At 37.1% G+C, this 60,948-nt stretch overlaps 2 protein-coding genes and 1 long non-coding RNA gene across 11 annotated transcripts; 1 reads left to right on the forward strand and 2 right to left on the reverse strand.

Moving 5' to 3' along the window:
• Positions 1-22,155: 22,155 nt before the first annotated feature.
• Positions 22,156-39,353, reverse strand: LOC110830093 (uncharacterized). Of its 7 annotated transcripts, none has more exons than XM_087351677.1 (3): positions 39,217-39,353; positions 30,042-31,006; positions 22,156-22,404 (listed from the first exon to the last, which is right to left on the reverse strand). In XM_087351677.1, the coding sequence occupies exons 2-3, from the start codon at positions 30,792-30,794 to the stop codon at positions 22,378-22,380; spliced, it is 780 nt and encodes a 259-aa protein (XP_087207803.1). In that variant the 5' UTR covers positions 30,795-31,006; positions 39,217-39,353; the 3' UTR covers positions 22,156-22,377. The 7 variants fall into 7 exon arrangements, with proteins under 7 accessions (XP_087207803.1, XP_087207801.1, XP_087207802.1 ...); XM_087351675.1 differs by having other exon boundaries at positions 30,042-31,048; positions 39,217-39,350; XM_087351676.1 differs by lacking the exon at positions 39,217-39,353 and adding an exon at positions 33,991-34,429.
• A 3,985-nt stretch (positions 39,354-43,338) lies between these two features.
• LOC110830092 (uncharacterized) lies at positions 43,339-51,678 on the forward strand. Its single transcript, XR_002543173.2, has 4 exons — positions 43,339-43,810; positions 47,024-47,132; positions 49,487-49,664; positions 51,103-51,678. It is a non-coding gene; the product is annotated as an uncharacterized LOC110830092 (long non-coding RNA).
• On the reverse strand, positions 43,845-59,535 carry LOC110830091 (endothelin-converting enzyme-like 1). Of its 3 annotated transcripts, XM_022064557.2 has the most exons (16): positions 59,203-59,535; positions 56,460-56,709; positions 55,304-55,405; positions 54,471-54,694; positions 53,490-53,591; positions 53,084-53,215; positions 52,881-52,976; positions 52,675-52,799; positions 51,824-52,010; positions 51,150-51,326; positions 49,929-50,032; positions 49,783-49,838; positions 49,166-49,437; positions 48,538-48,699; positions 47,914-47,990; positions 43,845-46,672 (listed from the first exon to the last, which is right to left on the reverse strand). In XM_022064557.2, exons 1-16 carry the CDS (start codon positions 59,518-59,520, stop codon positions 46,573-46,575), a joined length of 2,484 nt encoding a protein of 827 aa, XP_021920249.2. In that variant the 5' UTR covers positions 59,521-59,535; the 3' UTR covers positions 43,845-46,572. The 3 variants fall into 3 exon arrangements, with proteins under 3 accessions (XP_021920249.2, XP_021920251.2, XP_021920250.2); XM_022064559.2 differs by lacking the exons at positions 43,845-46,672; positions 47,914-47,990 and having other exon boundaries at positions 48,560-48,699; positions 49,156-49,437; XM_022064558.2 differs by lacking the exons at positions 43,845-46,672; positions 47,914-47,990 and having other exon boundaries at positions 48,576-48,699; positions 49,120-49,437.
• Between the last annotated feature and the right edge of the window lie 1,413 nt (positions 59,536-60,948).

Below are 60,948 nucleotides of genomic sequence, written 5' to 3' on the forward strand. Positions count from 1 at the left end.
CTCTAACATATACATTCAAAGAAACATGGCGAAGTTGATGGGCGAAATTTTGCAAATTTTTTCTCGCTAACGAGCCAATATCAAGTTGAGACAGTGATTTTTCGAGTTCTTCGCCGTAGAATTTTCTGGTTCTGCATCAAATTACGAAGTTATATGCAACCTGCCTCTGTCTTCAACCCTTAAAATGCAGGCACCAGGTTCTGTTGAAACGTTGGTACACGACACAACAATCCGGAGAAATGCTATCAAAAGTCACATATCGCCGTAGAAACCTCAGTTCCTACAATATTACGTTTCTAGTGATCTTGCGTTCACAGTTATCCCCACACTGCATTTCCCTATTGAACACCATATGGTTCCAACATTTGCTTTTACGTTTAATATTACCTACGTTAAGCAGTCGATTCTCCTGCAGTGTTACCAATGTTCCAAGGGTTGAAAATATTCGAAATTTACGTGAAGCTCGGCTAGAACGATTGGAATTTTTATTAAACGCCTGATAAGTAATTTTCTTTAAAAAAAATCCTTATTTCAAATTCGTTATTACCATGTTTCTTTTATTACTTACAGTCTTTGGAAGAAACCAGTTTTTAAGAAAGAAATCTGTAGATTCCTGTAGTGAATAGCTCCATATCCTGTGAAGTTCTAATAAAATGAAAAATCTTAAAATAAACCAACGGCGTTAGATTGTTGAGATGAAAACTTGTGAAAAGTTCAATTTTCTCTTTTGCAAATAATGAGTGTAGTTAGTGAATAGAGTTATAGAATGTAGACGCGTTCTTTATTGGTGAAGCTTCTGGCCTAGTTTTTGTTGTCCGAGAAGCGAGGACGCCCTGATACTTACCTACTCTTTTCTCTCCTGAAAGACAAAAAGGGAGAACAATATATTTTTCCAGTCTACTTCTACCTCCCTCTTCAACTGAGAATAGGTTTCCTTTCGAGGAGAATATTGCGTACAATCATTACTTCTATCCGAACTTGGCAATTTAGAATGTCCAATAATTCCACCTGTCAGAAATGTTCTGAAATGAATGGATCTCATTTAATTTGTAAGCTATGAATCGACAGACTGATTTTAAACCTCTAAATGGAATGGCTACATTATTCTGATGATGTCTTTAAACTCTTGAAAGCTCAGTGCTAAGTTACACATATTTTAACAACCGGTTAATCCACATTTTTCATTAATTGGTTTTCAAATTATTCTTAAAATAAATATCGATTATTTCCCTAAACAGCATCAAACAACTTATCATTTTAATGGAGACGTTTTATCTTTTGTTTGAGGTAGGAACTGAGATTTTAAACACTGTATGATCTGAAGTTTTTACGGTGATTGAGTATAATGAATTCTCTTAGGGCTACCACCTGACACGCCTGGCAGCCCGAGAAGAATTAATTATTTTAAATATTATTTAGATGATATTCGTGCTTCAAATGGTTAAAAGTATAAACTACAGATTTATAAACATTTTATTCATGGGAAAACTCGCATATTGCTGTGTAAGGCAGCGAGGAATTAAAAATTATGAAGGATCTGCATACCTCGAAACAGGAGGTTTCTTAACTACATGCAACAACTACTAACATTACTTCAGTGTCATGTAATATACCGAATTAAACTTCTATATTATTTTCAGTCTACATAAAAGTTAAAACTGGTAAACTTTTTATGTTATTTGTTTAATATCAGTATGTTCTGTGTTCTGTTTTTCATATAAAATACTGACATGAAATAAATAAAATATAAAGGTTATTTGTTTTGACTTTTGTGTGTGTATAATATAAACAATATAGTAATTTAGTATCGGAATATTACCCACTGACTGTTTTTGTGGATTTAACATATCTTTCGCCATTAGCAACTATCATTCCACGAAACATCATTACTTGACTGATCAATGTTAACAGAGTAACAACATATATCACGTTTTCATGCAAATGAGATCCTTGAATTAAGGAGATAATGAATATCTGATAACCCAAGGTCACTGGTTAATCTGTGTTAAGAGGGAGATGAGCTGATATCCGAGATTCTGTGGAAAACGTCGTAAAGGTGTTTAAATTAAGTATGTATTTCAACATCGTAATTACGAAAACAAGAATCAGAGACAAAGTTTTGAATTTATTAAGAAACAAAGAAAACATTAAACAAATTCAAAGCGGAAATGTCTGATACTCGATTATATTCTGATATTAAAACTCGTACGCGATTATTAAAATGCATCCATTTCAATAACGAAGACAGAAATCATGTCGTTCTTTGAACAAACCAGTTGGATTACAACATAAACAAAATTCACAGGATCAGCGCATGATGCTAGAAAACAGATGAAAAACATCACAAAAACAGTAGGAAGAACAGAAGACACTCATTAATGCGCTTATCTCACGTCCAGACTCAATTCTTTTTTGTGATCTTTGTTGTTCTTTTTTTGTTACGGTTTGTTACAAATGATCAAACTCCATCATCTTTCTTGGAAACACAACAGATGTGGTATGCTTCAGAGCGTGAGTGCTATGGAGGTGTTCAGACAACTTTCAAACTGCGAACTTCTCTGCTGCGCGGTTAGAGAAGGACTAGGAAATTTGTTTCATAAGTGCGTCATGCTTGGTCACGCATCCTTTCTCTCATTACCTCTCCATTGGAAACACGCTCTGTGTGAAATTAAGCTCTTTTTCGCCGCGATTAGCTTTTTGCTTTTTCAAATATGACAGATCTCAGTCAATGGTCCATAAATAATTTAACTCTCAGACTGTCATTAGTCCTTTGTTTTGTAAGCCCGTGTTTACTTGTAGGTGCGTGCCGAACACGCGAGCGACAATTAGATTGTAAAAACATTTGTCTCCATGGACTTAGTCGCATTATTACTCATACTGTCTATTGCAAACATTTAGGAACAATTCGTGTACATTTTACAAAACTGAAACAATTACAATTAAATAAATTAATATATGACATCATTGAATAATAATAATGAATGGACGCTTATAACATTCAGTGTTTCATACTATCAAATACTTAAAATATCAGGGGCCTTATTTGATATTAGACAGTTCAAAAACTGAATTCCGAGCCAGTGTTCCGCTTAGCACACCAAGAGAGTAATTTCATATAACTGCGTTATTCCTTCAATTGTCCTGTCATATAATCTGAACGTTCAAGAATTTTATTAAACAGTCATACACATTTTTTACTTAAATTATGGAATGTAATTCAGTTTTATAGATGACAATAAACGAAGCGATCAAAGTATAAGAATTACCTGGAATTCAGTAACGCGGTAGAAACAAACACACAAGCTTATTATACAGCGGGCCATTAAACAATTTACACGTTCAAACTCTTGTATTCATAAGCATTCCACTGCCATTCGATCTGTGAATATTGCACTTTCCATAGAGATTATGAGGGGTGTAGCCCCCATAAAGGATTAATTCAAACGGATCCAATTTTCAGTTATGAAATCGCACGCTGTCATTCCTTAAATGATCTTCTGGCGTTGGGAAGAAAATCATTAGGGACTGTACAACTCAGTGAAAAGTCAAAGAATGTTTATCTCGGAGATATAATTCATTATATTTACCCAAGAATTAATATTCAAATTCCAAAGCAATATTGTTTGAGACAAGAAATAAACGTAACGATAATTGTTTATGTCTGACCATTAAATTCATAGAAAAAGATCTTTTCAACCTAACATTGACACTCAACACGACGTTGGAAAAACGACGCCAATCGTCGGAATGCCTCCAAAAGACGCCACAGTTACCACAGATGATCATCCAGATAACATTTAAACATCTCCGGAAAACCGACGGAAGGCGTCGCGACGCTACTGAAAGACATACGACACCACAGATATACATCAGGATGCCTTCGAACAACAAGTTGGGCAAACGACGGAAGCATCGCCAACACAGGACGCAGTATTGAACACTAATTTAATCAGACACGACGTTGGAAAACCGACGTTACAGGTAGCGACGCCAAAGTCGCGATATTGCCAAAAGCCGTCATATTTCTGATAGATGACCCTCAGTATGCCGTTGGATACGACGTTGAATAAACGACGCATTCATCATGACGCCTCCGAAACGCGACATGTGTCGCCGGCAAGCTTCCGGATGTTACTGGAAACGACGTTGGAAGGCCAACGCCGAGCATCGCGACACCACTCGATGCAACGCAGCCGAAACACGCCACACTTAGTATTGGTGGGCCTCGGAAGCCGAATAATTCTAGCATACCGACGCAAGCATCACGACGAGATCTGTCACGACGCCGAGCGCCGAGACGTTGATAAGCTCTTAGATACCTAGCCAAACCAAAACGAAACTAATCCAACTTAATCTAACCTAATTAAGCGTAAGCAGATCTAACCAAACCAAACAACCTTGAACTCTAAGCTCGTAAGAGTAATATTTAAGAATTAAATCCGTACCGCTAAGAAAACACTACTCTTCAAAGTTACAAATATCAAATGGATAAAGCTCTTTAAGGGAAAAATCAATGTTTACAGTGATAATCCAAAAAAAAATCCATAAATACAAAACGAACAGTTACTTACTATTTAGGCAGGTGGTACATATAGTTACCACTTGGTTTTAAAGGGGCGTATGTGAGTGACTTGTGGCCTGTAAACAGGGCTAGATAAATAATAGAGATATCAAAAGAAAGCGATATATTGATCGACCGACATTCTGGCTACAAAGTCAGTGTCAGCGGTAGTGTAGACGAATTAGCTATCAAGTAAGCTAAAATAATCTAACCAATGACTCGGAACTGAGTGACAAAAGAGTTCGTTGCTGTGACGAGGCTCTGAAGTATTGCTTTTTTATTTATTCAAAATCCCTCTGTAAATTACAAAACAAATTCAGAAACAACACTGTTTCGACCGGCAGGTTGATTTCTCTCTTCAGGAAGGGACAAATGTACTTCTATTTTTAAAGCAAACAGATCTATCTTTGGACGGGCTGGGTTCGTGATAGATAAACGTACTACATTTTAACCCGAAAACCTGATATGAAAGAGATCATTTACGTATATGTAAGTATACTATTAAAATAGATCTTAGGGAAAAGTGATTAAAGGTATGTACCGGATATATCTGGTTCAGCATAGCAGGATTTAACACATTATTGAACCTTCTGATTCCAAAAAGACAAGAAGTTTCCCGACTAGTTTAGCTACTATAAGCTTCTCAAGAAGAACTTAACTCTATGACGTCTATAGCTTCAAACAGGCCATGGGTCTTTCCACTAATTAGGAAAACAGGGGCATGCTGCGATTTTAATTAGTGATTGTTACATATTTTACAAGTTTGAGCAATAAGGTGAAGGTATGTAAATTTAGCTAGTTCTCAGTGAGTTCGTATTTTATGTCTTGGAGCAATATAGCAACATCCATCACATGCCAATTAGTGTGTGCGCATATTTTAAGATACATAAAACAGAGGACCGATAGCTTCTTAATTACAATCAGGAAATATTCGGTCAAAAATAATTATCACGTATACGAAATTCAACGGAGATAAATTTACTCTCTGAAGTGTGACATCTGTACTATATGTTAGTTACTATTATCAATGAGAGGGAAATACAATGAAATTCACACAACCAAAATGGATACAAAGTGACGGATTGTGACAGGTTACTGAGAAGAACATTTGAACCGTACAGATAGGTAGCATTAGAAGGTTATAGAAATTTGCAGACTGATTTCCATAACTTATACACTTCGCCTAACATCAGTAGGGTATTTAAATTAGGGCACTTAAGTCTAAATGTAAAGATAACATTAGAACGGATCTTAAAAACTGTGTTTCATGACATTAACTGGATTTATCTGGCTCAGGACAGGGGTCTGGTGGACACACCGGGTTTCATACAATGAAAGCAATTTCTTGACAGGCTGAGAGACTATCAGTCTGTGAACAATTACTACGTTATGGAGCCAGTTATAGACGAGATATGAATTGCCATTAACTGAGGTCAATGGGTTTTTTTATTTGGTCAACAAGTGACGCCCACTCTTCTGGATGGTAAAGTTATTCACTGCTGTGTGAAGAAAGAAGTGGTGCTGTTAGGCGTAGCCCAGCTGCTGTCAGTCACTTGTGATAGATGACGCACCCAAAGTCGCTTGCACGATGCGAGAGTCAGTAATGGCTACACAAGTGACAACCATTATCCGTAGGTTCTCAACAACCGGTCCTGCACCAATTAAATTTCACTCATTCGTGCCCTCAATTCGTACACCATCCCGATATACTGACAGCCATCTTGCACTATACAATTTTCTCTTTGAAGTGTTAAACCATAAGCCATTACGCTAATCAAATCGTTAAGATTATAAAAGTAAACATTGGCGCCAATCCCGTTATATCCAATGGCTCAAAGAAAACAGTAGTTACAGTTACAAATGTAGAAAATGTGAGGGGAATGTATTTTGTAAAATGACGGAGTGCTAGGTACTTACTCCAACTCAGTCATGAGATAACCCGGTATTACAGTACTTCATGGATTAGCCCGGTACTACAGTACTTCCATGATTGGCTCTGTATTACAGTACTTCATGGATTGGCCCTGTATTACAGTACTTCATGGATTGGCCCTGTATTACAGTACTTCATGGATTGGCCCTGTATTACAGTACTTCCATGATTAGCCCTGTATTACAGTACTTCCATGATTTGCCCTGTATTACAGTACTTCATGAATTGGCCCTGTATTACAGTACTTCATGGATTGGCCCTGTATTACAGTACTTCATGGATTGGCCCTGTATTACAGTACTTCATGGATTGGCCCTGTATTACAGTACTTCATGGATTGGCCCTGTATTACAGTACTTCCATGATTAGCCCTGTATTACAGTACTTCCATGATTTGCCCTGTATTACAGTACTTCATGAATTGGCCCTGTATTACAGTACTTCATGGATTGGCCCTGTATTACAGTACTTCATGGATTGGCCCTGTATTACAGTACTTCCATGATTAGCCCTGTATTACAGTACTTCCATGATTTGCCCGGTACTACAGTACTTCCATGATTGGCTCTGTATTACAGTACTTCATGGATTGGCCCTGTATTACAGTACTTCCATGATTAGCCCTGTATTACAGTGCTTCATGGATTGGCCCGATATTACAGTATTTCCAGGATTAGTCCGGTATTACAGTACGTCCAGAATCGGTCTGGAATTCTTTCCTTCTAATCTGTTCCAATAGCGACAGACATTATTACGCCATTTGTATGACAATATGAACCCATCTCCAACAGTCTCAAGTCCGTCTGATCTAATAACAATGTTACATCATAGCTCTGTTCGAAATGACTCGAATCTGCTCCACGATGAAAAAATCCGTTGTGCCTTTCTTGTTACTGTGATGTCATTCCGCTTACTCTGAACCGTTAAACGTCACATAGAGACAAGTTTTGGAGTGGTATGAGATTGTTATGGTTACAGGAGTTTTAATGTGCATGTTTTCAACGGATGCAAACATATTATGAAAGCAGTGAATAATTTATATCGCAAAGGGACGTAATTCAAAGAAATCCACAAACTAGCTACTAAAAGTAATAACGATAAAGCAGTACCCCATTCTGGATAATGTAGCAGAAGTCTCCTGCTTAGAATTATATATACAGCCCCATACATCTAAGAGAAGATAAACATACAAAATAATATTGGAGTTATTATGAACATAGTACCAACTTTCGAGATCCATAAAAGACAGATAATTTCTTGACCAGCTAAGCGACTGCCAATCTGTTAAGAATGACTCTAAGCCGTGAAGTTGGTAAAATATTATTATTCCGTTCAAGGAAACTCATAAAATATTTCCAATGTCGACACACGTATAACATGGCTTTGTCTCTAACATAAATCGTATGTTTGGAACAATAATTTTGTATACCTGGGATATTTTAATTCAATAAGTAGAATTTCGCAGTCGAGTGCTTGCATATCCGCCTTATTTTAAGTATCTTCGATTAGATTATGAATGTACAGATCATTCTGATTGCAGATTTTCTTAGTTCGTTCATATATAAGCTGGTATAATGTTTCTAAGTAGGCCACGACGGCGTCATTCTTTCCAGTTCGTCATTTATAAATTTGGATCTTCTTGAACTTGTTGAAACTCGCTAAACAACCAGAGTGCAAAGTATCAGTTATTAATACAGGAAAGTAATTATAAGTTAGTTTCAACTGGTAATGACGTTCCAGTTTCTTCTCCGTACCTCCCTCCCGCCTGTCTGTACGATATGACTGCGTTGCCATATAAAGTTTGCTTCCTTTGCAGTGTATAATATCCATGATTTCCTTGCAGAAGTTATGGTACCATTCAAGCTAGAATGGGCTTGCTCTCAGTAGTACAGAGAGAGAGAATTAGGTGGTTTGGCCCAAACTAGAGGAGATAACACATAGTCGTAACTCATTCACACTTGATTTGGCAAACGTAGGAAATGGTCCAGTTCTACAAGATTTTAGGGACTGGCTGTGGGGAACAGACTGATGTTTCTTATTGGTGTTATTTTACTTATTTAGTGTTCTGTCTGACGACAGGTCCATATGAACAGGATCCTTCCATCCTTTTCTCGGACTGGGACCTGTTCATATACGTTCTTGGCAGATGATCCAGAAGTGGTTTGCCATTGCCTTCTTCTGTGTGTGAATGGAGTAATTGTTGGGATGCCACGGAGGAAAACTCCGTGTTGGCTAGACCACGGCCTTGCCCAACACAAGTTATAAATTCGGGCACCGCCGGGAATCGAACCCGAGACCCCAGGATTGTGGAAGTTTAATTGAGATTTGATGTTCTAACGGCGACGAGTCTGGTTGGAGAATACCAGCGTTTCAGAGCTTCAGAGTGATAAGTAATCCTCTGCGGCTTATTCATCGCCTTGATGATGGTGGCAGAAATCACCTCCGAAACGTTGAGAAACTCCTACCAGAATGCACAGCTCAAGAACACAGAAGACAAGTTTAATTTAATTCCTGTTCCAGTTTGTAACAGTTTGTTAATATCAGTGAGATTCTATAGCCCTGAGGCAAGATAACATTGTCGTCAGTAAGGGTTTAGAAACGATGAAGAGGGAAGTGATTATGACCTATTTGAAGCCCTTAAAATACGAATTAGGAATGATAAACTCTGTTTATCACTTCGTGCTCTATCGTCATACAAGTGCATAAACCGACCTTGATTAGTCGTCAGTTTACGCTCTGAATCACTGAGTAGCCTTGAACAAAGTCTGAGTGTGTTGAAACGTGTCATATATGTTGTTAAGGAGTTCGTGATGTGTACCTTTCGGCGACTGATGAGAAATATAAACTAATGTAACCTGGACACTCATTATTCGTTCACTTCAGACATCGAAAAGATATCGAAGATTCAGACAATTTTATTTGAGTGAATAGATCCAAATGTACGTCAATCCTTTGAAACACGATCGAGAGATTTAGGATGGACAGTGGACGAGTAGACACAAATATAAAACATGGAGTGGAAATGGTCAGACATTTAATTTCTGAAAACCAAAAACAGGATCTTATTGTTATAAGGTTTCCAGGCAATGTCCGCTCGTCCTTCTGATAAGTTCTACATAATCATGCAATTAAACATACATGCACACAGATCCACACATCCCAGCCCTTCATAGACACTCAGCTGTTCAAGAAAATACACACTAAGGAGTTTTTATCCTAAGCTAGTTCAATCCAGTCCACATCCTCATTTTACATTTCTTTGAGATACATTTTAATATTATTCCTCTATCCACTTCATAGTGGAGTATAATAATTTGGACGCGGTTAAGAAAACTGTATTGATGAGATTATTATTATATTTATTTTTATTTAGTGTTCTGTCTGACGACAGGTCCATATGAACAGGATCCTTCCATCCTTTTCTCGGACTGGGACCTGTTCATATACGTTCTTATGAGATGACTAAATAAATTTAGAGCCAATTACAATCAAATATCGAGTAATATTTATGCAGATCTACTCTGTATTTTATACATCACCTGTAATCTAGAATATATGTTTTTGGATTAATATATATTTTCGAAAATGAATTGTTTCGGAAATAATGGCATATTTCTAACTATGAAAGGTTTTTATATAGACGAAGAGATGAATTGAATCTAAGAAGGATGACGCAACAGAGACACAAAGAGAATTATGTAGCAATGATCTTCGTGATTTTTACTGTTTTGAGGGGGCAACTTGCAGACATGGAACCATTTTTTTTTTGTAAACATAACCTAATAACGAATGGATGAAAATACAGGCGGAAGGGCATGATAAATCAAGCCTATACCTTCATATGTAATCGGATAAAAATATGTTATTATTCCGAAAGCTTTCTTTCATCACAAGCGCTCTATATAGACTTACAATTCTCAGGGGGGGAAAAGAAAGACCAGGACTGAAAATCCGCTTTCTTTTATATCTTTACTAACGTCGCAGTCGCATTACTGAAGTACAATTCTGTAAAAGTAAAGTTTACACATACTGATTTGTAAAACGTTTTCTCTTAATATCGTGTCACAGCGTTTAGACGCCATGAAGTCAGTCCACTTATCTTATGTGTTGGAAATGTGACAATTGCTAGTGTTAACGACAACTTTTATTGAAACTGCAAAGTCTGTAGTGCAACATTCCTTGTATATCCACAGCAGCTAACAAACATCTAAAATACGAGGCAAATGATCCCAAGTAAAACAGTTCAATAAAACATAATTGTATACTACGCTTAAATAACACGGAAATATTATAAGGTAGTATATTTGCGTCATATTGTGAATTAAGTTAATATTTTAATATTTTCCGTCAAATCACAATTTTTAATAAGATAATGAAATATAAAATATTTAAAATATCATTTCACGTTCCGCATCGAATGATCGATTTACAAATTGGAACGGAAATATTAATTAAATTAAGAAAAATATCAGGAAGATTCTAGAAGTAATTCTAGTAATACATATTTTTTTTAGTACAAATAAATTAGATTTATGACAGTCATGCATAACTAATGTAGCAGTCGCTAAATCAAACAGACAAGTTAATTGTTGTTTCACGCTAGTATACGCGCTTCTTATCGATAATAGAAACGTACCACTATTTCCAGAATTTAATTAACAGATTCCCTGGGAGTAAATTAAAAGCAATAAATGTAAAAAAAAAAAAAGTTTCGTGCAATTTTTGAAATGACAGGTTCCATTTGGGCATATAAAATCCAATAATTACTTTCAAATGAAAGCAATGTTAATAAACATGCGTATAGATGGTAATGTGCAATACGCGGGACATCTCGACTCCATCTACCCGACTTCGACCTTTGCGCTTGAAGGGTAATAATTATTTACCCCAGGGGGAGAGTTAATAATCGCGCATGTAATCAAGATATCCTTGCCTTTTATAAAACCGAAGGGTTTTTTTCCATATTCATAACAACTCGCATATGATTCATATCATGAGATTAATGCCAATGTCACCAGGGTAACCACTAATTACGATTTGAGGTACTCACGGCGGTAACTCTGATAATGAAGGCAGCAAGGACCTCTGAAAATTTGGTAGTAAACTTCTATCAGACTACACGACGCTACACCCAAGAAGGCAGCCATCGACATAATCACTATACTCTTAAAGCAATTGTTTAAGGTGTGAATCTTCATTTTGTATCGATACGGTGACACTACCTTACGTTACAATGCACCGTATTTTGATCTCGACAGGACAGGACAAATGATGTCAAAAGGTTTTCTTTCAGACTTCAACAGGCACACACACCCGAACTTTCTTCCGTACTCAGAGGCCAACAGGCGATAAAAACAAAGTCAAAGTGTGCTCTTGGGGGCCATAATAAAGAGAGAAAAAAACATTTTATATACACATGAACATCCGCTCTAAACAGCCTCTCATGGTTAAAGCTCAGCTGTCCTAAACTTTCAACGCCTTGAAATATGGAAGTCTGGAATATTTTAACTTCAAAAGTATTAAAAAACTTTGGGGACCGTGATATTGTACCAGGAGTAAATTTCAGTAGGCATTAACGTTCCAGGGCGCGCTGTCTCCATCCTCTGCAACCATAAACCGACCTATACTCACAACCAGGTCTTGTATATACGTAACTCCATGGAAGTGAACGTTTTGAGAAGCTAATAGTCGCTCAGCAGGCATGAAATCGTAAGTCTTTTATGGAAACAATAATTCCATTACTGTGTTTGAAAAGGACTGCTAAGTCAATTGAATCCAGTCCAGAAATCATCCTATTTAAGATACATTTTAATATTATCCATGAATATTCTACTAGTTCTTTTAAAATATATTAAAATTGTCCGTCAATCACAATAAAGTAATATAAGATAATTAAATGGTTAAAATATTATCCTTTGTTCAGTATCGAGTACTCGATTTACATATGGGACATTCTCGACATGTTTCGGCTTTCATAGAGCCGTCATCAGGTGTATGTTATAAACTCTTAATTCAATTACTAATTTTTAATTATCTTATATTACTTTATTGTGATTGACGGACAATTTTAATATATTTTAATACAATTTTTAAATAAAATCACAATATGACGCACCTACAATATCTTATAGTTCTTTTAAGTATCTTCCCTTTACTTTTCTCTATTAAAACGGAGTGTGTATATCTCAACTCCCTCATGCGTGCTACATGACCAATCAGTCTAGTCCTTGACGATATTATATCGATAATATTTCGAGAAGACACAAATTATAAAGACATTCGTTATGAGATTGTTTTTATCCTTTTATTATTTCCTCTTAGGTAGAAGTAGGTAAATTTTTCTTAGAATCCTATTCTCAAACATAAGTCTCCGTGAGTGGCCATCTTCCACTACACAAAATAACCGTATGTACTTATGTATGTATCCAATAATTAATATTAAATCTATGTAGTCGTATGTCCTTGCATAATGGTGTACGAAATTTAGCAAAAATTAATACGGATTATTGATATCCAACAAATGTCAAGTCTGAACAACGTAAACAGAACGCAGACACAGAGGAAATTTAAAGTTGACGGTAATTCGTCTCGTATCGGACAGTTTAAAACCTCGATCGAATAATAACACAGACTGAAAAGTTATTCCTCCATCTTTATTTAATCACCTCAACGAGTGAAAAGTACAGATAGAGCTAATCGATGTGTAATTTCCTCAAGTATCTGATATCTATGCTTATATGAACAGAAAATTATTATCTCGGATAATAAACAGTGTTCATATTCTGCCTTGCAATTTAATACAAAGACGTAATGTGCGTATTTTACATATTATATTTTAATGTACGCCGCAGGCCTAACAGTTACGTATATAATGGCAAATTTCAAACAAAATGAATAAAGGACAATTATTTTTTAAATTAAATATTTCCTCTAAGGTTTCATCAAATCGATTTCGCTCATTAGTAGACTAACGATAAGTAGAGAGAGAACTGAAATTTTCATTGGACTAGATTCTGTAACTGAACCACGCGCTACGTGACACGGGTTCACAATGGGACTGTTGTTTCTGTAAATCGCTTTCTGCCCGGTTGACTGCCCATGAAATACCGAAGTCCAGCGACCTCTCGGAACCATTTGCAATGAACTACATTACTGTCCGAATTTGGTAGCAAATATTTAATTATCTTCAATTACCCTTCTGTACACGAGGACAAAATTGCATTTTGATTTATAAACTTTACATCAACAACAAAAGAACACAAGCCCAGAATATTAAAGATTTATACCTATAGATCCCTGTGGAAAAACGTTCTTAGAAACGCTACTGAATTTTTGAATATTTCAAAATGCTACGGGTAGTCTAGTACAGTGGTATTCAACCTTTCTTGTTCGCGTACCCCCAGATATAATTTCTCTTCAACTTTGTACCCCCAAAGCTGTTGGTGTATAATTCAAGTTATATATATTATATAATCTACATGTAAAATAAATTAAATAAATAACATTACTGATTATTTAGTGTTTATCATAAAATAATATATTTTTTTAAATTTCGCGTACTCCCTAAGATGTCTTCGCGTACCCCAGGTTGAATACCACTGGTCTAGTAGACGTTTACCGACGTTTCATAGATACTTGTTGCCCCATTATCATCTTCCTGATGATGGAAGCAGCAAGCACCTCTGAAGCTTCTGTAAACTTCTTTTATCCCATAAAATTATTGACACTGAAGACGTGTTTACAAATTCTGTGTGTGACTATCCACTTCACAGCTAGAAACGAAGTTACTATGTGTTATATTTTCCCCTCAAATCTATTTCTCCTCTTCTAAATGAGGACTGTAAGTCTGTACGTAATGAAATTAACAGGATCCCTGCCCTGTAAGCGACAGAGAAAACTACTCGAGTAAACAGCAATTTTTAGAGCTGTTTCTAGTCGTGGCGACAGTGTTGCAACCAAACATGGAATGGAGGAGAAATCTAGTCTGTGATTGTCGGCTTCGTGGCTGGAATTAACTGAAAAGATTAAGCTACAGAACGTAAAGGAGAAACTTGGTTTGCTGAAGTTACAGATTCTAAGTTGAGGCTGTATAATCCTGATTAATACAAAACTTATTTTACTACAACTAAAAGTTCCACAAAAATTATTCACGTTAAAATTTAAAATTTCTTTCTGGGGATGAGTCCCCGTTTTAGTGACAAGTCAACAGATGCGCCTCTAGTGGTAATCACTTGAATTACGTCACTTCTTCTTTTGCAATGGCGTCGAATTTGGTTTCTGTATGTCGTTTAGTGTTTGCCGAATAAACATCTGAAACCGCTCACATCATTTGTTTTCGCCCTGTATCTGACATCTGGGGTTCGAACGACGGTGAAGATGTTGCCTTGTGGTATTTTTGTACAAGACAGAAACCCAGAACACCACAATCGACATCATTAAACTACTGATAACTGATAGCATTTGTTAGACGAAGTTCGTGTGCTGGGGATAGTCTCAATTTGATTTAACCAACAGTATTAAACAGGGAACAACAATATTTAGAAAACCGAGTTCCCATTACCAGCTAGTGTTGTGGCAAGTGTTTCATACAGCGTAGAACTCTGTGTAAAGAGGGGGGGGGACGCTCTCTATCCTGACAATTGCATTAGTATTTATGATTGCGGTTCAGACATCCGCGCCATTTCCAGACACATAGGAAATTAACTCGATAGTTCAGCGTAAAACAGACTTCCCTGCATTACAGCGAGAATTTGTTAAGTTGAAGTGAACACAAACGTCATTTAACAGAAGGCGCTTATATTATGAGTAATGATAATTCTTTAAAAATATTTTTTTTTTTCAGAACGTAAACTGTGCTTATAAATCTTAAAGTAATCCTCAATACCCTAAATTATTCGTGGAAATGCATAAAACTTTTATTTATTTATCATGGATTATGCCATCAGGGCTTTGAAATTAGAACATTTTCCACAAAACCGACGACACAGTTTTGTCTTCAACAACGGCTTTAGGCTGATATAATTTATTAATTTGTTAAGCCACCTTGTAATATGTTTCTTGCGTTAATTCTAAAAATTCCCCTTCCTGCATATTTTTTTTAATATACTCAAAATGTTCATGTCACAATTTTAAATACGAGCTACTAATCTTTATTATATTATTTCCTCTGATTTATCTTTATTTACCGTCATTGAGCTTAAAATAGTTAACTAATAAATTAATTTGCCCTTTACGATAATCAATTTTACGCTGAATCTTAATTGTATTAAAAACAGAGACCAATTTCAGCAGCCAAACTGTCTGGCTTCCAATTGGCAGCTTGCCTACAATGCATTTTTACTTTTATCAATAACAACCTCTTCCCAATCCCATTTAAATCAGACTACCAATGGTCTGTGCCCGACAACATTATTATTCAAATCTTATAAACTTAATTTAAACACGAATAATTTAAATAAATTAATCCATAAGATATAACTTGCATTGCACTAACGAAAACAAAACTGTTATTAAGAAAAATATCAAACTCTCAGCACGATAATTCTTATGAATTTGATTAATGAGATATAACATTTATTATGAGACTGGAAGTAACATAGATAACGAAATATAATTTACAAACCATGTTGTCACGTACGCACGAGTGTGCACGCTCAACTAAACTAACTAACTAACTAACTAGATGGCTTACCGAACCCGAAGGTTCATCACCGAATTAACCAAAGCCCTCCACCGGACCCTGTCCTGGGCCAACAAAATCCAGTTTCCTTCAACTCCTATCTCCCATAGATCCCGCCTGAGATTATCCTCCCATCTACGTCTAGGTCTCCCCAGCGGTCTCTTCCCTTCAGGTTTCCCAACCAGTACCCGGTGCACACCTCTTGTCCCATCCATGCGCGCTACATGTCCCGCCCATCTCACTCTTCTCGACTTAATCACCCTCACAATACTGGGGGAGCAGTACAGATTTTTAAGCTCGTCATTGTGCAGTTTTCTCCACGCCCCATCGTCTTCCCTCTTAGGCCCAAATATCCTCCTCAACACCCGATTCTCAAACACCTGCAATCTGTGTTCCTCCCTCTGAGTGAGAGACCATGTTTCGCACCCATACAAAACAACAGGCAAGATTATTGTTTTGTATACTTTAATTTTCAGGTTCTTAGAAATCAGACGGGAAGACAAAATATTTTGGACTGAGAAGTAGCAAGCATTTCCGGAATTTAGTCTCCTCCTAACTTCCTCACAAGTATCATTTTGATTTGTTATTGTTGTTCCCAAATATTTGAACTTTGTAACCCTTTCAAAGGATTTATTAGCTACCCTAAGATAATTTTGCCCGCCTGTCTTCTGATGACGAGATACTAACATGTACTTAGTTTTTTCTGAATTTACTTCCAGCCCCACTTGTCTACCAGCCTCTAGTAAAACTTCTGCGTTCCTCTTTATTGTATTTATATCGTCCCCCAATAACTTAACATCATCAGCATATGCCAATAGCTGATGTGTCCCGTTCAATTGCAAACCCTCCTGCCTACCTTGGACCTTCCTGATGGCGTATTCTAGCGCAAAGTTAAAGAGCAAGGGAGACAAAGCATCTCCTTGTTTTAGACCGTTCTTGATGAGGAATGTCTCAGATACATATTTACCTACTCGAATTTTGCTGCAGGTTTCATTTAAGCACATTTTTATTAGACCCACTAGCTTCTTTGGTATACCAAATTCAATAAGAATATTATATAGCACTTCTCTCTTCACAGAGTCATAGGCTTTTTTGAAATCTATAAATAACTGATGTACAGTCCCACCGAACTCCCATTTTTTCTCTAGTATCTGACGAATGCAAAAGATCTGATCAATCGTTGATCTGTTTCGTCTGAACCCACACTGATGATCCCCAATAGTTTCATTCGCATATGGGGTTAATCTTGCCAAAAGAATGTTGGATAGAATTTTGTATGAGGTTGATAGCAGCGATATTCCTCGGTAATTACCACACTCAGTCTTGTCCCCCTTCTTATAAATAGGAATAATTATGGATTCCTTCCATTGATGTGGCATCTCTTCCTTATCCCAAATTAACTGAATAAGCTTATGGATCCTCATATGCAACCCTTTGCCACCTGCTTTAATTAATTCGGCCGGAATCTGATCAATTCCTGGAGATTTATAACTTTTCAACTTCCCAATGGCTAGTTCCACTTCATCTAAGCTAGGTTCTGGCACCAACAGTTCAGCTGTATGCATTTTAATCTGTCTAATATCACCAGTATTATGAACATTTAAGAGCTCGCTAAAGAAATTTTTCCACCTATTCACAATTTTTATTGGATCTGCAAGCAAATTGCCACTATCATCCTTTACCAAATTAGTCTGGGGTTGATATCCTTTCTTAAAGTTATTAATGCCTCTGTACAGGTCTCTGATGTTTTTTTCCTTATTATTTGTCTCAAGTTCAGCAATTTTGCCCTTCAGGTATTCCCTTTTCTTAGTCCTAAAGGTTCTATTAGCCTCACGTCTCACGTTACATAGATTATCCGCATTTGTTTTGTTTGGGTTCTGCAACCATTGAAATTTTGTTTGCTTCCTTCGATCTATTAATTTTGAACATTCTTCATCAAACCACGGTTTATTTTGCTTTCTCCTGTAGTATCCTAGTTTCTCTTTTGCTGAAATTTTGATGCAGTTTCTGACATTTTCCCACTCCCTGTTGATGTCCACACTTTCATTATCCTCATTTGTCTCTAAAATTTGAAACCTATTCGAAATTTCAACTTGATATTGTTCCTTTGCCTCTCCCTCACTTAATTTTTTCAAATCAAATCTTTCTGTGTCAAAATTTTGTTTAGTTCGTCTACTTACTGAAAGCCGCTCCCTCACTTTTGCTACCACCAGATAATGATCAGTGTCGCAATCTGCTCCTCTGAATGATCTCACATCAATTACATTTGTCTGCCTTCTCTTATCTACTAAAACATGATCTATTTGATTGTGTGTTCTGCCATCTGGGGAAGTCCAAGTGTATTTATGAACATCACGGTGTGGAAATTTTGTACTTTTTACAATTAAATCTTTTGACGTAGCGAAGGTCACTGCTCTGACGCCATTATCATTACTAAGTGCATGGAGACTCTCGCTGCCTATTGTGGGTTTGAAGACATCCTCCCTCCCAATTTTTGCATTGAAATCTCCTAGCAGAATTTTCATGTGATACTTGCCAAATGTATCAAATACTGATTCCAATTCTTCATAAAAGCTATCCTTGATATCATCGCTTTTGTCTTCAGTTGGGGCATGAACATTAAGGACAATGATGTCGCACCAACGTCCTTCCAAAATTACGTAAGACAACCTGTCACTAACAAATTCTACTCTCTTAACTGCTGCCCTAATTCTGCTATGAACAAAAAAACCCGTCCCTAGCTGATGATTGTCATTCCCCTTTCCATAGAAAAATGTAAAATTGTCCACTGGGATCGTGCCCTCCCCCTCCCATCGCACTTCCTGCACTGCCACTAAGTCTAACTTATAATTAAGTGTGCACGCTCAACACTATTATTAAAGGCTGCAACAGCTGACGAAAGCAGTGATAATATTGTCATTATAAAGAGCCTAGAATTTTGTTCTGTACGAGGGTGAGTTGACAAATGTATCTTAAGAAGTTTCAATGCTAAAGCTTAAAAATTGAGCTCCGAACAAGAGGAAAATAGGTGAATCAAATACTGAGTTGGCACGCAAAATAAAGAGACGATAAGGTAAGAAATATGGTTTTAATACAGTCCAGTTTAATATTACATTTTTCAAGTACTTAAATACACAAATATTTGATCTTTAATCCTAAATTCCCATCCGTCCCTCTTGAGCTACGAGCTTTATGTTCAGATTCTGAAACCACGCGCTTCTGTGCACTCGGTATATAAAATCTTTAAATAAAGGAAGCGGGATTCTAATACAGCCTAATTGACGGCTGACTTTATTTAAAACCAACAGGGACATCCAACAACGTCCCTTAAGTTGAGATAAAACTTTTATACATCAGAAATCTATTTGCATAAAGTTCGCTTTCAGGACAGAGAGATCTGAAACCCATTTAAGTACGAAATTGATTTTTGGTACGCTCTGTCTAGAGAGCGAATCCTATTTTCGAAGCTGTTACTCAAGTGTGATTCCAGAGATATTTTCAAACGTAACTGACTACTTAACTATTCCCAAACTCACCTAAATTATGGTGATTTAAGTGTCTTAGTCACGAAAGATTCTATCAAAAAATGGTTTCTTCTGATCGCGGCGCTATGCGTGTGTAAGAAGTTCTGTGACCTCTGCCTGCGGCTTTATACTTATATATTGGATGTTTCTCCACATTCTTCGAGTAAATTTCGACATCATTAGACAATTCAGTTTATGTTTCGACGAAAAAAATGCAGTTATATAAACAGAATATCCATTTTATATTCATTTCCAGTTTTAAATAAATTATTGGCCAGGAATGTGTCATCGGAGTTTCTGAAATATTTTCCTGTACGTAGTAGGATAATTAAAGACTGCAATTCGTTTATCGAAATAAGGATTAGATGGGTGGATCATGTAGCACTGATGGGAGAGACTTCTCATCATGCGATGTTAAAAAATATAAAAAATATATCCTCAAACATTTTTAGCGGTGAACTAATGTTCACGCGTTAGTTGAAACAGTACACTTTTATTATTTTAATTTCTTATAAAATATGTTAAAAATTATATGCATAAGAGCAAGAAACATTGAATAAGAGTTTATTAAAGATGTGTGGTGTAAGGAATTAGCAAAATTAATTTTTAAGCACTATAAATAACAAGAGAAAGCCGGAAAATCTAATACTTTCTGTACGACTGGTTGCAGACTCATAGGTTACACAGATCTACTTCGAAAAAGAGCTATAAATTGCATAGGATACGAGCGTTTATACGTGGCACATAAAATAATTAAAATTATCTCTTCAGAACCTAGTATTAATTAGACATACCACCAACTTAAACAATCGATAACTTTTCATTATAACCACAGAGTTTATTCAAGAATTAGGTATGATTCTAAGTGTAAAACATCGATTATTTCCTCGAACAGCGTTAACCAGTTGATAAACGTAATGGTGAAGTGTAGTGTTTTCTTTGCGGTATGGACTGAATTCTTAAATATTATTTAGACGAGTTACAGGTTGAAAGAGTTAATTTTCCTCCCTATCACTTCCATTATCGTCTGTAGACTGTACTTTTGTATAATACTCTCGGTCACCTCAAGTAAAGAAATTCAACAAGGATGCTTGCAGACTGTAAAGCCGGGGTGAAGACAAGACACGTACAAAGTCCATGGGCACGACCTTGGCCTTTCACAGAACTCTGATGAAGCCAATTTACACAAAGGGCCAGGCTCGTAACTGCACGCTGTATATACTGAATGCAATTTTCCGTGTGTATCGTGTCTTGGGAATAATTTGTACTCCCATTTAATACCACAAAGCCTAATTTGAACAAACATCAGAGGATATAGTCTTCGAAGCATGCAGCGCCCACATAAAGACTGCTATTAAATGCATACAGAATTTTAGCAGGGAATGTTTCTATAAACATCTAACCAAGAAGAATATTGGACAACATTAACATATATTTAGGAAGACAGGTTGTAGGTATTTTAATTTGGTGAAATTCTTTCAAAAATATTTATTTATATTTACTGGGGGCTATGCATTTCCAAACCAGATTCTTTAATAACGTTTACGAAAATTAAGCAGGCCTTCGCCGTTAAATGTTCTGAGTTACGAAGCTCCTACAGCAATTCCTGTTTATGGTTACCTTCCTGATAATGGAAGCAGTAAGCACCTCTTAAATGTCGGTAGATTTCCGCCAGACTACACGGAACCAACAACCCAGAAGACAATCACCTTCATACCGCAACGAGAACCTGAAATCTTACTTTTCCTGACCAGTATTCGAATGACAAAACGTCAGAATCTAAGAACTGGTGACTGACGACTCTAGTGACCGGGGTTGGTCAAACCTGTTTCTGTTCGCACAGTCATCAAGGTTTTTTTTTTTATTTCTGTAAGTCGCCATGGAACTTTGAAACGCTACCATGTAATCAACAGACATCGCCAGTGGCCAATACCTCCTACTGGTCTTCAGCGACGTGACAGATCCACAGCCCACTGAATCACTTTTTACTCCACGGGACGTCTCATTTTAACGTACTGCATAATTATTTTTGGCGTACACACAGATGTGACCAACAGATATAAATCCTCCAGCACACGTACTGCAAAATATTCCTACCGTTGTATCTAAGCCCTCTGTAATTATTACTACGCACGATGCTTCTTTGTTTTTGATGTTAATTTATTACATAAAAACCTACTGTTGAATATATACAGATACTACAAGGCAGAGTTTAAAATTCGTTTTTATATTTCTTTAAGGTACCACGCAGACATATAAAACAATTTCACATTAAAGATGTGTTTCTATTTTACGTCATAGAAAGACTGCAAGCTGTTTACCCTAGAGGCAGTTTTTCAGAAAATAATTACTCTTTTATTAATCGTAGGTCTAAAAATGGTATGGTTTATGAAGGAAATTTGCTTGTCAAATTCCCCTGATAAATTTATTTCAGACGCCAAATACAAAATTCAATTGAAATCCGTCAAACAGTTTCAGAGATAATATTTGTGAAATATGTTTTTATGTATTATACGTTATTTTATACATTGTATACAAAGATCACACACAAGTAAAGATAATTTTTCGTATTCTTTTATCTCCTTCGTGTTTAAATTAACTACTTTACAATTAAACTCTTCTTACGTATTGTATATATGCCAACCTTAGAAAAGTCAACGCCATTTTAAATGTTCTCCATTCAAATGTCGATATATCGTAGTTTTATCTACAATGGTCAAGTTTCCGTAACATGAAACAAACAAAAAATTATTACAGCACTAGTAATAAAAGTTATAACTATTTTAAAATAAAACAGTTCAATTAGATGTACGATCTGCAAACATTTTCAAATCATGTTTCTTAAGTATGCCATTATTATTCCTTCCTAAAACTTGTTTAAGTATTCTGATGCCAATTAAACATGTCAAGAGTTCAAGTGGGAGGAATTATAGAAAAAAACAACAAACTTATACTTGTTGGTCTGTCTCTAAAGACACTCGATTCTTATCTGTCTTTTCATTGGGCGCGGTCAGAACAAATAAAGACACATTTCCAATTCAGATATCATTTAAATAACCTTCAGTAAAAGAGATGAAATAATTTAAGAGCAACTTGCCTTCATTGCAAAGAGCACTGTGGTTTGTGATAACCTTGTACTGTACATTCAGTAAAGTTACGGCAAACAGAAGATGAATTACATTTATATATTGTTCGTCATGACTATAAAATTTCCCAAGGTAAAACCTCTGAAAAAAATTTCTATCAAGTTTATACTATAAGTGGCCAAACTAACAAATTAAAAGTTATATGAATAAAATATGGAAAGCTGGTCAAACTAATAATTTGAAAGATTGCAACTACGAAGAATCGTGCGTGAATCTGTACAACGTTTTAACAAGATTTCTTAAATATAAAGCTAAAGCTTCTCTACGTCTTGTCGTGTCTTGTAAACAATCTTAAATACACGAAATTCCAAAATCAAATAGATTACTGAATCTATAATAGAAATTATTTTTCAGGAAATGGGAACATGGCAAAGCTTAATAATGATTAACTAATATATTTATTTACCCTATTTTAATTTTGTAAACAAGTTATTATTTATTTAATAGCATGCATTTTTCAATTCAATTCAATTCAATTCAATTAATTTATTTACGTGTTTGCCAACAGCAAGAAGCCAATAACAGGCAAACACTGATAATATATACAATAATAGTGAAATAAAAATTAAAAATATTACACAAACGGATTAACTAAACTTATAAATATACAGTATTAAATATAACTGCCAAGTACAGGCAAACCCAAAATAGAAACAATATTAACACAGAGCAAAAAATGAAGGAATATAAATAAAAACAAATAATCCACGTAGGGAACACTAATATAATTGTAAAACTTTAAAAAATATAAAAAGACAGATAACCAAGCTAGATCATTTCCCTTGTTGAGAACGTTCGCTCAAGGGAGACAATGTTTGTGCTAAATACGTCCAAAGATTTACATACGTCATTTGCAGCGATGACGCACCTCGCTGAAGGACTATGCCTTAGTGCACTGCTCACACTAAAAGTAGAAAATTCTCTTATTTGCCTCGCCGGCACACGTAAACCAACAGCGTCCATAATGGAATGGCAATTTTTATGTACTTATATAACATTTGGATTTATGTGAAAATGATTCAAGTTTCATATACTGTTGGAAGATTTGTGGACATAAAAGGAGAATCGAAAAGGATTTGTAACTTAGATATTTAATACGGAATTAGTCCAGAGAGGGAGAAAAAACAACTCAAAATATCAGTTACCCGAAGTATACGAGCCCGGGATTAGACCCAGTGTTCTTCCAATTGAGAACAGAATTAGTCGAAAGAAGATCGAGGTTTATTATCGATCCTTCGATTGACACTCAGACTTTGTAACTCTTGGGTTCTGACTTCTAACGGTTCGCCAGAATTCCCAGTGAAAAATAATTGCACATGAAAAAGATTTATCTGAGTTATTTCTTTCCTTCGATCTTTGAATTAACCACCCTTCTCAGCCCTTCAGATGGAAAGCAGGCCAGCAAAGGATAAAGAAATTAACGCTTCGTCACGTACAATATCACATATTTTACATACTAGGTAAATCGTAAGATGTATCACATAAATTATATTATTTTTTAATTATGTTGATGTATTTCACTTAAGTGAATTAGGGATGCAATCCTATCTCATAGCTGTGCCCTATACGTGGATTTATGTCCATTTATCGAAAGAAAATACTGATAATACATCTTACATTTTTCACGTTTTTACTGACACAGAATTAATGGATTTAAAAATCCGGTACAAAAGATATATTTCGAAATAAATATCTTCTAGGTGAACTCCCATTTTCACTAATGCAAAATTTATATGGTGCAGTGGAATGCAGTACAAAAGTTAAAAATATAATAAGAAGACCTTCACAGTCCCTGTATATTTTATGTCCAGACTATTTGGTAGCAAGGCCTTCGGATAACGTTTTCCATGGATCGGCACCTTCTGACCTCACCGACGTTTCGGAGGTATATACTGCCTCCAGAGCCATGAAGACAGAGAGACGATGTTCTACCGAAACTCTGGTATTTACCTACAGGTCCATACAGTGTTACAACCAAATAAAATTCGTAGGACAATCACGTGGCATCGCATTTCACGTCAACAAAATTTATTTTTCATAGCAGCGCTGGTACAATCCGAACCCACGAAGAACTTAACAGATTTTCGGATATTAAAACACGTAAATAGATCGTGACGTGATGTTCTGAGGAACAGTTACATACAAAATAGAGGAAAATATATATTTTTGTTCTAAATTCCAAACTTTTACAATTTCAGCTGTAAAGTTTTTCTACCTGCTATCACTGGTACTGTATATATATATTCTGGCATATTGGTAAGTAAACTGGGTCACCATTTCCTCCACTTCGTTCAAACGCAGAAAAAGAAATGTGCAAACAGCGACGTATATAATGTACACTGATGTCATATATTGACTCTGGCACGATGTAGCGAACACAGTCACGAGATAGCAAATGTAAATGATATAAAATAAGAAAGACAGGTTTACAGCAAAGACGCCATTGCTTTATTTTAAGTAAAAGAAAAATAGTAGAAATCTATTTAAATATGAATTCGGAGTATTATGATTATCTGACAGGACAGAAACTTTCATGATTGTTTAAATGAGCCCAGGGGGTAATGATCAATGTGGAATAACACAGGGAGGCCCTTCTTTTCTGTCCAACTACGAGCAAAGGCATTGCTAGGACTTGGGTGGTATTAAACGTAAATGCCAGGTGGAAAGGAATTTAATTTCGCTGGTTTATTAGTTACACCTTTTCAAAGAAGAGTTTCATTTCAACAGCATCCCAGTGCATTCCGTCCCACCCCTCACCCTTCCAGAACCCGACACCCCCAACCCCATCCGTGTCACATTGTTTGTGCACACTCAACACGCTGTTTCTGCTGGATGTAATGGGAATTATTCCTTACCTCGGGATGTAATTAATTTATTCGTAGAGTTTGTCTCTCTTGTACAACTAAACATTTCTCTCTGCTGTGCACATATCATAGACAATTACAATAATACACACATATTTTGATCCTTGCGTTACGATGTTAATTACGCAATGTAGATGTACTATAATTAGCTGCTACTATCAAAGAATTAATATTAATTTATTATAAATAAGTTATTTTTCAATTCGGATTTATAATTACTTCAATGGAGTAAAGTCCTTCTCGAGAAATTAATGGTCACCCCCGCTAGTTAACAAATCGACAGCCATTTATGGAACCGGAAGATTCATTATCTTGTTCAGAATAACGCTGAGACGTTTTTAAGATCTCACAGCGGCGAATATGAAGATGGCGTAGTCTAGTAGAAGTTTAATGACATTTCAGTGGCGCTTAGTTGGCTTTCGGAAGAGATGAGAGTTGTATACAGCATTAGATAACGTGAATAGAACAGATCAATGAAGAGACCTAGGCGTGGAAAGAAAGATAATACTAAAGTGGATCTTAAAATAAATTGGGTTTGATTCTGTGGACCGGATCCATTTTGTGGCGGTTGGTGGGCTTTTGTGGACACGGTAATGAACATAACAGATGGAGAATTTCTTGGCTAGCCGATAGAGTATTAGCTACTCTTTAAGGGTTCAACAGAGTCGGTCCGATTTGATGTTCAATACGACATTATTTTATCACTAACGTAATAGACGGGCGTACAGTCTCATTTAAGTATTAATTAATTAATAATTTCAGAATAATATAAAAGTGCCCTAAAACATTATTCTAGTTTATTCACAATTACACATAACGACAGAATGGATATAAATGTTAAAGTTTATAATTGATTAATGTTCTTTTCCGTCTACGTAATGTTTTCCGAACAGCCTTTATAGACGTTAACAAATTGTTTTCTCTTTTTGATTTCCCATTTCGTACAAAGACATCTCTGTTACAACATAAATCTTCTGGAATTCACTGTGTATGTTTTATCAGAGGCGTGAGATGGGTACCGAGTCGCCTGTCATGCATAACCACCAGGGAAACGTGTTCGATTCCCGAGTCGGACACGGAGTTTCCCCAACCTCATTCATTATTCTAATCTCAGAGAATAATTAATTGTACTAACGATATCTTGTAACATGGCGTTTTAAAGCAAGGTACGCCGTGTCCATAGATCGATCTAATGCCCTCCTAGACAGCTTCCAGATAAAGAACGCAGACAAGCGAGAAAGTCACAATTTCATTTGCAGTTTTATTTGTAATCAGAATGATTAATTTTTTTATTATTATTACTTACATTATTCTAATGTTTCGGTCTTTCGCTACACTGCACTGTACAAAAGACTTGTGGTAAAATTTCAGAGTAGAGTGGTCAGTATATATACCACCTGCATTATAATTCAGTAACTGTTGATTTTACCACGGAGTTTGTTTAAGTTTTTTTTTAATATATTTTATGATAAAAAGTGATACTGTATCCAATCAGCATTAACAAACTGATCATGGTAATGGAGACAAGTAGTGTTTTCTTTGAGGTACAAACTTGGTTTTTTGAATGTTATTTACGTAAGTGTCGTACTTAAACAGCCAGACGGCCAATTACAGACACAGCAAAATTACTATTGCTATTTATAAATTTGCATTACGTAATTATGACATTAACAACATGAGATTTACATAATTAAAATTCTATGCAATATGAGGCCAAGTTTCGTGAGTTCTGTCAGGAACTTTTCGTTACCCCTTTCAAAATTTTTGCATATTAAGATTTGTTACAGAATGGTATAATAAGATTGCGATATTTATTAATATAAACACGATTCCTGTAACGTCTTCCATCAAAACCCTAAACATTAACATTGCATTCTTCCTGCACTTCGTTAAAATTCTCCGTATCTCCACAAATCTCTCGTAATCGTCTGTGATAAGAGATTATTACGCTCTGACCCTTCATTATGCTTATTCCTAATAGCCCACGTGGAAAGAATTAATGATCGGTAGTAATATTATAAAACCAATTCACACTCGTAGTATATTATACCACAGTCGTCATCAATTATTACTGTGACGTGATGTGACATTCAATTAATCAGAATCTTTATAAGAGTATAACAGACAGCTAATTTTCCAGCCATTCATTCCCTCAATGGCCCCTTTGTCAGTTCACCGTAAATAATTTATGAATTGCAAAGTTCTGACTTGTAATACCACGGACGAGAGAGAAACTTAAAGTTGGAGTGTTTTTCTTCCAGTAAAAAAAAATAAGTTTTTGGGTTAATGCTAATTACGACGTAAATACAAATACTATTTGGAACATCGTCATATTTCAGATTCTCACTGTGGCGAGATTTGTGACTTTATTTCTCGTGGATGTTCACCGACGTTTCGGAGGTTCTTACAGCCTCCATCAGGCAGTAACCACCTCTGAAACGTCGTCAGATAAATAAGTGGCAGAATTACGTACTAAAGGAATATTACAAGAGATAAGTTACTCCCGTCTATTAAGACAGAGTGGCCCAAGTCGTTTCTTCCCTCCGGCCAAGACATCTTTTCCCATTGGACCAAAGCGGAATAAACTCCTCCTGGCACTAATTTTGAAAAATCTCAGTCAGCTTTTCTTACCTTTAGCAATACTCATTAAAATGACAAATTATCGCAGTGAATGCTAAAATATAGTTAAATGCTCCTGAAATAGACATATTACTATTTAGTTATATATTATTTTAAATTTAAACCTACAACAGCTTGTATCTTACACCATTTTTACGTTTTACGATGAAGTGTTCAGAAGAAATAAGACTCGCGATTTCCTTGAAATCATTCGGATTAAATCAAATCAACTTGTAGTAACTAGTAACAAATTAAAAAATAATTCCGAGGGTCTGTTGCGAAATTGTCTCGGGGCAGATGTGAACCGTGGACAGCAAGTTGGACCAGACTGCTACAAAATCAAAATAACTGAAATATTACCACGCAATCACTGGAGGTTTACACTGATGTGCTTTACAGTGTCATTAACACGACTAGTAAAAAGGATAACCAAGTCGAAGGGCTTTCGCAGAACAAGTTCATGGTCCAGTCGTAAGCACAGCGTGGGAAATTCTCTCCGTGGTATAATTGAAATTACATGGTGGCAAGAAAACAGGTTTGTCGCTGTAGATCAACTACAGTACCAGCTGCTTTACCTCACCGTTCGATGTCAATTAATACAATTTATGATAGTGTTTAAAAACCACGAGGAATGCAATGTCTTTATCATTACAAGGTTCAGGTGTAACTACTCGATCGGCTAACGCTGTATATTTGCAATTTATACCCTCCCCTCCCCTCCCCCCTCCCCCCTCCCCCAAACCTCCACACATGCGCACATAAACTCCAGTGGTTTATTGACATTCAATCATGGCGCTTTGCCTACCGCGGCAATTAGTTTTATGCGTGTGCTGATTTTAATTTGTTTATATGCTACAGGCAAAGTATCAAATCTGGTATTATATCAAATGCCTTGGAACATTATAAAATGCCAAATGACGTAAAGCAAGGACGTTTTTATTGATTCGTGCTTTTCCTAGGCGCACTACACAATGCCGCACGAGGCCGACCGTGCGTTTAATACAGGCTTAACAACTTAACCAACCTATAATTTTTTTTCTGTTTAATACATGCCAATTTTAAATATGGTTCGTCCTATTAACACTTGCCTTAACATCTGTTGGCGTTCCATAGGATCCATTCCAAAATCGATAAACATCGTACAAAAATGCCTAAGAATTTGTTACAACATTTAAATTACTTCACTCTGCAGGCGTGTGGCATTGTTATGTGGGCCTGTTGTTAGTGAAAACACTGGCGTTCAATTCCATCACATGTTAACGTAGTGTAACAAATTAGGTACTATAATGCATATCGTAACAATTCCAGGTTGTTCGTCAGTATCTCATCCTTATCGGCGCTTAGTGGGGGTGCGAAATCGCCTAAAAAGTAGACCATTTATGCTCTCACGTAAGTGGTGCTTAAAATTGCCCCCCCATGAAATTAAAAACTGAAATGTCTTGATACTTTTTTCGAAAACCTGTCCAATATCATACGTCAAAATAGGGCTATCCATTCTTCATTTGTTCCGTGTACACGTACTGATGGACTGACAAACGGAAACACACGGAAACCAAATGAAGAAACTGCTTTCAGTAAAGTCTAACGCTGACTACCAAAGAATTACAATGATACGTGATGCCAGTTTAAAAAGTACAGATCTACCCAATCAAAACACTCTTTAAGTTAGACACGTACACGCTACTATCTTAACTACTGTAATGATAAGTACTCACCTTTTGCTGATTGTCCTCTTTTGGAGGTGCCGAAGGTGGAAGAACGAAGCTGGCGTTGTTTATCCTCGTCGGCAGTTGTTCAAGATGGCGCCGCACATGTTGGTGTTGTTGTTGTTCACCAATATCCACGTCTGTCTCATTCTCGGGTGGCGGTGGCGTGGTTGGCGGGGGGATCGATATCAAAATCGACGCCAATGTTGTCCTTGGTGGTACATTATGAACAACCAGAGCTTCCTCGTCTCTAGCCATTTCATCATCTCGACTGCTTCCCGTTGTTGCCAACGAGCTACGTCTGTCCTCCTCTACTACATCAAGGTCATCTAAAGCGTCAAGTAAATTGTTAAGGCTTGCAGCGTCTTCTGAGTCCAAGAACGTTGCTGGAGGGGAGGGTGTGGATGGGGAACATCGACGCCGACGTCGTGATGATGCAGTTCCAGCTGATGACGTGATCCGGGGATGTTTTATATTGGGACAGGGTGGATTTCGGTTCACTGTTTCTTCGCTGCTGGACGTTGCCGCTTCACGTGACAGGTTTCCAGCACGAGGTTGACCACTGGTAGCTTCAGCATCAGCAAACGGAATGCTTTCTGTTGACGCTCGTGGTCTGTAGGGACGATTATCGTGGTGATGTTGGTACTGCTGACAGGTAGGAGGTTGGCGATTGCCACGGTTTGGATATCGGAGTGAAACTGTCGTGTGGACTGAATCGTCCACTTCTTCAGGTTGCGGAAGTTGGTAGTAGTAATAACTCATTATTATTCACTGTTCCGGCCCACACATAAAGAGAATGATATTTGTACAAACAACACTTATACGCCTCGCCATAGAAAATCTGGTTCACTGAATATCACTGCGTAGTTAATCTTATTACTTGCGATAATAATTATTTTATTTTTTCATGTTGCAGCAGAATTAATTGTAGGATGCACTTTATTTTTTACGAACTATCTGCGCTGAACTTGGACCTGGAAAAATTAATTAATCCTTGCCACTTCAAGAACACATCACTGAAAATAAACAAAGGTCACGTCATTCGAACATAAATCGTGTAACTATACAGCAATCGAAATAAATGTTTACAAAATAAAATATGCAGCTGTTGCCTCATTCAGAATGCAGTCTGGCCAATAGCATGAAAATACTGCCCTATTAACATAACCGCACATGCAGCAACCATCTGTGATAAACCACTCAGGCACATGAAAAGTTGGCTGCGTCCCATATCGGCAATGCAATGGAATAAAAACACTTTGCACGTATATAGTCTGTTTACTACTGTACTATAATTTTATTAGTAAAATGATGACAGAACTTTACACTCAATAAATATAGAACTGGAACACGTTCATCCGAAACACTATGCACTTATAATTCGGCTATATTTATTTTTCGTGCACGAGACGTTCAATTTTTATTAAAGTTGCCGTCAACACATTGTAGCGCTGAAAGCATTCATGCAGCGACACAATACGGCGAATTTAAACATCACAAACTCACACACCCGCGCGTATTAATAACTAGAAAATGGAAAACACATAATAAACTGATTATTAGTTTTAAATCCGTATTCGAATTACAATTTATTCTACATACCAAAAGTAACATTGGATATCATAACTCAACACTACCACGCTCTCCACGGCAAAAGCTCGGACTAACTAACGAGCAAGGCTGGACGAAGTCAAATACGTATTCACCTGCATACGTAGCATCAGTAGTGAGGAGTAGAAAAAAAAAGAAAACATTGCTTGGTGGGTAGTTGGTCAGACTGAAGTCAGGGAATGAGAGGGGGGGAAGTGCGGTGAGACGTGAGCATCTTATACCTGTATAACCACGTGACTAGACCTAGCTCCCTCTATATCACTCCGACTGTCTAAACAGTAATAAAACAAAACATTATAGTCAGCTAGCGTGTAATCCAGTATAAAGTCTGTAAACAAAAGGAAATGCTCCCATTGTGCGGTACTGCTTTGCACTTTGTGTTTTTAATCTCAGCGTCATGTGTGTTAAATGCGAAAGAATTTTGTTTAGATTTTCCCATGATGTAAGTCTGAAAAATGTCGTACATTTTAAGTTCTTTCAAAACTTGAAGAAAAAAAAATTGTTGCTGCTTTATAAAGGTGTCTGTAATTTGTTGTGTGTTTCGTTATATGTCATTCCTTTGAACTTTTGAATGAAGTAAAACCAAATTTATCTTATAAAAAATTCTTCACGATCCCAAACACTAACCCAGTAGCAAAGCAATAGTCTCTGTGTATTCCCTTAGCTGTCAAATTCCCTGTCAGAATCGCTTACAAGAAATCGTCTAAAATAAGTTACAGTGTTAGTGGAGTTTATAATAGTGGTAATACATCTCATTTCTATTTATCGGGGAATCAGTTTGGATCTGGGATTTTAAAACGTCTATTCTGAAACATTGTCTTTTATTGGGAGTACCCTAAAATTGACCACTACCATTTATTTATAAATTCCACCACTTTATGTAAAATGAGCAATGTTCTTAAACGCTTTATCGTATCTCCATGGATAAAACATTTCAAAATGTTACGTTTCTTAAGTCAGACTCTGCTGATGTCTTAAAATATGTGTTCTTCCTTAGTAAATGATCCCAAGACGCGATTATATTGAGTTATTTTTCACAAGTTGGTAAGATAAAATATAGCATGACGTCACAGGCCAGAAAAAAGAAATATACCAAAATTTATCTTGTCTAGAATGATTATGTGGTACCGTCTTGCGTGCAATAGGCCTACGCCCCATTTTGTGTGACTCATATAGAAGATAAAAATGGAGGGGTTTGCTTTTGTATGGACAGGTTACATCAGATGAAAGTGTTACCACTACAGCTCCCCTAAAACATGTGATTTGGTATAACAGATAGGCACAGAACGGAGAATATAACGAAGCGTACATAAACTTCTTAAGTTATTCACTTTAAACACGGTTTTATATATCCACGCTACAGGTTTGCACGCTACGTCTGGATTGTACTTTCGTGTTCAAGCTTAATAAACCATCACTGGTTTAAAAAATACGTGGTATCTGAAAAATTATGCGGAAAAACTTCCCGTAGATTGAATGTCGATTTACATGTTAGTTTAAATCTCACATTTATGGCAGTTTAGGTTTTTGTAAATCTAAATTTTAATCAACTACGAATATTTCGACACAAAATATGGGAGGAAATTTTTAGCTCTATGATTCGATGTAGTTTATGAGCCGATTTCAGCGAACACGTGTTGTTTGAGCCACGATATAAATGTTCTTCTGTAATATTTTCATTCCGAGCTACACAAAGCATCTTTAAGTGTTTATTTCCCAAGACAAAGAACCTGCCTCATCGGGTTTCAAACTCTGAACACTTTCTCTGAAATTTGGCCTTTCTAAAGTCTCTTTCTGCTTTAAGGGAATAAGCAAACCAAGTTTCGTATAAATCAGTACAACCGTAAGGGAACTGATAAGAACATGTAGAATGCATGTAATGTCTCTGCATATGGTGATACGGACTGCACATTTTCATTTTTTTAAAATTAACCAATTTTAAGTTAAACAAATTTCTACTAGATATAATGTAAACATGCTAATTTATTATCAATTATGAGGTAAATATTAATACATGCAGTCAGCCCATTCGGTACTCGAGCAGATTTATATTAAAATGGTACTTGTTTCAATTCGATTGATTTTCCTGGAATTGTTTTGGTTGTTCAGTGACCAAACCCTTCGGTCTGATCGACGATTACTTGAACATACTCCAATTATGCCTATGAATTTTGTTCAGTGATCACGATATGTTGTTATTTTAACAACTCGTCCCGAAAATGCTAATTTTAATCAGGTTACTTTCTTAAGTTTGTCTGAGTGTTTCAGTCATAACCTTATAACTCAGTTCACGCCTTCACACTTCATTAATTTACAATATATTTTCATATTATCCTCAAATATATACCTATGTATTTCAAGTAGCCTTTTCCTATAATTTTTCCAACTAAAATTTAGTACGTAGTTCTTGTCTCTCCCATGCGTGTTACATGCTCCACCAATCTTATTCTCCGTGATTAATCGTCCTTCAATGTTCCTTGACGTACTCATCACCTGCAACCTTATATTTATAATAATTTTTAAATATTGTGACGTGTTGCCTTGAGAGCAGCATAACAATGTCAATAAACAGTTTAGTTGTCTGTTTATTGACATTGTCGCGTCTGGCATTGTTGTAACCGTTTATAGACATTGTTGTATTTGGCATTGTTGTATTTGTTTATAGCCATTGTTGCGTTAGACATTATTGTGTCTGGCATTGTTGTGTCTGTTTAATGACATTGTTGTATTCATTTATAATTGTTGCGTTTAGCATTGTTGCATAGACATTGTTGTATTTGTATAAAAGCCGATTAGTACACCGTTCCTGATTGACAGGCCACTTCTCCTATTGATAAGCGGGCCTAGCACACCTAATCGTTGCGCTGCCTTCTTTCCCACTTGGTTGACGTGCGCCGACCAAGTAAGCCCGGCGTCAAGGGTGACCCCCAGATACTGTGCTGTTTTGACCCATTGGATCGGCTGTCCGAGGAACTGCACTGCTCGGGGCTGTTGGATGTGTCTTCTCGCGGAAATGAAGAGAACCGCGGTGCTCTTCGAGACGTTGATAGCAATCCTCCAGGCCCTGAGCCAGAGCTCAAGTCTACTGAGGTAGGTCTCCAGATACCTGACGAGAAGCGTTGGGCTACGGGACGTGACTACTAGAGCCGTGTCGTCCGCGTATTGTGCTAACTCGACGTGGCGGGACGGTGTGGGTATGTCGTTGACATACAGACTGAAGAGCACAGGGGAGAGAATTCCGCCCTGCACAACTCCAGCCCGCATGGTACGACGTGTGGACGTGGCCGACTGGAAGGATGTCTGGAATGTCCGGTCAGCGAGGTAGGAAGAGATGGTTTTTACCAAGTACGACGGGAAGTTGAGGACGGTCAGTTTGTATAGGAGGCCTTGGACCCAGACTGTGTCGAAGGCTTTGGCCACGTCCAGGAAAACCGCGCCGGTTAGCCGCTTCTCATCAAGGTTTCTGTTGACCCTTTCGACGAGGCGAGCCAGCTGTAACGATGTGCTGTGTCTGGGTCGAAACCCAAACTGCTCGTCGCGCAGCAGCCCGCGTTCACTGACCTCGTGTAGGACCCTCGTTAGTAGGATTTTCTCGCAGAGTTTGCCGACCGTGTCGAGAAGACTGATGGGTCTATAGGAAGAAGGTAGCGTGGGGTCCTTCCCCGGCTTCAGTATGGACACCACTCGAGCGTGTTTCCATGCCGAGGGGAAGTGTTGCCTGCGAAGGACCGCGTTGAACACTTTCGTGAGAAAGGTTACCGCGCGTCGTGGAAGATGTTTCAGGACCCTGTTCGGTATACCGTTGGGGCCCGAACAGGGTCCTGAAACATCTTCCACGACGCGCGGTAACCTTTCTCACGAAAGTGTTCAACGCGGTCCTTCGCAGGTAACACTTCCCCTCGGCATGGAAACACGCTCGAGTGGTGTCCATACTGAAGCCGGGGAAGGACCCCACGCTACCTTCTTCCTATAGACCCATCAGTCTTCTCGACACGGTCGGCAAACTCTGCGAGAAAATCCTACTAACGAGGGTCCTACACGAGGTCAGTGAACGCGGGCTGCTGCGCGACGAGCAGTTTGGGTTTCGACCCAGACACAGCACATCGTTACAGCTGGCTCGCCTCGTCGAAAGGGTCAACAGAAACCTTGATGAGAAGCGGCTAACCGGCGCGGTTTTCCTGGACGTGGCCAAAGCCTTCGACACAGTCTGGGTCCAAGGCCTCCTATACAAACTGACCGTCCTCAACTTCCCGTCGTACTTGGTAAAAACCATCTCTTCCTACCTCGCTGACCGGACATTCCAGACATCCTTCCAGTCGGCCACGTCCACACGTCGTACCATGCGGGCTGGAGTTGTGCAGGGCGGAATTCTCTCCCCTGTGCTCTTCAGTCTGTATGTCAACGACATACCCACACCGTCCCGCCACGTCGAGTTAGCACAATACGCGGACGACACGGCTCTAGTAGTCACGTCCCGTAGCCCAACGCTTCTCGTCAGGTATCTGGAGACCTACCTCAGTAGACTTGAGCTCTGGCTCAGGGCCTGGAGGATTGCTATCAACGTCTCGAAGAGCACCGCGGTTCTCTTCATTTCCGCGAGAAGACACATCCAACAGCCCCGAGCAGTGCAGTTCCTCGGACAGCCGATCCAATGGGTCAAAACAGCGCAGTATCTGGGGGTCACCCTTGACGCCGGGCTTACTTGGTCGGCGCACGTCAACCAAGTGGGAAAGAAGGCAGCGCAACGATTAGGTGTGCTAGGCCCGCTTATCAATAGGAGAAGTGGCCTGTCAATCAGGAACGGTGTACTACTCTATAAGCAGCTCATCCGTCCCATAATGGATTACGCATGCCCGATCTGGAGGTCAGCTGCCCACAGCCACGTCCAGAAGCTGCAAGTTCTGCAATCCAAGTGTCTTCGAATTGTTACTAACGCGCCCTGGTACGTTAGTAACAGGCAAATACATGAGGATCTGGGGGTCCCTTTCTTTGCCGACCACATCAGAGCACTAACTGAGAGGTTTGACTCGAGGTTAGCTGGTGTGGGGAACCCCTTAGTTCGGCAACTCGGAAGACACTCGTGCCGAATGAGGGCTGCCAGAGTTCACCCAAGGGCAACCGAGGGCGACTGATGTTCAGCAGGCCAGCCGAAGCCATCCCCAAAAGACGGCCAAGTCAGCACAACGAGTGGTTAGACTACTCGGCTACCCTGACTGAGGTTTTCCGTGCTTTCCTCAGTTGTAAGGCGAATGCCAGGGTATAACTTAATAGGGGCACGGCCCGCCACCCTTCCCCCCGATCATGGAGGCCATCAGCTGAAGTGATCTTCCCCCCATGCCGCAGAGGCCTTCAGCCGAAACGGCCCCTCCCTCTCTGGGTTCATACCCCAGAGACCCAACCAACCAAATTCCTTCGACAACTTGCCTGACAGGATAACCTCCCATCAGCAGCAACAAATCCCAGTTTGAATGGTCGAGGCTCCCGCCACGACGAAACCCCGTTAGCGTTAGCAAAATTTCCGTTCTTATATTACGACCGTTTACCATTTCCAGCAATGCGTCTTGTGCGCAGGAATGGTTTCACCTAGGTAGGGACGATGCTTGCGCTTGCGCAGACCTCTGCCCTCAGTTAGCTTCTTTGGTTGGTTGGTTGGCTTTGAGAGTAGAGTAAGAAGGGAGAGTGTTGTAGAGTAGAGTGATTGTGAGGAGAGTGTGAGTCAGGATGTAGAGTTAGTTGCAAGTGACATGCTGTTGCGGACATTGGTGGAGTCGAGTGAGTGGAGTCAACGAGAGGTCTGGTGTGGCGCCGAGTAAGGACGGGTCGGCTACGTGAGCGAGCACCGGGTACGTGGACCGGGGCGGCTGAGGAGCCAGCGTGTGTCCAGTGGGGTGCTACGGGCCGACGCCGAGTAAGGACGGGTCGGCTACGTGAGCGAGCACCGGGTACGTGGACCGGGGCGGCTGAGGAGCCAGCGAGAGTCCAGTGGGGTGCTACGGGCCGACGACGTGTAAGAGAAGAGTGTGAAGAGCGGAGCTCGGGGACCAGATAGACTCGATGGACAGTGCGAGAGAATGTGTGTGTTGATGTTGCGAAGAGAGACTTGAGTGTGTTGTTGTAGAGAGTTGACTGTATGTGCAGACCACTGTAAGTGATTTAATTTGACGTGAATAAATCAGGGTTGACAATCCAAGGTCGCAACGCCGACCCACGTTACAATATATTGGTTTCTATTCTGCAAATGTTGCAGTCGTAACGCGTTCTGACAAATTGGTCTTAAATGAATCCGCTGTAAGACCCCTCAGACAACCAAAAGGCCCATCTTGTTGTAAGGGAGACAATGACTCCCACATATTGCGTAATTCCGGACACAAGGATAATTTAATAGAAACTCTAAAGAAAGCGTCAAATGACATGTCACTGTTGAAACATTATTTTGAAAAGAACAACTTTACAGTTAACAACAGGTACCATGCGGTATATATTTAAAATGTACAAAAATTTAAATTATTTGAAGCGAGAAATATCTAAGATTTAACGTCAAATTAAGGCTGGACACAAGATACGAGTAATTACAACTTAAAATGGCTGTCTTTCTGCAATGTTGCGCCGTGTAACCTGTTAAATACTGACCGGTGTTTCGTAAGAAATTACTGACTCTATCATCAGGGCGATAAATAATCGCGATAATATTTTAGTGACGATTTATTCTACTGAAATTTCAAGAACAGTATCCGTGACTTATACTTTTAAATCGTCATCTGGTATTTACAGACGTATTACCAGTCCGGATTCTTATTGTAAAATGCAAAGTATAATCGCTCTTTTCGTTGGAGATAATGCAAATTAGCTCTTTAAACGAAGGAAATAAACATTATCATAATGGCCAATTACAGAACACTTTTTTTTGTAAATTTTCAACGCTGCCCTGCGTTAGCTCTTAAATATTCATCAGGCGACCTCTATCCACAGCGCAGCTACGGAACTTAATAGGCCACGTGGCTATAATATAAACCTGTTTTCAACTTACTACTACAGTAAACCTACTATATGGAGTCTGAAATTAAATAACATCACAAGACGAAGGGTTTTTGTCACACAATCTGCAGATCGTTATGTAATGCAGGCTGATAATTTGTTGTATTGTATTAAATTACTGCATTAGTCACTGCATTAGAAAAACTTAGTACAGTTAAACAGTTCCTGAAGTTTATCACACCAAAAGCCTTTCAATAATATATCTACTTACGCGAGATGATCAAGATATTTCTTTACATCATGCAAAGAAATGATATTAAATTATTTTATGATCCTATTGTAATTTTCGATTCTACCTAACAATTTTGTTTATCTGTCATACTGGTATTACAAATTTTATCACGAGTTTAGATAAAAAAAACAATGGTATAACGTCCATACTAAATTTCATCCAAATCCATGCAACGATTAAGTTTAATCATGCTAACAAATAGATATGACGAGTCCTGTACACTTATATATCTTGCAAATAAAGCATAATGTATGAATTTATGCTTCTAACACAAAACATATTTTTCCGGATTACTAACACACTTACAAACCATTTGAACAAACGAAAGAACAGATTAAAGCAGAGAACTGACACTGTCAAAAATCACTGTGATATATCAAAAAAATCGACTAAACGGTGCGCAGTTAAACAGCGGCTTGCTGGTCGCAGACTATCACGGAGGAAATCCATGGCGGACTGAACATAAGAGTCCGTTGATTAGATGCTGCTAGCTACAGCTGCTGTATGAAGCATCGAATGTAGCAAGAAGTCAAGGTCCCCCGCTGGAAACCCAGTTCACAGCAAATGCATCGTAAAGAACTTACAGTTTGTGTGGTAAAAAGCATGAATTGCTTTCAGTGCCCTCTTACAGATGAGACGTGCTCACAATGTGTTCGAGTATAGACTCCATGGGAAAACGCAGAGACTGGTTTTAACACTGTTGATGGTGTTGGAAGTAGCACGTAGGAAGATGAACACTGTATTTCCTTTGTGCTAGACGCATCCTGTGTGTTGCGGGGCACAAGAATTTCCATTTGAAGTTATGGCGTTGGTCTATTTAGTCGTAGAGTGATTCGAGCTACATAAATCTAGCTTTCATATGCATATAAATATTTTATTTATAAAACAATTGAGACAATAGTTCTTTTTTTTCAGATTGTGATATTCTGAGTTGTGTCTAGGTGGTTATTAACGTTTCAGAACCCCCATCGTCAGGGTAGAAATGGATGTAGCACATTCACCGTAATTTTGCTAACGACCGACAAGAAACCAGGATGCCACATTCAGAACGCTCTCTACCGTGAAAACTTCAAACTTCGTAATTCAAACATTTTTATGTAAATTATTCAACGAGTCAGGTTACATGTCCCACTTTTTATGTTTACATTTAATCTCAGTCGAATGACAAATTAATAACCAACTGCTCAAAAATATGTATCCTATTGTCTTATTATACAAATTAATTTATATTTCTGAGATCTGGATTTTGAAGTTAAGGGGAAGAACACAGGGGGTTTGGAAACAGGTGACTGAGAAGAATATTTGGACCCGGAGGAGATGAAATGACAGAAAAATTCAAACATTTCTATTCCTCACCAAATATTATTAGGATTATCAGATCAAAGATGATAAGCCAGGAGAGAACAGAAAAGCAAACAGCAACTTCGGTTTGAAAATCTGAAGCCTACATGGCAGGATAATATTAAAATGGATCAAGGAAATTGTGAGTATCAGCTTCTCTGAGAGGGCTCTGTTACATGGTGTTAGAATCCTGGCTGAGGTTTATCGTAGTTTTTCTCAGTCCCTCCGAAGATTACACATGGCGGAATAGTGCCTCATAATTCACTACAACTCAATATTCAGCTTTACCATTCGACCAAAGTCTCTAATTCGACGTAAAAGAAGCTCGGTAATTTTTTTCAACTGAGCAAAATAACTAAATAAATAACGCGCTGTGTTTTCGTGTTGTGAACTGGCTTTACTGCTCCCAGCTGGAGCAGTCTCTATGTTCGTCCTTTTTTCTATTTGTAACGCAATGTAAAATGACTGCAGGAGACGAAACCAGCAGTTGGCCGACACACTGCTAACAAAATGACGGGAAGCTTCGCGAAAATAAGGCTTAATTGCAATATTGAAGCAGAGAAATGTAACGAATATAATGACAAAGAAACAAATATTTTATAATACTGTCTACTACTCTCCGTTCCATAACCTGATAATCGCAAACACCACACCGAAATTCAAAATCGCAATGTAACGGACACAAATTAATTGTCTCATGTATTCTGTAAGAAATAATTCCAATAAAAAAATCATTTAAAACACATAACTTAGAAATCTGATATTGAAGACTATACGAAAACATATTTAAAAAAAATACATATGTCCATAATTCCACATCTAAAACAACAGATTGAGTGTTATTTGATTCGATCTGAAAGTATACACGTCACAGAAATATGTTATTAATCTAATTATTTATTTATTTATTACCGAGTACATTGGACAAGAGCCACGGTGGTCTAGCGGTTAGAACGCTGGCCTTGTAATCCTGGGGGTCTCGGTTTCGATTCCCGGCGTTGCCCGAATTTATAACTTGTGTTGGGCATGGCCGTGGTCTAGGCAACACGGAGTTTTCCTCCGTGGCATCCCAACAATTACTCCATTCACACACAGAAGAAGGCAATGGCAAACCACTTCTGGATCATCTGCCAAGAACGTATATGAACAGGTCCCAGTCCGAGAAAAGGATGGAAGGATCCTGTTCATATGGACCTGTCGTCAGACAGAACACTAAATAATAAAATAATAAACGTTTGACAATGTGTAAGCCTCCAATACTCGTATTTGATAGGTACGCGGTTCAAGTCTTGGCCACATTACACACTATTGTACACTGACAATTCTCGGTCTCTCTGTCCATGAAAATTCCACTGATTTTAAACAGAGACACTAAATGTTCTGTGTAGACATACCTAGATACACGAAAATTATTATAACAGGCTGAAATAATTCGGGCAGGATATATTCAACTTCGTTTTTCTCAAGATGTTAAGGGATCACAGATTTTAATTTTGCATTTTTTTTACGATTATGATGCTTTCTCAAAATTTAGTATGAGAAACTTTCAACTAATCCAATGCTGCAATACATTAGGCTGTCCTTACATAGTAGAAAGCCCGACTGCGTATTTTGTCTACACTTGTTCTAAATGCACTGGGGATTTTAAATGTAACCTTTGACATGCACTTAATAGCTCTAGTTCTTTATGGGAGAGGCATTTGTAATAACCACGAACAAAAAAACTATTACAGCTCTTGCGTAAAAATTACATTACTCTACATTCCAGCTGATGTACTAACAGGCGAGCAGGAACCTATTTTAGACGCTGATGACGTAATAAGAATTAGATGTTATTCCATTTCATAATAGGCGTATGTCTTCGTTATTTGAAGCATAACATAGCCTATTTATAATGGGTGAAATAGATACTACATCATCTGTTTAAAAATTACTTTATAAAGACGACTGTAAACCTAACCTAACTTTGGAATTAATGATGCCGCATGTACTAATAAGTTCTACATTGTGCTGAGTAATTTAAGAGACGCTGACGGTCAGCTAGTCAATAAATTCCTCGTATCCGAGGCATTCTGTAACATTTCTTGACATCCTAATTTTTTAAGGTGAGAAATTCTGTGTCTCCTGCCCAACCACCAAGATGGAGGACCACGAGTAGTCGAAATGGAAAAGCGTACAGAATTTTAAATGGAAAATATGAAGGCAAGAGATAATTTAAGAGACCGAGTCACAGACAGTTAGAATTAAAGACGTAGCTTGTAGATTAGTATGTGGTCTGGCAGAGTGTGGATACTGTAATATAAATATCAATATATTCTTTGTATTTACTGCACTGCAAATTTTATATGATGTTTGCCACCATTTTACACGTGTGTTGATTAGAGAACAATGAACAACAACCAATTTAAACCCTCTGAACAATTACTGGTTAATACGCTGTCATTTGTTTTGTATGCTAACTGAAATGTGTACATTGTGACCTCAAAAGAAAGTCGTTCAGAAAGGATATTGTAATCGATTTTCTAATCTGCAGTAATAAAAAATGCCACTGCCAGACTTGGCCAACTTGTACATCTGAATAAGTCATGTGGATAAAGGGATTTGCCTCTTGTCAGACAAGACTGATTACCCTCAAGACAAATATTGAATGTAGGCTGACTCTCTATTACCAAGAGCTCGTTTCGAAATTTTAATTTCCAGTATGAAGCCATGAGGCGTACAGTCAGTATTAAAATGGTATGAAATGGAAAGAGGACACATTTTTGAGACATTACAACAAATGCTCACCAGATGTGGTAAGAGTACGGTGGTTTGATGCGATTCGGATGATATGTTATTTTACAAGTAGAATTGGGATTTTGTGTTACTATTTAGATATTATGTTTATTTATAAATGATTAGGAATGAGGCGGTCGTAAATTATTTATTTTAAATTTGGTAATTTTAATTTTGTAAAAAGTTTTAGCGTGATTTCTCATTCCGTAACTAGAGCAGCATGGCCTCATTCTCTTCAGTTAGTACTATAAATCACCACATAGAGCGCCACGTAACGAATGCCATGCTTGAAGTCCTGTAAATAAAGAATTTCGGGTTTTTCTGTGCGTCACTTTTCACACACTCTGTTTACTGTCTGTTCACTTGAACAGCATGTTTCAAACAAATGTGTTCATCATCAGATTGAATTCCCTGCTTCTTTGTCGTTGCAGTAAGGATTTCCTCCCTGATTTTCAAAAATAATTATAACTATATATTATAAAGTTTATAAATTGATTGAAAGTGTGTTACAATGTTTTCTCTGAGTGTTGTGGGACGACGTTGTGGAATGGCCACATTAATTCGAAACCTGTTGTTCAAATAAAGTGTGTGAAACTTAACTTGCAGAAAAAAACAGGAATTCGATATAACACACCGGGATGCTACATTACGACATGTAAATAGTGATTTTCGTTGGTAGATGGCGAAGATATCTAGAACAGGAGAGAGAGAGTGAGAGAGAGAGAGGGAGGGAGCTACAAATATTTGCTTTATTTGAGCTAATGCACTGAAAAAGTAAAATGTGGTAAGGAAAGAATATAATAGTAAAATATACGAAACACATTTCATAACAGTAATTTATTACAGCCTTCATATAACATGTGTTCCTGCTACATATTTATTCTGGAATTCATATAATTGTCTTATTACTTTTATATACACTACATCATGATTAAATACTAATTTCCATTCTGAATGTTGGTTGCATATGTTTCAATTTACACAAGTAATTTTCAAGATTATAACATATACTGTTCAATATTTCTTGTAAAGTTATTCTACCATTGAGCATATGCTTTACCTCAAAATAATTCTTGACGTGTTTAACCTAACACTGATCCAAGGACGGACACCAACATGCAAAAATTAAAGAAGCTCGTGGACTATGGACTTGATGCAGAATTGTTCATGCATGGTGGATGGATTACACAAATATGAAGTAATTCTCAAATAATTTTAAGGACAATTGTATTACTTTTGACTATACTCATCTGTCCACACACTGACACCATACATACATAGTGTATATCCACCATAAAGTAACAAATTGCTTTTAATAAAACAAATATTGCCTAAAACAACTGAGTACAGGATAATATATGTACCTCACATGTATTTATCTACATAGCCTACATGTATTAATAAATATACTTAGGAGTAAATAATTTTATTCTAATCTAATAAACCACATTCTTGCACAGAGTGAAACAGGGAAGTGGTGTACAGGAACTTTGAATCAGTAGAAAACAATTTTTGATCCATGAAACTTGGGATTCTACCACCTTCATATATTCAGTAAATGTTTACATCATTTACTCATTAGTAAAGCAAATTACATGAGCTTCTGAAGGACATATTTTTCTTTTGTACAGAAATTGAAATGAATGAGAGTTAACTGTCTTCATTTGCTCAAATTCCATACACATATAACAATAGTCTGTAAAAAGTTAACTTTACCATTTTTAGAATGTTCATTTGAGAATCAAGAATTGGAACAACAAAAATGTTAAATGATTTCATACAGATCTCCATGTCATATGCTGTTCCAGTTGATGTTCCTCGACCCTGTGATTGAATATTCTTAAAATATTATACAAATAAATTTTATGTTGATTTTAAAATTATGTATGTTTAAGAATATATTTTAAATATATGCGATGTCAAATAGAGTTGTGAAATAAGCTTCGATATACTAATAAAAATAAATTATTTTATTTCTGTTTAAGCCAGAGTCCTAAATGTGAATATACTTAGATTCACAGGAGAATTAAATTAAACCCACATGAATTTATTTCATCATTGAAATCCCTTACTTCTGAGACTGCCATAGCAGTAATAATAATTAAATACATTTTACAATGCTACCAACCATTGAACACACTGTCCATGAAATTTTGTCTGTAGTATTTCAGAAAGCTTTTAATTTGTAATTTGAGAGTTATTTGCATTTATCAAGAGAACTTTCTCTCAGCAGGGTATTATATTATTCACACACTTCTGCTAGATGATCATTTCCACCCAGAGACTCATAATGAATCATTATTAAGAACAAACTCTAAAAATCTCATTATTGTTAACAGTGTTTGAAAGTACGAATGTAAACTCCATTATGATTTTTAAATGTATTTCATAACTAGGTACAAAAATACTTAAAAAATCCTTAATTAAGTCATTTGTCTGTCCAGAAGTGTGTCAGTTTGGGATTGGTGATTTTAACAACAGGAAATGGAAACCAGAATACAGTTTCACTTAAACTTTTCTGTTCTCTTATAATACCATGTGATTAATTAGAAGTTATGTAAACTATAATAAATTACTACTATTATTTAGTTTCAAGCCATCTGAAAGAGTGGATGATGTAAAGAACCATTAATAATACTGGCTGTATAAAAATTATTGTACTGGACCTCATATTACAACATGTTTAACAAGTTCAGTTTTTCCAGATTACATAAAATATTCGAGGTTTAAAATTTTATTAAAAAATGTATGCACCGTGCTAATATTAGAACACACACAATACAATTTAAATGCTTCACATTAAGGTAAGGAAGACAAAAAATTGTATGCTTCCGGAAAGAAGGGCAAATGAAATAAAATCACAAAATAAACAATTTATAATAAATTAAGTATTGTTACGAAAACAAATTACTTTTGAGCCCAGCTGTGAGCTAAGTGCTGAATCAGATGTGAAGCGCTGTGGACAAATATCCACTTTATCGTAAACTTTAGGTGCTGTGTGTTCTGGTGGAATGAAAATTGGCATGGGAAACATGAATACTCGGAGGGAATATTTCCCAGTGTCATTTTGTTTATCATAGATGTCACTGAGCACCGGTAGTTGGTTTAGAAATACAGATGAACTGAAGAACCACATCTTAATGAGTACATAAATATAATTTTGAGTCAGAGAATAGATTATCTGGAGAAAAGCTCAATTAAATACTGATGAAATACTAATATCTCTTTTTTTTTAATATGAAGTACATTTCAAACAGTGATTTGATCAATTATATTTATGTAATAATAATTACATTAATAAAACTGTAATTTATAGGTTTGAATGTTCCCATACAGTGTGCAGAATAACAAAGCAGATATCTGTGACTCGTAATTACTCTCTGACAAAATATCACCTCTTACTAGAAACTTTAATCCAGTTTTTAAAAAAATATCACCTGTGGAATTCATTAAGGGCAGCTTGGTCATTGTAATATTGTCAAATGGTAATGGAGGAACTGCATTTCTCGTCATTCTAAAATTAAAAAGTTAACTAATTGTATTGTCTCACCAAGTGGAACATTTTCTACTTGGATTCATTGGTAAGCCTACAGGGCAGTTGTACGCTTCAGCAAATGAAGGTGAATTCATCATAATACCATTCACTCTGGAACAAGAAATAACATGTTAGCAACTGTCAACATTGTCTGTAGCCCTTATCACTACGCATGGTCTCTCTACAGACGATTATTTTTTGTTCCAACATTTCGTCTGACCCTTTAGAACACTGACTGTACCTTTTAAATGGAAAAAATATATTTTAATTTTTTTTTGTTATTTTAATGTTATAATGGATTCAAAAACGGACCCTTACAGAACAAACAGTTCTCTGTAACTTAAATATTGTATGCGGTCCAGTTATTGGAGCTGCAGGGCTGTCCAAACATAATACTGGTTTTATATACACTTAGACATTTTGTATTGTCGAAAAATTACATTTCTGTTTTTTATGTTGCAGGTGTGTGCCCTACAAGTTAAAAAAAATATGAAACTGTCATCAGAGCAAGGAATTTTCCTTTTGAGATATACTGGATGCCAAACTAAGTTTTACTTTAATATGCAGAAAAGTTAGTTTTCTTTATTATAGATTGTATATAAAGTTTTTATGATATTTGATGGGTATTCCACAAGATAAAGCAAAATGTGATTCACAACTTACATATATACTGAACCTGTTACGATTATGTCAATGAAGGGATAAGAGTCACTGATTTTTTTAAATCGCTAATCTAAGGACGATACGTATTCAAGTGTTTTGTTATAAAAAAATACTGTTCAATCTTATCCTTCCCATACAGCTCAAGTTCAATGCATTGCATATGTCAAAAGAGAAGGTAAGCATTACTGATAAAGGAAACACCTTTTTATGCTGCTACAAACACACGTTTGCCCATTATTTTTGTTTATTATTTATTATTAACTGCAAATGGGTTTTTACCCGGTGGCAGTGGTGCTACAATAAGACACAAAAAACATAAGACACCACAAAACAATAAGACAAAAAACATAGGACACAACAAAACAATAAGACAAAAAACATAGGACACAACAAAACAATGAGACAGAACAAAACAATAAGACAAAAAACATAAGACACAACAAAACAATGAGACAGAACAAAACAATAAGACAAAAAACATAGGACACAACAAAACAATGAGACAGAACAAAACAATAAGACAAAAAACATAAGACACAACAAAACAATGAGACAGAACAAAACAATAAGACAAAAAAAACATAAGACACAACAAAACAATGAGACAGAACAAAACATAAGACACAACAAAACAACACACCACACTCAAAGATGACAAAACCATACACAATTAATTTCCACCTACTTACCGTTCAGGAAAGGGTGTATGGAAGTCCATTTCTACCAAAAGAATATAATCTTCTGGTGATAGTGTTGAGCAGTATGTCTGAAAAATGCATGGACTGGGTGAGGCAAGTAATAGTAATCTATATAATATAATATTTAATAAAGAACTGAGTAGAAGGTTTAAGGATCTTATGACTGTGAAGACGATGTCAGTATTATGCCACTCGGACTTGTAGGTAGACATTGGTGTTTTAAAGAAACAAATACTTTCCTCCAACTTCAGCCCTGAAGATGCAGACTATATATTTATGTAAAATTCTGGCAATATGACTCATAAGATGAACGTCAATAAAAACTGAGAAAGATAAGTATAAAGTAATGAATGCTGGATTCTATGATCTGGAGACGAACAGGGAATTGAAGCAACATAAGTGAAATTTGTATATGGATTGGAAGGAGTAACTTAAAGATACAGATGAAAGGGAGAGAATTTAAGGAATTTATTTTAGGTTAACAAAAGGACTAATGGCTTTAAAAAATACCAAGAGAAATGGAAGTCATGTTGACTGGGTGCCAGACCATAGATTAACAAGAAGAGTTTATAATGTGTCATTACGTAGATTTCATACTTCTCTAGACAGTCTTACCTGTGCTGCATTAAGAAAGAAAAGTTGTCTTGGGCTGAGGTTAATTCCAGGCAAGTGTGGATCAGGAGTGTCTTCTTCCTGAAGTAACTTCCATGTCTTGTAAGCAATCTGTAGCCCACTGATATCTGCCATGTTCTCATTCTGTGTCACATTCCAATCAAACTGAAAGAGTACAATTTATTATCATATGTAAGCAAATGAACAAATTTAAAAATATGTTTAGAAATAAAGAGTAAAAAGGAAGAATATATATATATATATATATATATATATATATATATATAAAGACATTATAACATTATCTTTCCTTCTACGCCTGGTCTTTGAAATGGTATATTCTCTTCAAATTTCTGGCTAACGTTTTATATCTGGGCCTATTTTTTGTCTCTCCCAAACATTCTATGCCCAACTTTATTTTATCCTTGATTTTAGCACTCTAATAATGTTTATCGGAGTACAGATTATAAAACAGAACTGAATCATGCCACAGTGTTTATGTTCCATTATACAAATTGGAAGTTATTTTAAAATAAAATGTTTCCAAGTTGTCCTCCTACAATGGTTACTAGCTGGCTGCCTTACCTATGTTTTTTGAATGAAGCCATACCATTATGTTACCTTTACTCACTTGGACCTCTATGTTGGCACCCATGAAGTTGACTTTTTTCCAGAAGGTGGCTGCATACTGTCTTGCCACACAGTCCAGCCGTGCCTCTAGTCTCAGACGAGATTCAGGAGAGAACCATTCCCTCGGCTCCCCTTTGGCATCATAGCCGATTCCAATCAGATCAAACCCATGCAGCATTTCATGAGTAAAAATAAGGCCAATTGTAGCGTAGGGAATATAATGGGGAACGTCGGCTCGGAAGTACGGTTGAGTAAGAACGGCCAGAGGTATCACTGAAAAGAAGTATAATATGTGCCTGCATCTGCATTTGTGTTGGACTAGATACAAGTTGAGGACTTCACGACTAACTTTAGGTCCTGAAGGTAATGCTGTGCACGTGCCATACTGAGCCATATACCGTGAAGATGTATGGGGAGTGGCGATATAGTTCCATATATTTTTAACGTGGATAGTGGAAGTCAAAGACTCTGAAGTAGTGCAAATATTGCTACAATCTCACGTAAGTATGAAGTCAAGTAAGAACCCTGTTCATTGAAAGAGAAAGTTGTAGGGGACGTAATGGCAATATCACCATGTTACAGACTGCATAAATGGTCGTATAGAAACGAGAGACTTACCTATACTATTGAGTGTCAGTTCATAAAATGCATTGACAACAAAGGGATATGCCCACCTGAAACATTAGCAACACCAAATTTAGTATTCACAGATTGGATTATTATGAATTGTGGGAAGTCCAGTCATTACAAATAAGATTACTTACTTCTGATCAGTTGGCAGTTGGTCATGGAAGTTATGTGGCGTAGTTCTCAGCTGTCTGTACCTCCGGATTACATTGCCAAAGAAATCATCAGGATCAACGTGTACCTAAAGTTTATATTGAAGGACGTGCATTTTATTTTGTACACTGTAGTAAAACATAATTCTAGGTTATGATCTATGGCTGGATAGTTTATGGCTTATACTGTCATTAATTCTGACAGAACATAATGACCAACTCCTGTTTCACATCTTTGAGGTTATGGGTTCAGATCAGCTGTCCTGACTAAGGTCTTCCATGGTTTTCCAAAATCCCTTCAGGAAAGTTCTGGGATAGTACCTTAAATTAGGCCAAGGCTGCTTCCTCCCATACCCTTTCTGATTTATTATTCTGCAGTCATTTGACTTTATAATGTGAGGTATTGAGACCATTATTAAATAAACTATAAATAATTCACATCAACTCTGGCACTTTAAAAATTGACTTTTTGGCATGTCTAGATTAAAAGAACAAATTATGTCAACACCAAGAAATGTAGAGTACTATATATTATTTTAAATTATACCTGTAGGTAAGTGAGTGCGATGATGCAAGCACATGCAATTACATCCACCAGCAAAATTGGTGATTTAGTTTGAAAACATGTCATTTTATGCCAATTTTACAGAATAATTTGTTCAAAAGGCAATTTGTAAAGTTTCATACTGATGTAATTAATTTTATCTATGCTTTTATGAATAAAGTTCACAGGTTGGTACAATTCATAATATTTCTACATGAATATGTTAAATGTCAAGGCTTTCATACGCTACACACTTCATACTAAGAATTTAGCATGAAGATTTTTTAAAATTCTCTTTATAGTTGTACTCTTTACTCTGATTCTATTGGATATTTACAGCAGTTAACACAATGAGAAATTCAAATCTGAAATTAAAATTGAAACTAACATAAGGAATATTACTGTAATAATGTTTTCTCCATGGCACTTACAAGACCATAACTTGGCCATTACAGACTGATCTGCAAAAACAGGATGCACGACGTGGAGGCGAGACTGACTGTGAAGTTTTGACAGACTTCAAGTGACTATCTTATCCCTTAGTATTGATCTTGATTCTAATTTAACGTGATATAGTTTTACTAAAATGTAACTGTGAAGGTATGAAAATTACAGAAGGAAGCTGGAGAATTGTGCCACATGCAGAAGGCATGGCAACTCACATCCTGCAGGAGGCTGGCGACATACGTTTGGTTCCAGAGTTGTGGCCAAGTGAAGAACTGCCCACGCAGATTGGATAACTTATGCAGAGCTTCTTCACGTGTCAGCTCATCCAACCACGACAGACTCCTGATCCTTGTCTCCAAGGTTACCTTCAAGTGCCTGAACATCTGCGTCACCTGCCACGTCAAAATTTCATGCTGATTTTGACTATATTACTTAACGTTGTTAATTAATTAATGTTCAAATAACAAATGCTAAGGGCATTTATTAACAGCAGACATGAACCTTCCAGAAGCAGATGGTCTTAAGAAACCACTCTTGTAGAATTTGTTTGGAAGGATTACTTTGAAAAATCACAAAATACTTATGCCAAAATAATTAATACCCTGACCAAGGTTCCAAATATAGGTCACATGTGCGACAGTTATAGCTAAGTCAGTTACTTAATATTGTCCAGTAATTTGAGAAAATGATAATTAAACAGATTCCTTTTTGTTAAATAAAGATGTTTCCTGGTTTGAATCATGATTGATGATAATGATTCTGAGCGATACTTTTCACGATTTCTTAATTTCACGTAGGCAAATGCTGGAACGTTACACAACACGAACGACAACCGTGTGATTTGAAGCTCCATTAAAGTCAAGTCGTAGTTGATGATAATATAGCCCACCTGCTTACGAAGTTCTTCAAGGTACTGAAGTGAGAACTGTTGAACATAGAGGGCGCTCACTGCCTTTGTGAACACGCTTATTGTGACACGTGTACAGAACGCTGACCAGTCTGGCGTGGCCGTCGCGTTCACTAGCTCATGCAATATGTCTCGGGCGAACACAAGAAGGAGCGCATTATGAACCACTCTACAACAAACAAAATATTGTTTTATAAGCCTTGACACTAGATAAGAAATAAATGTAAATTTGTTAAGTTCTCAAACTAAAATAGTGGCACTTAATAATAAATAAATGAAACAGGGTAAGGTCTGATGAAGGCCAAAGTTATTGTGGACGGGCATCATGAAATTTATGAGCCGACCTCAAGAGTGTTTGGTGTCATTTTAGTGGCGTTTCTGAAACGTGCTCAAATACTTCATAAAATTGAATAAAAATTTACTTTGATATTATCCATCGTCTAGTAATAAAACGTAAAACGACGTTTCGGAGATGGGGCTCTATCTCCGTCTTCAGGTTCCTACTCAGTTGGGCCCACTAGATAGAGCTAATCCCTATCTCCGGACAAATTAAAAAGTGAAAGTCCCAGAATAAAAAAGGCATAACCACACCATCCATCCGTGGGACGTAAAAGAATAGTATGTAGAAAACAAAATTCATAAACACGAATAAAGCCAGAAGACACAAACTCACAAAAGGTGGGAATAAATACACAATACTTCAATTAAAATCTTCAGAACAAAGGAATTTTACTATGTTTTAGTTTTCAGGAAATTTATGTTATCCGTAAACTTCTTAACAAATTAAAAAAACAGAGAAGAAATATATGGATTTATACAACATTTGCAGATACCTGTTTTGAAAATGAGTGAGCATTTTCTGAAGACTCTCAAAATACTCTGGAGCTACCACATAAAACTTATCGCTGTCGGTAAAATTAGTAGCAAATATTTCATCCATAAGGGGCTTCCATTGGACCTGTAATGGAAACAGTAACTGTAGTGATTTAGAAAATCTTTGATATATTTATGAATAGCGTAGCGACTTAAACATACTCACAAACCCATATATTTCTTGAAGCTGCGAGAGGTTATACTTCTTGTAATCATCTCTTCTCTGGAATGAGTTGATGATGTCTTTCTCACGTGGAAATACCTGAAACGTATCGACTTCTTACTGTGAATTGCAATAAAATGAACATTTAAATCGTACGTATTCTACAACGAGTAAAAATCAATAAAGATCCAAATCCAATATCTTACTTTACTGAGCATTGATGCAAATAGTAAGATACTTTGTGCTTCTTTGATTCGCATATCTAGAGGCATGTTGCTTGGTAAAAATCTGTGGAGCAGCTTCTCCAGACTTAACAACCTCTTTTCTTCAGCACTGTCCTGGAAAGACAGCGAAATTAATTAAATATTTAAAGCACTGTAGTAACTTTACGTACCACCCACTTTAATATTCAGTAATTCTTCAATCCATCATTTATATTTATATAACTTTTATCTGAGAACAAACAGTGAATTTCTTTCCTTAAAAATCTTAAGTAACAGCTGGTTTTTGCCAGTATTCTTGTGATTTCTTTGAAATGAATTTTTAAATATTATTTAGACGAACTTAATGCTTTCAAGGATCAAGTTGAAATGTACAACCGGTAGATCTCACCTTAATATATGTGTAAGCTCTGCTTTCCTTGTTCTGACTGCGTTTTATCCTCGAACTGCTCGTCCTTACTGTTCTGTGAACGCTTAAAATACCGTTCGGCACCTAAATAACAAAAATATATTGTTCAAACAATCAAATGAAGTTATTTTTATTTATTTAGTGTTCTGTCTGACGACAGGTCCATATGAACAGGATCCTTCCATCCTTTTCTCGGACTGGGACCTGTTCATATACGTTCTTGGCAGAAGATCCAGAAGTGGTTTGCCATTGCCTTCTTCTGTGTGTGAATGGAGTAATTTTTGGGATGCCACGGAGAAACCGGGGAAGCCCCCGGAGGAAAACTTCGTGTTGCCTAGACCACGGCCTTGCCCAACACAAGTTATAAATTCGGGCACCGCCGGGAATCGAACCCGAGACCCCCAGGATTACAAGGCCAGCGTTCTAACCGCTAGACCACCTCATCTTATTATTATTTGTAGTGTTCTGTCTGACGACAGGTCCATATGAACAGGATCCTTCCATCCTTTTCTCGGACTGGGACCTGTTCATATACGTTCTTGGCAGATGATCCAGAAGTGGTTTGCCATTGCCTTCTTCTGTGTGTGAATGGAGTAATTGTTGGGATGCCACGGAGGAAAACTCCGTGTTGCCTAGACCACGGCCTTGCCCAACACAAGTTATAAATTCGGGCACCGCCGGGAATCGAACCCGAGACCCCCAGGATTACAAGGCCAGCGTTCTAACCGCTAGACCACCGTGGCTATCAAACCCGAGACCCCAGGATTACAAGGCCAGCGTTCTAACCGCTAGACCACCGTGGCGGTCAAATGAAATTAAACATTTATAATTGCCTAAACGTAATACTTATATAGTTTCTATTATAGGGTACATGTGCATTTTTACTTAAAATTAATAAGAATGCTGCATAATTCAGTGGGAAATAGAATTATATTTCTCTGCAAGGCACAATGTTAGGCCTACCTCTGGGTAGGGTCCATGTAGCAGCCTGGTGGTGTGTCCATAGCGACGTGGTAAGTCCAGAAAAACAGCAAGGAATGTGCGATTGTGCACGTCTCGCTCCAGATAGACGTCAAATAGAGGTGCTCCATTTACAAGGAGAAGACGAGTCAATAGTGGCGTCAGGTCTGGTGGCTGAGGGGTCCCAGGCATTAGGTATCCACCCAGGTCATTCAGAAGAGCAAACACTGCAAAATGCCTCCTTATTTGTTAAAATTGAAAAAGCCGTTTAAAATAGAAAAGTAAGAATTATTTGAAAATGGTAAATTCTTTGTTTCTTTCCAGTGGACAACCAACATAAATTTTCAAGACTAAATTTTTAGTAGTTCACTCACAATTCATATTCAATCTGGAAAGAACGTACCAAAAAATATATTAATTATTGTCTAGTTATAAACGTGTTAAATTATTCAACAGCAACGTGTCTGAACATGCCTATGCCATCTTCGACTAAAAATATATGTTTAGATGAGAAAACTTGTTTTATCTGTGTTTATTTTAAACTGCTTTTATCTAACGAATTTTTAACTAGAAATTCAAAGCATTATATAAACTTTCCAGTAAACATTCCATAAATACTTTGCCGACAGAGATCAAAAGTATAATTTAGAACACAAAATTCAATATAATTTATCGTTATCAAAATTAAATAAAAATGTTTCTATGAAGTTTCTTATACCGTGTCAACATGGACACATACGTGATACATGTTTTCATACAACATTTTGAAGCACTACATTCTTGCCTAATAAAATCGTGTAGTTTCTGACTTATAAATAAATAGAACAGTAACTCACTTGGGGCTGTCGACGTCCTCTTGTCTCTCATCTTCAAACAGCTGTTGTAGAAGAGCCCCAATTTCTGGAAAGGCCCAGAACTAGACGACAGGGTCAGAAGTTCTGCAAGAAGAAACTAATTGTTGGTATTCTGTGAGGACTCTGGTCAAACACTGTAAAGGACAGAACACGCTTCATTGTTAAATAATACTGCATTTATATCAGAGATTATAAATGGGTATTGTTTTATTCTCAGATTAACTACTGTTATTTGTCCTGGCCTCAAACACAAACATTTTAGAAACTGATTCAGTCTCCGTGAACAGATAGCACGGGAGAGAGTTTCCTACTCAGAAGGACCTGGTGGTTGAGACTGGCTGTATCCAATACGCCCCATCTGATTGAGAAACGTCATTCTTGATAATGGAGACAAAGAGTTTCCGAAACATCAGATTTTATAAAAACTTATGACAATGGACATTGCAAATAAATAATAATCATGTTTATAAAAAAAATTCTTTCTGATTTAGCAAACTAGGAAAGCTCAGGATAATAGCTAACTATGTTACGAACCCTAAGGTTAATTACCACGTTCACAAGAACCTGCTTCTGCACCCTGTTCAAATCCATGTAAATCCGTTCCACATCAAAATACCTTAATTCCTCAAGATCCATCTTAATAATGCACTCTCATTTTCTCCTGTGTGGTCATCTATTCTGGCTTTCTAATCCGAATAATATTTGTTAAAGAGTATAAATTATTAAACTCGTCATATATCATTATGCAGTTTTCTCCGACCACTTGTCACTTAATCCCAAGTCCAAATATTCTCCTCTTCTCAAATATATTCAGTCTCCGATCCTCCTTTATTGTGAGTGACCAAGTTCCACAACCATACAAAACAACAGGCAAAAGTACAGCTTTACATTTTTAAATTATTTTTTAGACATAAGCCAGGAAGACGAAAGACCATCCTAACGCAAAATAATTATACTAACTCAGCTTGAAAGAAACTATTTCTTAAATAGTATTCATAAAATCGTAATAAAAATTACCACAAATTTAATCTGTAAAGATCTTTGTCTATATTGAAGGGGTGTGATAAAATTAATGCCAACTCAGCAGCCAACGTAGCAAATTGCCTCGAATATTAAAAAAACTACACAAAACACTCACGCTGTATCTGTTGATCCACTTGTTTCTGGATAGTATTAAAACTCAGTTCTGGTTTTTGACCGTAGTGATGGGACAAATTCTTACGGCCCTCATCTGTTCCTGGAGACCATCCACCACACGCGAACTTGTAGAAGTCACGACATGGATCGTACCTCCAGTTCATAGAAGCAAGAATCCGACTTGCGGCCCTCCGACATTCTTCTGTCTTACACACGTAATTGTCCATCGGTTCTTCACCACACATATCACCCTGTATAATATACAAACCAGGTCTAACATAAACTTACCCGTTTAGAGCTGTGTTTACGTAATCTTATTAATTTTAACTTTGCGTTGGCACATTTAGTTTATAACCTAATTACTGGGCCGTAAACTAATTTCAATAATGATGGTTGGTTTCATTGTGTTTATGATCTGTCGTTCGTAAACGAGTACTGCAGGCGGGACTCATCTACACCCTTAAGTTACAGCCTCTTTCTCTATTTTACGACCTTTCGCTATTTAAAGTTGTAGGTCTAATAAAGAGACTGTAGAACTTTTATCGTTTTACGAAATCTCTCCTCGCTAAGACCCTGTCGAGATTAATATGATGGTCCTCATGATTTACGCTATTATAAATATCTTCATATTCTAAAGCTGTAGGAGTCCAGACGTGAAGTTTGTTTGTCTAACACTTTGAAGCCAACTGGTTTCTATCAGTTCTTTTTGCAGTGTAATCGAAAAATCACGCAAACACATTTATGGCACATGTTCCATTTGTCAAAATATAAATTCTACTGAAATTTTAAAACAAAAAAAAAACAATTATATATGAAGCGTTGGAAATGTCAACCATGTTCAGCGATGCATACATTTCACGTTTTTACTCAGGTTTCACGCAAACCGGTAATGCGTTTCTGCAGTAAAGTTTGGAATACACAGTTCAATATTGGAGCATGAAGATTGGGAAATATATCCCTAAGCTCATTCTGGCAAGTTAAGGGTAAATGAATTTAGGGGTAGCTTTCGATTCCAAAAAAATCCTTATACTTGTGAAAAAGATGTCCTTGTAAATACTTACAGGTCTTATAAACCTTTATTGCTCGAAAGCTTACAATAGTCCTGGTAATTAGATACGTATCATTGAATACTACAGAAAATTATCATCATCATCATCTCTGAACCCAACATCTTCACCGAGACTCGAACACGGAACAATATTTAACTTTCTCACCCTAGTTCCTGTAACCACCTCGTTGGAACAAATAGTTTTGTTCTTTGTGGCGTTCATCTGTCATACCACAGAAACCACTCTGCCCGAAACACGAACTCAGGACAATGTTTCAGCGTTTTGACATTTCTAAAATATTTTCCTGACCTCAAGGAATAAGCAATCGAAGTTTTATGCAAATTGATTTATCCGTTCTCGAGCTGTAAGCGAAAATACAAGCACACAATTTCAATTTTATTTAAAATAGTGTAAAAGATGTTCCTCTTTCAAAGAATGCCCGAATTGATTCTGATACATATCAAGCTTGCAATATTTCTCGCAGACAGTCCCCACATCGTCAATATTCCGAAAACCTCAATCGACTTCCTGGAGCAGACCAGTTCATGCACATTGTCAAGGATTGCGTGTCTGGTTAACATAAATCATTCATACTTATGGGAAATCTATGGTTGACCAAATCTGACGCATTTGAATTTCAAAATTCTAAATCTCACATTTAGTAATGAACATTTTACTACGTTAGAATTTAATTTTACTAAGGAACACGTATCTTGCGGTAAGAATTATTGAATATACAGTGAACATACGGCATTTCAGGTTACGTAACAGCTCGTTTGCAGTCATTTTGTTCCTTCAAATTGTCCGTAATCGCTGTATAAATCAAGAACGAAGAACTTTATTGTTTGAATACCCGTATACATTGTGTTAATCTCTCTGAGTCATTTTGAGGTTAATGCTAATGACAGTTATGTCATTACCCTATTGTATCCCAAATTTCGTACCTTTTAATGGATTACTTAACGACCCATTTCAGTATCTCAGACTACGTAACGTTAAATGAGGTGACTTTAAATTGGAAAAATACAGAAACAAAGCGGCCGTGGCCTGATTTTACTGGAGGGACAGAAGAAAATCATTAAAAACTTTAGTCAGGACGGCCGAGATTTCAATTTGGAACCTCTAAAAAACCAAGGAGAAGTCTAACCACTCAACCACGACGTCAAACTTCGGCCCACGATGTGCCTTCGTCAAGGGTAAAGCCACTTTAAAAATCACAGAAAAATAATTATTTATTATCTGAAATGAGAGATACGACACAAATTATGTGAACGATTATATCCTTTCTATTCTATTAAATGTAACTATAGCTTGCTGGAAAACCAACTATATACCTGAATATGTCAGCCATATTTACATCTATAAGAGAGGGAAATAAAATTTAAGATTTTCTAAATTAAAAATGTTTTTATTTTGGGTTGTTGCGGCCTACAGAATTTTAGTTGCGTGATAATGTTTCGGGGGAATATAGTGCATCCTTCTTCAGCACCGGAAGTTATAACATACCTCGTGTGGAGTTGATAGATGATTATGAATCGATGGTCAGATGATAATTTAAATTGTATTTGACGTCATGCTTATTTCAGGACACAATGTCTTTTGTTCTGTATTTTGAAGTATCTTTGTCCAAAGAGTCAAACTAAAGAAATCACGACAATCGCACTGAAAATGAAGTTAGTTGTATAATTCACCTACCTGGTGATGACAGCCTCTCGGCCGATCGCCTTCACGTGTTGGAATGCTGCTGATAAGGAAGAGAACTGGAGACGCCACCAGCAGAGACATGACAATTAGAGTTGCGACTGTCAGCGACGCCTTGTGGACGCTGTTGTTCCTCCTGAGCCAATAACAGGGAACACAGCACAGCCAGCTGCCATGATCCGGAGATGGCTGGACCTGCACATGTTGATGGCGATGGTCAGACTCGATGTCCACTCCACTCGTGGAGGCTGCAGGACGAGAGGGGTTACCGGAAACTGCCACAGCCGATGTTGGTCCGTGGCTATCCTCCATGACTCTGTCTCAACAGAGTTGCTTTACTCGCATTGATCCAGCGGCATGTTCCATTACTGAGCATGCGCGTTGATAGTCTTTTGTTCTACGGATGAAAGCCACGGATATATAAAGCTAGTGATTATTTAAAATGATAAAAGAGTTTGAACGTTGTGAAAAGAAAAGTTGCCACAACATGAAGACGTAAGATAAGAGATAAAACTCCATGTATTCTTAACCTCTGCACTAGACAGAGGACAATGGTCGTCTTGAGGTTCCGGCCGATTTAGCGCCTTGGGAAGATCTTATGTGTTTCCAGTGGATAGGAGGCTGGAGAAAAGTCCCCATCCCTAATCAAATGAGAGTCGAACCTCGGTCATCCGCCTACAACCCATAACTTAACTGACCGTGCTATTCCGAATATAGTTTGTCTCGTGCAGGGTAATTTAACTTTCATAATGAGAAGTTAACTAAAAACATGGGACAAAGTTTCTCAATGACTGATTCAAAATTCAAAACTGTTTAACGTAGGTATAAGAACCTCAGGAAATACACCACTTTGAGAGACCTAGGGGTAGATGGAATGATACTAAAATGTATATATATATATATGGTGGTGTGGACTGCATTTAATCTTGTGGCTCAGTATTAGACCGATTAGAGGACTCTTCTGACCGCGTTTGTAAACTTTTGTGTTCCATAAAAGTCAGGGCATTTGTGGAAGTTCGAAGTCACTTGTCTGTTAAAAGCAGGAGAGTTTGCTATTTCATTGTGGATATATCAAAGTAACGGTTTCATAATAAACACAGCTGCATAGAGAAAATACATATGTTTTCTAGATAATACCAGTTGTCCTCTTAAAATTAAAGATAAACAATTCACATTCTGTACACTACTAATTGTTTGTGTGGCCCTAGTCAAAGCTATGAACAGACAATGCTGCCCGTGTTAGTGAAAAGTTTCCCGACCCCTGGTTTACACGATACAAATTGTGTCCCATTCAACACTGAGGATAGTCTACTATGAATCAAAACACATTTGTTATTGAAATAGTTATGTAATAAAAATTCACAATTTATTAATAAAAGAGCCATTCTTGAGAAGATGATAGTGGCCTAATTAGTCAAAAAGTATCACGACGTTTATGAAATCCTATAATCTATTATCGTATGCACAAGTCAGCCATTAGCTCCTGCTCTGAGTTAGACGAATAGAGTCCATGCCTTGAAGTAACATTTATTTTAAATCTATTATAATAGGATTATTATAGTCATATGTATTGCTTAGGTGCAATTAGGTAGTCTATTTCGTTTAAGATGTTCAAATAAAACTGTGTACTCACCTTTAATTTCCAAAAATGTCTAGTGACTTAGAAATAAACTTCTCCAGACTAACTTACTCTTGGTTGCTAAAAATCAAATACGTACAGTGCCATCTACTTTGATAATC

This window comes from Zootermopsis nevadensis, unplaced genomic scaffold (genome assembly GCF_977971745.1).
Source record: "Zootermopsis nevadensis isolate Lab colony 2312 unplaced genomic scaffold, Znev_1.0 Znev_ptg000020l, whole genome shotgun sequence".
NCBI classification, from domain to species: Eukaryota; Metazoa; Arthropoda; class Insecta; order Blattodea; family Termopsidae; genus Zootermopsis; species Zootermopsis nevadensis.

Excerpts from the sequence above, each read along its gene's own strand:
- LOC110830093 (XM_087351677.1), bottom strand. The coding sequence starts at position 30,794 with ATGAGTTATTACTACTACCAACTTCCGCAACCTGAAGAAGTGGACGAT. Across the intron at positions 22,405-30,041 it reads AAGAGGACAATCAGCAAAAG|ATAAAACTACGATATATCGA; the intron begins GTGAGTACTTAT and ends TGACCATTGTAG.
- LOC110830091 (XM_022064557.2), bottom strand. The coding sequence starts at position 59,520 with ATGGAGGATAGCCACGGACCAACATCGGCTGTGGCAGTTTCCGGTAAC. Across the intron at positions 52,011-52,674 it reads CTCACTCATTTTCAAAACAG|AGTGGTTCATAATGCGCTCC; the intron begins GTATCTGCAAAT and ends TGTTTGTTGTAG. Across the intron at positions 48,700-49,165 it reads GTGCCAACATAGAGGTCCAA|TTTGATTGGAATGTGACACA; the intron begins GTGAGTAAAGGT and ends GTACTCTTTCAG.